The 62,957-nt window shown below is 44.0% G+C and overlaps 2 protein-coding genes across 2 annotated transcripts; both read right to left on the bottom strand.

Moving 5' to 3' along the window:
- Nucleotides 1-1,972: 1,972 nt before the first annotated feature.
- LOC311240863 (extracellular calcium-sensing receptor-like) lies at nt 1,973-10,268 on the bottom strand (the record flags this gene model as incomplete). Its single annotated transcript, XM_084329462.1, has 8 exons — nt 10,126-10,268; nt 8,701-8,995; nt 8,057-8,346; nt 6,868-7,163; nt 5,908-6,113; nt 4,968-5,189; nt 4,121-4,244; nt 1,973-2,871 (listed from the first exon to the last, which is right to left on the bottom strand). Exons 1-8 carry the CDS (start codon nt 10,182-10,184, stop codon nt 1,973-1,975), a joined length of 2,391 nt encoding a protein of 796 aa, XP_084185588.1. The 5' UTR covers nt 10,185-10,268.
- A 2,245-nt stretch (nt 10,269-12,513) lies between these two features.
- LOC311225752 (vomeronasal type-2 receptor 1-like) lies at nt 12,514-54,554 on the bottom strand (the record flags this gene model as incomplete). The annotated part of the gene is made up of 16 exons (XM_084311146.1): nt 12,514-13,412; nt 22,367-22,490; nt 23,217-23,438; nt 24,157-24,362; nt 24,965-25,260; nt 26,168-26,457; nt 26,828-27,122; nt 28,247-28,424; nt 47,925-48,836; nt 48,928-49,051; nt 49,149-49,376; nt 51,446-51,721; nt 51,874-52,080; nt 53,238-53,507; nt 53,777-53,863; nt 54,294-54,554. The coding sequence occupies 16 exons, from the start codon at nt 54,552-54,554 to the stop codon at nt 12,514-12,516; spliced, it is 4,875 nt and encodes a 1,624-aa protein (XP_084167272.1).
- Nucleotides 54,555-62,957: the final 8,403 nt, after the last annotated feature.

Raw genomic sequence — 62,957 nt, forward strand, 5'->3', positions numbered from 1 at the left:
ATAGTATTGTTCTGTATTGTGTATTGTTCTCATTTATCCCCCAAAGGGTTGCAAATAGTTTAAGCTGTATTAGATGCATACCACACACATGGAAAAGGTTACGACCACATGACTGTAGGCCTGTTCACTCTGTCTGCTGTAGGCCTATAATGTGTGGACCAGGAGAGGGTGCTACCACTCCCTGTGAGCACCAGTTAAATTGCCACAGATTGTATAAAGAACCTCACAGTGATGGTCTATAGACATGACCCTCTCTTTGTTTGGATTTGTTATGACAATAAGTTAGAATAATTGTAAGAATTGTCAATTGTCATGGTAGGCAGGGAGGGACTACAGATGGAAACTAGCTAATTAGCTAAAATCTGGCACATTTACATTGATGTGGGAACTGAATATGTTAATTAATGTGCACTGTCCCTGGGTAAAAGATAAATAAATAAACAAGTACTCTATAGGCAATATAGTATAATTGTTATTGTATAGTATAACTGTAATTTCCCTCTAAAAACAACATAGTATGGTTTTTAAGTTCATACCTACAAACTAGTCCAGAAACGTTTTGTTAGGATGGCATCTCGATCAGTCTGTCTCCTACCTCCTCTGGCGCTCTATTTCAGAAACTTCAGATTCTAAATATCTATACAGTAATATACATAATTATTTTTCAAATATGTGTTTTTATTTATAAGATTCATTCTAATGAAGGGAACATTCAGTAAGACCTACTTTAAAAACAATAATTTGTCCCAACTCGGGACAATATTTTCTGAAAATCCGCCTAAAAATACATAGCTAAGTAAATGGAAGATTGCTCCACTTCTACAACGTCCATTTGCATGTTCCTGGTATCTATATAGATCTCATGGAATGTATTCCCAGTGTCAGAAATATTGTGTCTGTTACTAGGCTTGAGTAAATTGTGATGAAACAAAGGAAAATATAAATAATGATTGTGCTTTGCATCTTTGACAGTGAATAACACCATGCAAAAAATTACCAGACATGAGAAATTACCACTGAGCTCGCTCAGCACTTTCTTGAGATCATGTGTACAGAAAATCTAAGCAAATGAATAAAGGGAAGATGATTAAACAGAAGGTTTTGTAGATACAGTACTGAATTCTGCCATCCGGACATCCGGTATTCTATATAATATAGAATATATATATATATCTATATAATATAGAATACCAGGCCTATAAATGACCTTATTATAGCCAACTCGCACATCTATGGATCGGGCCAAATCTCCTCTTTCAAATGGCAGAGTTCAAATTGGATTTAGTGTCTCCAGGCGTGCACTGAAGAACCGTGAAATCTACTGTATGTACAGTTCCATTCTAATAATGGATATGGCTCCGCCATTTTTAATCTGTTTGCAACACTGACTGTTGCTAAATGTTCACAGAAGGTAGACACACTAACTGCGCTCCAATCTATGCCAAAAAACGTTGAGTTTTGTGGTAGAGAATCCAGAGAAATACAATTTCAATGCTCATCGAGAGCTCTGGATGCCCTCTTCTCATATGACTACATTCGGCGACGTTTAGCAAATTCAAAATGGCGGATATTCACAAAATTATAAACATTCCATAAACTAAAATCTCACTAATAACACTTTACCCTATTGGTAAACAAACATATTGTTGAAAATATACACTACGACTGCTGTTGTGACATGGTTATGGTCTTTACTCTTGGATACATTTGAAAAAGAAATGCTACTTAATATCATACAGTCTGGAGAGAGTGATTCATGATGTGATGTCATTTGCGGTCCGCCGATGGACCGCTCAGGCTAAAGAGGTTAATATGCTTTAAAGTACTTTTTTCCCTTTGGAGTACTTTTTACTGTACACCTCAGTAGTATTTGGAGTACTTTTTACTGTACACCTCAGAGGTCTTTGGAGTACTTTTTACTGTACATCTCAGAGGTCTTTGGAGTACGTTTTACTGTACACCTCAGAGGTCTTTACTTTTTACTCATGAGATGCTTCTTGGTGTTTTTCTCCGGCCTGAATAATATGATGAAACACTTTGGCGCAAATATACACAGAATCATTCCAAAGCTGGAGGCCAGGATGGCAAATATCTCCACCGCCACAGTGAACTTCCCGGGAGAGCTGACATACGCCGGGATGAAGGTGATCCACACGGCGCAGAATATCAGCATGCTGAAGGTGATGAACTTGGCTTCGTTGAAGTTATCAGGCAATTTTCGGGCTAAGATGGCTAACACGAAGCAAAAGATAGCCAAGAGTCCTATGTAGCCCAACACGGCCCAGAAACCTACAGCTGAGCCTAAAGCACATTCTAAAATGATCCTTTCCTTGTACGTGGTCAGGTTCTTAAAGGGGAAAGGGGGCTTCAGAACCAACCAAAGGGTGCATATCAACATTTGGACCAACGTGAAGGACACCACGGTCATTTTCTGGTGAGTAGGTCCAAAACACTTCATGACATTACTGCCTGGAAGAGTAGCCCTGAAGGCCATCAGCACCACTATAGTTTTCCCCAGAACACAAGAGATGCAGAGGACAAAGATGATCCCGAACGCTGTGTGTCGCAGCATACAGGACCACTCAGAGGGCCGGCCGATGAAGGTGAGAGAACACAGGAAGCACAGGGTCAAGGAGAAGAGCAGCAGGAAGCTCAGCTCAGAGTTGTTGGCCTTGACGATGGGAGATGTGCGGTGGCGGAAGAATATGACCGCCGTGACGACGGCCAGGCAGGCGCCGCCGACTGAGCAGGAAGCCAGGATGATTCCTAGGACCTCGTGGAAGGAGAGGAACTCCACTGGCTTGGGGAGACACAGGTCCTTCTCTGCGTTGGGCCAAAACTCCTCAGGGCAGGAGAAACAGTCTGGGGAATCTGAGAGGAAGGAAACAATGAGAATATGTTTTTTTTTAACCTCTTATCAAGCGGGCAGAAAAGTGGCAATTTTTTTACTTGAATTTGAGGACTGCATACTTTTTTTTGCAAACCAAAACAACATACTTTATACTTATAGCACATGCATGAGCCTGGTCTCTTTTGAAAGATGACATTCTGAAGTTCCAGAAATTCACTTTTAGTGCTAATGTAATAGAGTAACATATGTCTGAACTTGAGTTGTAGACAAACTTGTTACTCAAGTTTTTCTGTAGTAGTTAGTAGTCCAGATGTAGTATTTCCCCCGAAGGTGGTATGGCTTACAAATCCAGACGGAGCCATAGCCTGAAGCCTTATGTAGTACATATCCAAATTTCATAAAGATCCATTCAGAAATGAATGATTAGGAGTGATTTTGGTAAACTGTGTACAAAGAAAAACTCATTTTTCTCATAGACTTCAATTCATTCGGCTATTTTTCTCTTCCTGTTTTCGTGTTTTAGTTTTTTAGATTCATACACCACGTGGAGTATCATTGGAAAGCCACACTCATTGGCTAAAACCCTCCACAATCATTTTTGAGATCGGATCTAGATTGACGGAACTACTGCAGCCTGAGTCGGGAGTGGTATTTTGCGCAATACCGTGTACTTTGCACAAGCCTCAAATACCGGCATGTAACTCGAGAACCGCTCAATTGATTTTGTCACCTGAAAGGGCTATCCACAGGCAACAAATGGGGCTTTAATTCGATATATATATTGTATTACAAAATATGCACACCCGAGCCACTAGGGGTCGCCAAAGTGCCGGTTGCAAAAAGTCAGAAAAACGTCCCATATGTGGGACGTTGCATGCTAAGAGGTTTTAATCATTGTGTGTTGTTTTTTTCTCCCATCCCCCAATTGAGTCATTATGCCAATTCCCTTCCTGGTCGTCGCGCTGCCCTACTGTCGGTCTGGGGAGGGTGTAGACTATCACATGCCTCCTCCGATACATGGAGTCGCCAGCTTCTTTTCATCTGACAGCGAGGAGTTTCACTGCGAGAACGTAACGCGTGCAGAGGTTCACGCCATCTCCCCCAGATCCCTTCCCTGCTGAACAAGTGCAGTAGGAGTCACTATTTGCAATGGCCAGGACCCACACCCCACAGGTTTCCAACCCACGAACACTGCCAATTATGTTCATAGGGAGGACTGACCGGTGGTCAGTGGTCATACTGTATATGCAAGCAAACTATTTAGTTTACCTGTGGTATGGCTTATTTCTCCTTCTGCGCATGGTATACAGTCATAACAGCAGACAGGTTTTCCTTTCTGTAGGACCTTACGTGTTCCTGAAGGACATGTCTCACTGCAGGCAGACACAGGCACCTGGCGAATGTGTTCAAACAGACAGACACACACACACACACACACACACACACACACACACACACACACACACACACACACACACACACACACACACACACACACACACACACACACACACACACACACACACACACACACACACACACACACACACACACACACACACACACACACACACACATATAGATATAACTTGCATGCTACAGAGTTTTAACAATATCATACAATCAGAATCTCATTTGACACTTTTACACCCTGTCACACCCTAATTCTTTTTGTAAATTTGTATAATGCAATAGCCTTTGCTGCTATCTAGAGACTAGTGCACACTTGTGGACATTGTTTGTCCGAGGGAGGCAACAGTTGTGATTGGAGGATCAAGAAAAGTGGGAGGGTTTGAGACGAGTCGGTTTCATGGTGGCGTAATGGCACTAGCATAACAAAATTCAGGTTTGATGTGGCTTAGTTATATTATGTGAATGGATGGCATTGTGCAAGGATGAAGATACCTGTTTTAACTTCAAATCTACCGAAGGGGATATTTTTATCTTTACATTTTTCAATACAAAACGTACAAACACTTAAACATGTATACAAACACTTATAAATGGGTGAATGTGAGGCACAAGTTGTAAACCATGTTGGATGAAGGCGCCATATAAATGCAGTCCATTTAGCGAGAACAGAATAGGAGCGGCGATCGGCATCTGGTCTCCCTACCTGCGTGGCACCCGTTGCCCAGGTGAGGTTCCTGCTCATGCGGAACTCCTTGCCAGCCGGCAGAGAGGCGTCATAGTGCCCGACAGTCACGAAGTCCATGTGGCCAGTCTCACCTCTCTGCCAGTTGACAAGTTCATATGTGGCCACAGGGTCACCGTTGGCATCAAATGAGACCTGGTAGCCATTACGAGAGAAATTAACCCTCTTGAGCTGACCCAGGACCTGCGTGGATGAAACAGAGGGCGGGGTCGACGAGAGAGAGCAAAAGCAGGAAGTAAAAGTGGTTAAAATAGGTAATTTAAGTGAAATAAATGTGCAAAATAATGATTGACGTTATGTGAGTCCACAAACTCTGTCTCCCATTCATTGTCGATGGAGCAGCTCCAGACTTTATAGCTGATGACATCACAGGTTTGATTCTTACTTCTCTGGTTTCTGGCTTTGGGAGAGTGTACAGTATCTCATGTTCACGAATGTTGATTGAACTATCTGAGGCCATGGAATGTTTTATTTGAGTGGTGTTCCCCTTTCCCAGAATTATGTAAATAATGCAGCAAATGTTAAAAGAACATGCCAACATTTTGGGAAATTAGCTTATCGTCTTCTCCAGAGAGAGACAAGAAAATAGCAGTTTTTTCTCTGTGCGTTCAGTAGAAAGCTATCTGGCTGCACATTAGCCTAGCTTAGCACAATGAATGGAAGCGGACATGGCCGGTTAGCCTAGGCATTGTCCAACTACAGTAACACCTCTCCCGAAGGCTAACCGGCCATGTCCGCTTCCATTCATTGTGCTAAGCTAGGCTAACATGCAGCCAGAGAGCTTTCTACTGAACGCACAGAGAGGAAACTGGTATCTATCTTCTTGTCTCTCTCTGGAGAAGACGGCAAGCTAATTTCCCAAAATATTGGCGTGTTCCTTTAAGTATTCAGTTCCATTGACCTGCTTGGGCAGTACGCTGGTGAGTCTGTCACAGTGGGCTGTGGAGTTTCTCTCCCGACACACAAGCCTGTGGATGGCGTGTGCTATGGCGTAAACGGCCTTATACACCATGTTTGTGATTCGGAGCTGAGCCGTGTCAGTGTAGGGGCTCCAGAGGCTCTGCAGGTCTTCTGTTCCATCACACGCCCTCTCCTCAGTACCAACAGCTAAAGACACAGACAGACAGTGTTATGGTTGCTACAAGTTATTATATTATAATTTATTATTATTTATTATTATTATTATTATTATTTTTATTATTATTATTATTATTATTATTATTATTATTATTATTATTATTATTATTATTATTATTATAATAATAATAATAATAATAATAATAATAATAATTATTATTATTATTATTATTATTATTATTATTATTATTATTATTATTATTATTATTATTATTATTATTATTATTATTATTATTATTATTATTATTATTATTATTATTATTATTATTATTATTATTATTATTATTATTATATATTTGCACAGATACTCAAAACTGTGAGCATCTGAACATGACACTGTTCATATCTTTTGCACAATACTGCATAATTGCCCAGCTCTGTTACATATTCTATTCCACTGTATTTCTATTCTAATTGAGTGTATATACACAATCCTGCACAATTGTACAGCCCTGTCCGATATTATTTAGCATTTTATTTTATTCTACTTTAATTGTCTGTTAATGTTGATGCACCAAATGTATTGTCTGTGCAAGCTTACTTGGCAATAAAGACATTTCTGATTCTGATGGTAAACCTGTGGGGTTTTCTTTGCAACATCATTCACTAGGAGGAAACTCACACCCAGAGTGGCCATTATTTAGCACTTATAAGGATTAATCAGACAGTTGCACTGTTACTGAAAGTACCACGTAGGTAATAATAATAATAATAATAATCTCACTTTTCCCCAGGCGGCAATTGAACGCACTCTCCCAGAACTCTGTGAGCAGCTGGGAGCTGCGCACTTTAGCGGGGGAGAGGTCCAGCAGGAAGTCCCTCAGCCCCGGGATGACAGACCGCTGAATGCCAAAGCCGATGGCCCCGGCACACTGGGTGAACCTCAGCAACTCCGGGTCAGTCACCCAGGCCTCGCTGCCTATCCACTGTCGAGGTGGAGCGGGATGGCGGGCCAACTCTTCCAGTAGGATCCTCAGGTCTCCAGGAGCGGTGAACGCCACCACGACCGTCGCCGTAGACCTGCGCGTAGACAGTTCAACAATAAATGATGCGTAATGGAATGAATGGAATCGTTAAAACATAATACAGTATTAGGCCTGAATACTTTAGGGCGTTGTATTGTTGGATTCAACATAATACACATAATAACCATTTAATATCTGCGTTATTTGAACACCATATTTGTATCTATTTATTACAAAAAGAGTTGCACTACATCCATACCTCATTTTTTAATTTTGTACCTCATTGTTTGCATTTTGTACTTAATTTTGTACTTTAGGTTGTACCTTGGTTTGTATATTGTATATTTTGTATAGAGCTTGGACTTTATTCTTTTTATTTTTAGACTGTACTGTATATGAAGCACAATCTCAGGGGGCTCGTACAGAACAAAGCATTTCACTCTAATGTACATGTATAGGCTACTTTATCCTGTATGTGACAAATAAAACAAAACATGAAACCTATACTACAACTCTGTACATACATCTGATTAGCACTACATTCAGTAGTACTAATTTGTATATGTTGTACCCAGTCACCTTGGCCTTCCCCCCCACTTAATCACCACTAGACCCCTGGCCCTTCTTTGTTTTACTGTGTCCTACCTGTTTTTATTACTTTCATTGCTTTACTATGTTTTTAATCTTATATCTTGCATCATATTATTTTGTTTTTATCAACCTGCCTGTGAAACACTTTGGTGCCAGCTGCCGCTGCCTGGAAATGCTATACAAATAAAATTGACTTGACTTGACTTGACTTGACCTGTATTATATATTGCTGTTGCACTTTCCATTTGCACTCTGGTTGGATGCCAACCATTTGCTGTAAAATGACAATACATTTGAATCTAGTCTAATCTTTAATTAGTACTTTATTATATGTGACAAATAAATCAAAACTTGAACCTGCGGATAACGTCAGCCACCCGTCGGATCCTGCTGAGCGGGTGCGTCCGATGGAAAGATTCCGAGTATTCCACGCAGATGCCCACTTTGCGCGCAGCCCTCAGAAAGGCCATCATGCCATTGTTACCGTAGTCCGAGTCGGACCGAACCGTACCTATCCAGGTCCAGCCGAAGTGCTTCACGAGTTTGGCCAGGGCGTCGGCCTGGAACTGGTCACTCGGGATGGTTCTGAAGAAGGTCGGATACTGCTGCTTGTCGCTCAGACACGCACACGTGGCGAAGTGGCTCACCTGCAAAAACAAGAGTGTGCTCAAATCAAATCAAATGTATTTGTATAGCCCGAAATCACAACAAATTGCCTCAATGGGCTTCACAGATCAACAAATAACATCACATATCGGATATCCACAATAAAAAAACACCAGAAAACAATAGAAAAAAAAATAAGAAAATCCATGCGATTGATAATCAGAATCAGAATCAGAAAGGTCTTTAGTTTTAACATACAAGGAATTTGATTGGGTCGTTTTCGGTGCGACAGACAATAACGGACAGATGATCAAATAAAAAGGTGGAATAAAAGAAAATGGAAATAAAATAAAATGGAATAAGATCAAACAAGAGACTGGCGTGGTTTCGCCTACTTGTGGAATGTGGAAGGGCCCGATGATGCGCGACATGCTGATGGATGGCGTGGATCCAGAGTCACCGACTATAGCCGTTACCATGCCGGAATGTGAACACTTTTGACCGGTGTCGGACACCGGGTCCAGGCCGTTCGCCAACTGGAACGCCAGTTTCACAGCCATGGGAACCGACGCGCAGGAGTCGTGAATCCGGTAACCCAGTGTAACACCGGGCAACAGGTCCGAGCTGTTGTTTATCTCATCGATGGCGAACACCATTGCACGCGAGAAGCGCAGTTCCCGCGAGTCCATGCTGCATGTAGAAAGAACAGACAGGTACAGAACAGAACAGACAAGAACAGACAAGCACAGAAAGACTCAGAAGAAGCTTCTATCCCCAGGCCATCAGGTTGCCCAACGAACAATAACACTATGCAACAACCATCAAATGCACTCACAGCACACACATCCACACGCACACACACACTTTAAACAAACAACTCACTGCAGCACCCACTCTCCACACTTTAGAACACCTAAACACACTTTATATTTATTGGTAAAGGATTTGCACTACAACCCATACCTCAGTACACCTTACTGTAAATTGTACCTAAATTGTACCTCATCCCATTTCTGCTTTGCACTATATAGTATATTGTATATTAGTATATTGCATAGTATATTGTATGGTAACTCAGTTACTTCTATTCTGCATTGAACATTGTACATATGTATATACTGAACACTGTGTCTACGTACGTGACTTCTATTTTTTTACTTCTATTTTTTACATGCTATACTATTTTATTTCATACTTATCGTTTTGTCTAGCACAGTCTCAGGAGCGTAACAAAGAAGCATTTTGTATAAAAGTATTCTCTACTTCTGTATGACAACTATTAAAGAAACTTGAAACTTGAAACTTATACATTCAAGTTCAACTTCAAGTTTTGTTTTATTTGTCACATATAAACTACACATTACAGTGAAATGCTTGATTCTGTATGACCCTACTGATATTGTGCTTCATACAGTAAATGACAATATACAATATACAAACCAAGTACAAAATACAAACAACAAGGTACAAAATGCAACTTTTTAAAATGCAAAATGCAAAGATTCGGTATGGATGTAGTGCAAATATTTGTGTAATAAATAGATACAAAATATGGTGTAGTGTTAAAAGTGTCTAAAGTAAGCTAGTATTAATCAATAGTTTTAACAATGAAGTTACCATACTGGGCAATCAGTTCATGGTAGATAGGCTACCAGTGTGATATCAATTCAATAACAACAATGTGGCAATGGTTGATTTTATAAAACGAGACAAGTCCTCAGAAAACATCAGCAATAACTTACACAGTTTTTATAAAATCACACACTACACAGCATATCTATACAGCCCTATACTACGCACTACTCCCTCCCCTCACTGACCTCCCTGTGCACGTTAGGGGCTCAGGCAGGCTGGTGTATCTGTGTTCCACAGTATGCATGTAGTAGTGAATGGAGAAAACACCCCCAATAACATAGTCACCATCCTTAGAGAACGCCGGCAGACGAGGGGTGCCCAGGCGCCTACACCTGAGAGGCTCACCGGCGGCAACCCCGGCCCCTGTGTCAGTTGAAGCCCCGGTAATACAGGCGAGACTCAAGTATAGCACGGCCAAACCCACAGCCAGGCTCGGACCGAGAGAGAGAGTAGAGATAATCATCCCTTAAAAGTACAGCGTGCGTGGAGCTGAGGGCAGTACTCACAGGTATGACTGCCTTCTCACTGGGTTTATATACCGTCCTTCTCAGACAGACGCCTCCCTGTCACGGTGCATCGGTTTACGTTACATCATGGGGAGGCCCTATAGGCCTAGCTGGTCTCTGGTCTTTGTTCTGGTAAAGCTAGATCATGTACAAGTGGTAAGCCTTATATATTAATTATAGTTTTTATTGTTTTGTTATTCTGAAGTGAAAATGAGGGCATTCCAATGGAAAAATACAGATCAATAAAAATGCATAAATACTTCTGTTACAAGTAGAAATGTCTTATGAATCCACTCGGCGTATCTTAATATTGTGAAAAATATCGACAGGGGGCGGTTCTAGGATTTTTGAACTAGGGTGGCCAATGTTTGTCCAGAGGTGGCCGCTTTATGTCATGGATGACATTTTTTTTTAGGGGGGGGGGGGGGGGGGGGGTTGTTGACACCCCTATATTGTTTCACACATGAAGAATACAATAAAACAAACGTTGCATGCATATGACATAGTAATGACATATAGTATTGTTCTGTATTGTGTATTGTTCTCATTTATCCCCCAAAGGGTTGCAAATAGTTTAAGCTGTATTAGATGCATACCACACATGGAAAAGGTTACGACCACATGACTGTAGGCCCGTTCACTCTGCCTGCTGTAGGCCTATAATGTGTGGACCAGGAGAGGGTGCTACCATTCCCTGTGAGCACCAGTTAAATTGGCACAGATTGTATAAAGATCCTCACAGTGATGGTCTATCTATAGACATGACCCTCTCTTTGTTTGGATTTGTTATGACAATAAGTTAGAATAATTGTAAGAATTGTCAATTGTCATGGTAGGCAGGGAGGGACTACAGATGGAAACTAGCTAATTAGCTAAAATCTGGCACATTTACATTGATGTGGGAACTGAATATGTTAATTAATGTGCACTGTCCCTGGGTAAAAGATAAATAAATAAACAAGTACTCTATAGGCAATATAGTATAATTGTTATTGTATAGTATAACTGTAATTTCCCTCTAAAAACAACATAGTATGGTTTTTAAGTTCATACCTACAAACTAGTCCAGAAACGTTTTGTTAGGATGGCATCTCGATCAGTCTGTCTCCTACCTCCTCTGGCGCTCTATTTCAGAAACTTCAGATTCTAAATATCTATACAGTAATATACATAATAATTTTTCAAATATGTGTTTTTATTTATAAGATTCATTCTAATGAAGGGAACATTCAGTAAGACCTACTTTAAAAACAATAATTTGTCCCAACTCGGGACAATATTTTCTGAAAATCCGCCTAAAAATACATAGCTAAGTAAATGGAAGATTGCTCCACTTCTACAACGTCCATTTGCATGTTCCTGGTATCTATATAGATCTCATGGAATGTATTCCCAGTGTCAGAAATATTGTGTCTGTTACAAGGCTTGAGTAAATTGTGATGAAACAAAGGAGAATATAAATAATGATTGTGCTTTGCATCTTTGACAGTGAATAACACCATGCAAAAAATTACCAGACATGAGAAATTACCACTGAGCTCGCTCAGCACTTTCTTGAGATCATGTGTACAGAAAATCTAAGCAAATGAATAAAGGGAAGATGATTAAACAGAAGGTTTTGTAGATACAGTACTGAATTCTGCCATCCGGACATCCGGTATTCTATATAATATAGAATATATATATATATCTATATAATATAGAATACCAGGCCTATAAATGACCTTATTATAGCCAACTCGCACATCTATGGATTGGGCCAAATCTCCTCTTTCAAATGGCAGAGTTCAAATTGGATTTAGTGTCTCCAGGCGTGCACTGAAGAACCGTGAAATCTACTGTATGTACAGTTCCATTCTAATAATGGATATGGCTCCGCCATTTTTAATCTGTTTGCAACACTGACTGTGTAGCTCAGTACTTTTTTCCCTTTGGAGTACTTTTTACTGTACACCTCAGTAGTATTTGGAGTACTTTTTACTGTACACCTCAGAGGTCTTTGGAGTACTTTTTACTGTACATCTCAGAGGTCTTTGGAGTACGTTTTACTGTACACCTCAGAGGTCTTTACTTTTTACTCATGAGATGCTTCTTGGTGTTTTTCTCCGGCCTGAATAATATGATGAAACACTTTGGCGCAAATATACACAGAATCATTCCAAAGCTGGAGGCCAGGATGGCAAATATCTCCACCGCCACGGTGAACTTCCCGGGAGAGCTGACATACGCCGGGATGAAGGTGATCCACACGGCGCAGAATATCAGCATGCTGAAGGTGATGAACTTGGCTTCGTTGAAGTTATCAGGCAATTTTCGGGCTAAGATGGCTAACACGAAGCAAAAGATAGCCAAGAGTCCTATGTAGCCCAACACGGCCCAGAAACCCACAGCTGAGCCTAAAGCACATTCTAAAATGATCCTTTCCTTGTACGTGGTCAGGTTCTTAAAGGGGAAAGGGGGCTTCAGAACCAACCAAAGGGTGCATATCAACATTTGGACCAACGTGAAGGACACCACGGTCATTTTCTGGTGAGTAGGTCCAAAACACTTCATGACATTACTGCCTGGAAGAGTAGCCCTGAAGGCCATCAGCACCACTATAGTTTTCCCCAGAACACAAGAGATGCAGAGGACAAAGATGATCCCGAACGCTGTGTGTCGCAGCATACAGGACCACTCAGAGGGCCGGCCGATGAAGGTGAGAGAACACAGGAAGCACAGGGTCAAGGAGAAGAGCAGCAGGAAGCTCAGCTCAGAGTTGTTGGCCTTGACGATGGGAGATGTGCGGTGGCGGAAGAATATGACCGCCGTGACGACGGCCAGGCAGGCGCCACCGACTGAGCAGGAAGCCAGGATGATTCCTAGGACCTCGTGGAAGGAGAGGAACTCCACTGGCTTGGGGAGACACAGGTCCTTCTCTGCGTTTGGCCAAAACTCCTCAGGGCAGGAGAAACAGTCTGGGGAATCTGAGAGGAAGGAGACAACGAGAATATGTTTTTTTTAACCTCTTATCAAGCGGGCAGAAAAGTGGCAACTTTTTTACTTGAATTTGAGGACTGCATACTTTTTTTGCAAACCAAAACAACATACTTTATACTTATAGCACATGCATGAGCCTGGTCTCTTTTGAAAGATGACATTCTGAAGTTTCTGATTCCAGAAATTCACTTTTAGTGCTAACGTAATAGAGTAACATAGGTCTGAACTTGAGTTGCATCTGTAGTAGTTAGTAGTCCAGATGTAGTATTTCCCCAGAAGGTGGTATGGCTTACAAATCCAGACGGAGCCATAGCCTGAAGCCTTATGTAGTACATATCCAAATTTCATAAAGATCCATTCAGAAATGAATGATTAGGAGTGATTTTGGTAAACTGTGTACAAAGAAAAACTCAGTTTTCTCATAGACTTCAATTCATTCGGCTGTTTTTCTCTTCCTGTTTTCGTATTTTAGTTTTTTAGATTCATACACCACGTGGAGTATCATTGGAAAGCCACACTCATTGGCTAAAACCCTCCACAATCATTTTTGAGATCGGATCTAGATTGACGGAACTACTGCAGCCTGAGTCGGGAGTGGTATTTTGCGCAATACCGTGTACTTTGCACAAGCCTCAAATACCGGCATGTAACTCGAGAACCGCTCAATTGATTTTGTCACCTGAAAGGGCTATCCACAGGCAACAAATGGGGCTTTAATTCGATATATATATATTGTATTACAAAATATGCACACCCGAGCCACTAGGGGTCGCCAAAGTGCCGGTTGCAAAAAGTCAGAAAAACGTCCCATATGTGGGACGTTTCATGCTAAGAGGTTTTAATCATTGTCTGTTGTTTTTTTCTCCCATCCCCCAATTGAGTCATTATGCCAATTCCCTTCCTGGTCGTCGCGCTGACCTACTGTCGGTCTGGGGAGGGTGTAGACTATCACATGCCTCCTTCGATACATGGAGTCGCCAGCTTCTTTTCATCTGACAGCGAGGAGTTTCACTGCGAGAACGTAACGCGTGCAGAGGTTCACGCCATCTCCCCCAGATCCCCTCCCTGCTGAACACGTGCAGTAGGAGTCACTATTTGCAATGGCCAGGACTCACACCCCACAGGCTTCCCACCCGAGAACACTGCCAATTATGTTCATAGGGAGGACTGACCGGTGGTCAGTGGTGTTACATCCCAATGTATATATTCCCCAGTGTGTGTCTCCATGTGTGTGTGTTCTCCATTTTGTTTCCTCCCTCCAGCCATTGTTCCCTTCCCCATTGGTCCCTGCCAGGCCAATCCTTCCATTATTGCAACACAGCAGTGATTGGTGGTTGGCTTTCCAGACTCCAACACTCAATCCACACCCCCCAATCATGGATCACCCCACACCTGTTAAAACATGGCTTTCTCACTTCAGTCTTTCTCTCTCTCTGGCATGAGGCTAGGCATGTTGTGATTTTGGTAAACCTGTACTTTGACAATATTGCTTTTTGTTTATAGGCCTTTGTAATAGTGAAAGTGCCTTTGTGATTGTATGGCCGCAGAGAGAGCATTGTTACCTATAGATTGTTTTGTTATGTTTCCATTTTGTTGTATGTATCATTAATGTGTTTTTCTCCTCCTTCCTCAGGAAGCACAGATGGGGTGAGCTGCCATTTCCTTTGGATATTGTTTTCTCCTGTTTTGGTTAGGTAAGAGTAGTTTAGGTAATGTAATTTCTTTTACCATAGATTAGATTGGGTTTATTTGGAGTATAGTGGTGTTTGTTTGTTGTTTTGGCCTGGGCTCACCCCTGAGCTACATGTGCTTCCTTTGCATTTACCAATAAATATCATTGTTGTTTACAAACGTGGTCCATCTTTTCTGTCAACCAACTGTTATGTTACAGCCCTTTACCCTTAGACACACAGGGGTCGTAACATAAATGGGGGCTCGTCCGGGATTTTATAACCCGTGTTCAATTGTTGGTTGATGGATTTGGTGAACTGTGTTTGTTTACACTTGTATAGTTATTAATTACTTTGTGTAAAAATGGCATTTGTGTAAGAAAAAATAATGGCAGTTAGTACTTTTGATCTGGGGAAATTCTTGAGCAATCCTACTTGGGAAGCGCTAGATAGCTGCCGCAAAGCAGACTTAGTGGAGATTGCCACACATTTTCAACTCTCGGTTCAACAAAAGCATCTTAAGCAGGATATCAGGTGTCTTGTGGTAGATAAGCTGTTGGAGCAGGGGACGCTTGTTTTACCTGTGGTCTCTGATGAACATGCAAGTCCTCCTGGTGAACCTACAGAAGCACCGCCTTCTGAGGAGCAAGCCCAGGGTGCTGAAAAGGCAGGTGTGAACGTCACATTGCCACATTTTCACTTGACCTCTCCTGTGTCAACTGGGTCTCGAGAAGGGGCCCAGGTCAAGGTTAGAATAGCACGTCTCCAGATGGAGGCTCAGGAGAAGGCACAAGCACGTGAGGCGGAGTATCGGCTTCGTAGAATGGAGCTTGAGGCAGAAAATGAAAGGGCTGTTAACATTCGTAGGTTGGAGCTTGAGCATGAAGTGGAAAAAGAGCTCAGACTGCGGAGGTTGGAGCTGGAAGTCCTAAGGAGTGGATCCAACTCTGCTACACCGACTCCTCCACAAGGCCCGGGTATGTCCTCCTCCACAGCTTATTCATCACACACTTTTGATATAAGTAAACACATTGCTTTGGTGCCTCCGTTCCGAGAGACAGAAGTTGATACTTATTTTAATGTGTTTGAGCGTATTGCTGCTTCATTGCGCTGGCCAAGAGAGGTCTGGCCTTTGTTGCTTCAATGCAAATTGACTGGTAAAGCACAAGAGGTTTGTTCAACACTTTCCCTAGAAGATAGTCTATTGTATGATACTGTGAAGGCTGCCATCCTTCGTGCATATGAGCTTGTGCCCGAAGCTTATAGGCAGAGGTTTCGCAGTCACAAGAGAGCTGTCAACCAGACCTTTGTAGAGTTTGCTAGAGAGAAGGGAACTCTCTTTGATAAATGGTGTGCAGCAAGCAAGGCCTCAGATCTTAACTCTCTCAGAGAACTCATTCTATTAGAAGAGTTTAAGAATCGTTTGCCAGAGCGTATTGTAATTTACCTGAGTGAGCAGAAAGTGTCCACTCTGCAGCAAGCTGCTGTATTAGCTGATGAGTTTGCGCTAACCCATAAAACTGTGTTTGTAGATAGGCGTGACTCGTTTCTCCCCCATGATTTCTCTCAGAGACCTTCTGTCCCCAACCATTCAGAATTCACACACCCCCGACCAAGAATGTCACCTCCACGCTCAAAAGATGAGCGGACATGTTACTACTGTCATAAATCTGGTCATGTTATTTCTGACTGTTTAACATTGAAACGTAAGCAGCAACCGTCCTCTCAGAACTTTAGACAACCCAAAGGGGTTGGTCTGATTAAAATGGCACCTGATTCCGATCAACAGATGCACAATGATCAGGATGTTCTCGATCCTTGTTTCAGGCCATTTACTTCCAAGGGTTTAGTTTCCTTGACAGGGGATCCAAAAGATCAGCGTACAGTTCAGATCTTACGAGATACTGGAGCCTCACAATCCTTTATCCTCTCTGATGTACTACCTCTGTCTGAGAAATCTTCCTGTGGTTCTAGTGTCCTAGTTCAAGGTATTGAGATGGGTTTCGTGCCAGCCCCGTTACACTGTATTCATGTACAATCTGATTTGGTCACTGGTTTCTTTAAAATAGGGGTGAGACCTTCCTTGCCAGTTAAAGGCATTTCCTTTATCATGGGAAATGATTTAGCTGGAGGACAGGTGAACGCTGTGCTGGAAGTGTTGGATCACCCAGACACAGATTCTCTGCCTGATGACTTGTCACAGAACTTCCCTGAAGTTTTTTCTGCAAGTGTTGTCACTCGGGCTCAATTGAAAAAGAGAGGTGATGAAATTAATTTGTCTGACTCTGTTTTTGCTTCAGCCTTTGTCAGGGAGGAGTTGCTGGCTCCAACTTCTGATACCGCTGACAAACCACCGACTCATAGTAAGGTACCCCCACAGACAACTGTAACTAGTTCCGACGCATTGAAGTTACCCGTTACTCGTGAAATGCTAATTACTGCCCAGAAGGCTGACCCTTCTCTTGCAAAATGTTTCTCTTCTCTTGAAACAGAACAGAGGAGAGAGTTGCATTCTTATTTTGTGGATGAAGGAGTTTTGATGCGTACATGGAGGTCCCATGGTACTAGACTGGCAGAGCATGCACAATCGGAGATAGGGCTACCAGATCAGGTACCAGACTGGAGCACTGTTTATCAGATTGTTGTCCCTGCAGTTTATCGTCAGCATGTACTGTTCTTGGCCCATGACCACCCTTGGTCTGGACACTTGGGAGTCACTAAAACGTACAACAGAATACTTCAACATTTCTTTTGGCCCGGTTTGAAGTCCGATGTAGCACAGTACTGTCGTACCTGTAGTACTTGTCAGATCACCGGAAAGCCAAACCAGGTAATTCCACCTGCCCCCCTCTGTCCTATACCAGCGGTCGGTGAACCATTTGAACATGTCATAGTTGACTGTGTTGGTCCGTTGCCAAGGACCAAAGCCGGCAATCAGTTTTTGTTGACAATAATGTGTACCGCCACCCGTTTCCCTGAGGCTATCCCTCTTCGCAGAATTACAGCGCCTGTAATAATTAAGGCTTTGACGAAGTTCTTCTCCACGTTTGGACTGCCTAAGGTAGTACAAACGGACCAAGGCACCAACTTCCTGTCTAGGTTATTTGAGCAAGTGTTACAGTCCCTGGGTATCCGACATATAGTGTCCAGTGCCTACCACCCTGAAACTCAGGGGGCTCTAGAACGTTGGCATCAGACCTTAAAGTCCATGCTGCGTAAATATTGCTTAGACACAGAGAAAGATTGGGATGAGGGTGTCCCCCTTGTTCTATTTGCTGCGCGAGAGACCATACAGGAGTCTCTTGGTTTCAGTCCTGCTGAGCTCGTTTTTGGGCACACTGTTAGAGGGCCTCTGAAAGTTCTTAAAGAACGGTTCATGTCAAAGGGTGCCAGCACACCCACTAATGTGCTAGATTTTGTTAGCCAGTTTCGAGAGCGACTGCATCAGGCGTGCTCTCTCGCAAAAGAAGCGCTCTCTTCTTCCCAGAGAACTATGAAACGGCACTATGACGAGAAAGCTGTTTCTCGATCTTTCCAGCCAGGTGATAAGGTTCTAGTCCTGTTACCTATCCTTGGTTCTGCTCTTTCCGCTCGTTTTTCCGGACCGTATGCAATAGACAAGAAGATAAGTGATACAGACTATGTGGTTCGCACCCCTGATCGTAAACGTCACTCTCGTGTTTGCCACATCAATATGCTTAAACCATATTTTTCCAGAGATAGTGTGCAGGTGAAGACCTCAGACCAGACAGCCGGACTGGCCGTCTCTGCTGTTGCCTCAACTCCAATAGTTCCGGACTCTCCTGACGTTAGTGGTGAGGACGTAGATGGCTTGGAGTTGCGCAATGCAGCCCATCAGGGTGCTAGATTGTCCAACACTGAGATGTTATTGAACCTGCCCACTCACTTAGCACACTTACCTGAGGAGCAGCGAGAGGACATCACAAATTTGATTCAGGCCTACATGGCTCTGTTTGGTGATGTTCCCTCCTGTACTTCTGTATTGGCCCATGATATTAAAAGTTAACAATGCTGTGCCTATCAAGCAACATGCATACCGTGTTAACATCACCAAGAGGGCCATGATGCAACAGGAGGTTGACTATTTGTTAAAACATGGTTTAGCCAAGCCAAGTTGCAGTCCCTGGAGTTCACCTTGCTTGTTAGCTCCCAAATCGGATGGAACTCCTAGATTTTGTACTGATTTCCGAAAGGTAAATGCTGTCACCGTGCCTGATTCCTTCCCACTGCCCCGCATGGAAGATTGTATTGACAACCTTGGATCTGCCACCTATGTTAGCAAACTAGATTTGTTAAAGGGTTACTGGCAGGTCCCTTTGACCCCCCGTGCCTCGGAAATCTCTGCGTTTGTTACTCCTGACAATTTTTTGCAATATACTGTAATGCCTTTTGGAATGCGTAATGCCCCGGCCACTTTCCAGCGACTGGTGACCCTAGTCCTGGCTGGTGTTCCAAATTGTAATGCCTATCTCGATGACCTGGTTGTCTATTCGACCAACTGGCGTGACCACATGACAACCTTGCAAACTGTCTTTGACCGCTTAGCTGGAGCCTCCCTGACCCTTAACCTTGCCAAGTGTGAGTTCGGCAAGGCTACGGTTACCTATCTTGGTAAGCAGGTAGGACAAGGCCAAGTGCGTCCGGTGGATGCAAAAATATCTGCAATCACAACTTTTCCAGTGCCTACTACTAGGCGGGAATTGCGTAGATTCCTTGGGATGGCTGGGTATTACCGTGGTTTTTGCCGGAACTTTTCTTCTGTCGTCACTTCTCTCACTAGCCTGTGTAGCCCGTCCAAACCATTCATTTGGACAGCTGATTGTCAAAATGCATTTGATAGTGTTAAAGCTCTCTTATGCAGTTCCCCTGTTCTCTCTGCTCCAGATTTCTCCCTGCCGTTCCAGCTGGAGGTGGATGCCAGCGGGGTGGGAGCTGGAGGGGTGTTATTACAGGAAGATCACGATGGTGTCAGTCACCCGGTTTGTTATTTCTCCCGGAAATTTAACAAACATCAACTAAACTATTCCACTATTGAAAAGGAGACTTTGGCTATGTTGTATGCGTTGCAACATTTTGAGGTGTATGTCGGTTCGAGCGTATTACCAGTGGTAGTATACACCGACCACAACCCATTGGTTTTTCTGTCGCGGATGTACAACCACAATCAGCGCCTCATGCGTTGGGCGCTCATAGTGCAAAATTATAACCTCAGCATAAAGCATAAGAAGGGGTCTGATAATGTGTTGGCGGATGCTCTGTCTCGTAGTTGAAATCTCTGTTGCTGTCGACTCGTTCTACTGTATATTGCTGTCGACTTGATCTATTTTTTCTGTCTACTCGGTCTATGTTGCTGTGGACTCGTTTTATGTTGCTGCTAGTTTTTTCATAGCTCTTTGTTTTGGAGTGCATGTTATCTCGGGGATGTTATCTCGTTGTTAAAGAAGAAAAAAAAACATGTTTAGTTGGTAGTTTATGTAGGCATGTTTTTTGTCTTATGTATGGGGGTGTTACATCCCAATGTATATATTCCCCAGTGTGTGTCTCCATGTGTGTGTGTTCTCCATTTTGTTTCCTCCCTCCAGCCATTGTTCCCTTCCCCATTGGTCCCTGCCAGGCCAATCCTTCCATTATTGCAACACAGCAGTGATTGGTGGTTGGCTTTCCAGACTCCAACACTCAATCCACACCCCCCAATCATGGATCACCCCACACCTGTTAAAACATGGCTTTCTCACTTCAGTCTTTCTCTCTCTCTGGCATGAGGCTAGGCATGTTGTGATTTTGGTAAACCTGTACTTTGACAATATTGCTTTTTGTTTATAGGCCTTTGTAATAGTGAAAGTGCCTTTGTGATTGTATGGCCGCAGAGAGAGCATTGTTACCTATAGATTGTTTTGTTATGTTTCCATTTTGTTGTATGTATCATTAATGTGTTTTTCCTCCTCCTTCCTCAGGAAGCACAGATGGGGTGAGCTGCCATTTCCTTTGGATATTGTTTTCTCCTGTTTTGGTTAGGTAAGAGTAGTTTAGGTAATGTAATTTCTTTTACCATAGATTAGATTGGGTTTATTTGGAGTATAGTGGTGTTTGTTTGTTGTTTTGGCCTGGGCTCACCCCTGAGCTACATGTGCTTCCTTTGCATTTACCAATAAATATCATTGTTGTTTACAAACGTGGTCCATCTTTTCTGTCAACCAACTGTTATGTTACAGCCCTTTACCCTTAGACACACAGGGGTCGTAACAAGTGGTCATACTGTATATTAGGGCTGTCTTAAATACTTCGAAGCTTCGAAGCTTCGTTCGATGGCACAAGCTTCGAACATAAAAAAAAAATCGAAGTTTAATTTTCTTTTTACTTCGATTTGTGTGTGTGTGTGTGCATGGGACCATTCGGTGGGGCCGGGGGACAAATACACTGGAGGAAAGTAACCCAGCTCAGCACTGCCCAAATTATATCATAACTATTGCCTGTTTGAAGGATATCATCCTCAAACACATATACACCTACATGCCTTGTAGAATTCCACACATAAGAAAGAAAGATACTGGGATGAATAAACAAAATAGGAAATAAAATGTAGAAATGCATGCAACATGCAATACATCAATAAATATGAATCTCCATATATGAAATAGAACATTTAGTTAAGGTGCTACTGAGATGTTTTGGTGAGTTCTTTGTATTTTTGTGGAAGTAGCCCTTCTTAAAAATGCATGAACATTCACTGATAATTGGTCTGTAGTGGAGTCTACAAGGTCTACATTGCCGGACCTTGTAGACTGACATAATTCTGTGCATAGTTTAGTCTACACAGGCCATATTTCAAATAATCAAAATCTTACTTCATTCATCTTAAACATTCTTGATTTTGGGGATTGGTAGTTCCCATGAAATCTGAAGTTGTTCAAACGACAACAGCGATCTACCTTGAATTAAATCACACAGCCGAGTGAAACCTTGTTGGCTGCGTCACAGTCACGAAATGGGCTACTTAATTAATTAATCCAATCCACTTTATTTATAGAACACATTTAAAAACAACAAAGTTTACCAAAGTGTTGTACAAGTCCCACAACATAAGATAAAAAAATAAAAAAATAAAAAAAATAATAATAATATTAAATTTCTTTTATTTTTTTTTCTCGAAGCTTCAAATTAAAATCGAAGCTCGGCCCCGAAGCTTCGATTGCCAAAAAAAGCTTTGAAGGTCAGCCCTACTGTATATGCAAGCAAACTATTTAGTTTACCTGTGGTATGGCTTATTTCTCCTTCTGCGCATGGTATACAGTCATAACAGCAGACAGGTTTTCCTTTCTGTAGGACCTTACGTGTTCCTGAAGGACATGTCTCACTGCAGGCAGACACAGGCACCTGGTGAATGTGTTCAAACACACACACACACACACACACACACACACACACACACACACACACACACACACACACACACACACACACACACACACACACACACACACACACACACACACACACACACACACACACACACACACACACACACACACACACACACACACACACACACACGCACACACACACACACAGACATAACTTGCATGCTACCGAGTTTTAACAATATCATACAATCAGAATCTCATTTGACACTTTTAAACCCTGTCACACCCTAATTCTTTTTGTAAATTTGTATAATGCAGTAGCCTTTGCTGCTATCTAGAGTGCACACTTGTGGACATTGTTTTTGTCCGAGGGAGGCAACAGTTGCGATTGGAGGATCAAGAAAAGTGGGAGGGTTTGAGACAAGTCGGTTTCATGGTGGCGTAATGGCACTAGCATAACAAAATTCAGGTTTGATGTGGCTTAGTTATATTATGTGAATGGATGGCATTGTGCAAGGATGAAGATACCTGTTTTAACTTCAAATCTACCGAAGGGGATATTTTTATCTTTACATTTTTCAATACAAAACGTACAAACACTTAAACATGTATACAAACACTTATAAATGGGTGAATGTGAGGCTCAAGTTGTAAACCATGTTGGATGAAGGCGCCATATAAATGCAGTCCATTTAGCGAGAACAGAATAGGAGCGGCGATCGGAATCTGGTCTCCCTACCTGCGTGGCACCCGTTGCCCAGGTGAGGTTCCTGCTCATGCGGAACTCTTTGCCAGCCGGCAGAGAGGCGTCATAGTGCCCGACAGTCACGAAGTCCATGTGGCCAGTCTCACCTCTCTGCCAGTTGACAAGTTCATATGTGGCCACAGGGTCACCGTTGGCATCAAATGAGACCTGGTAGCCATTACGAGAGAAATTAACCCTCTTGAGCTGACCCAGGACCTGCGTGGATGAAACAGAGGGAGGGGTCGACGAGAGAGAGCAAAAGCAGGAAGTAAAAGTGGTTAAAATAGGTAATTTAAGTGAAATAAATGTGCAAAATAATGATTGACGTTATGTGAGTCCACAAACTCTGTCTCCCATTCATTGTCGATGGAGCAGCTCCAGACTTTATAGCTGATGACATCACAGGTTTGATTCTTACTTCTCTGGTTTCTGGCTTTGGGAGAGTGTACAGTATCTCATGTTCACGAATGTTGATTGAACTATCTGAGGCCATGGCATGTTTTATTTGAGTGGTGTTCCCCTTTCCCAGAATTATGTAAATAATGCAGCAAATGTTAAAAGAACATGCCAACATTTTGGGAAATTAGCTTATCGTCTTCTCCAGAGAGAGACAAGAAAATAGCAGTTTTTTCTCTGTGCGTTCAGTAGAAAGCTATCTGGCTGCACATTAGCCTAGCTTAGCACAATGAATGGAAGCGGACATGGCCGGTTAGCCTAGGCATTGTCCGACTACAGTAACACCTCTCCCGAAGGCTAACCGGCCATGTCCGCTTCCATTCATTGTGCTAAGCTAGGCTAACATGCAGCCAGAGAGCTTTCTACTGAACGCACAGAGAGGAAACTGGTATCTATCTTCTTGTCTCTCTCTGGAGAAGACGGCAAGCTAATTTCCCAAAATATTGGCGTGTTCCTTTAAGTATTCAGTTCCATTGACCTGCTTGGGCAGTACGCTGGTGAGTCTGTCACAGTGGGCTGTGGAGTTTCTCTCCTGACACACAAGCCTGTGGATGGCGTGTGCTATGGCGTAAACGGCCTTATACACCATGTTCGTGATTCGGAGCTGAGCTGTGTCAGTGTAGGGGCTCCAGAGGCTCTGCAGGTCTTCTGTTCCATCACACGCCCTCTCCTCAGTACCAACAGCTAAAGACACAGACAGACAGTGTTATGGTTGCTATACAAGTTATTATATTATAATTTATTATTATTATTATTATTATTATTATTATTATTATTATTATTATTATTATTATTATTATTATTATTATTATTATTATTATTATTATTATTATTATTATTATTATTATTATTATATATTTGCACAGATACTCAAAACTGTGAGCATCTGAACATGACACTGTTCATATTCTTTGCACAATACTGCATAATTGCCCAGCTCTGTTACATATTCTATTCCACTGTATTTCTATTCTAATTGAGTGTATATACACAATCCTGCACAATTGTACAGCCCTGTCCGATATTATTTAGCATTTTATTTTATTCTACTTTAATTGTCTGTTAATGTTGATGCACCAAATTTATTGTATGTGCAAGCTTACTTGGCAATAAAGACATTTCTGATTCTGATGGTAAACCTGTGGGGTTTTCTTTGCAACATCATTCACTAGGAGGAAACTCACACCCAGAGTGGCCATTATTTAGCAGTTATAAGGATTAATCAGACAGTTGCACTGTTACTGAAAGTACCACGTAGGTAATAATAATAATAATAATAATCTCACTTTTCCCCAGGCGGCAATTGAACGCACTCTCCCAGAACTCTGTGAGCAGCTGGGAGCTGCGCACTTTAGCGGGGGAGAGGTCCAGCAGGAAGTCCCTCAGCCCCGGGATGACAGACCGCTGAATGCCAAAGCCGATGGCCCCGGCACACTGGGTGAACCTCAGCAACTCCGGGTCAGTCACCCAGGCCTCGCTGCCTATCCACTGTCGAGGTGGAGCGGGATGGCGGGCCAACTCTTCCAGTAGGATCCTCAGGTCTCCAGGTGCGGTGAACGCCACCACGACCGTCGCCGTAGACCTGCGCGTAGACAGTTCAACAATAAATGATGCGTAATGGAATGAATGGAATCGTTAAAACATAATACAGTATTAGGCCTGAATACTTTAGGGCGTTGTATTGTTGGATTCAACATAATACACATAATAACCATTTAATATCTGCGTTATTTGAACACCATATTTGTATCTATTTATTACAAAAAGAGTTGCACTACATCCATACCTCATTTTTTTAATTTTGTACCTCATTGTTTGCATTTTGTACTTAATTTTGTACTTTAGGTTGTACCTTGGTTTGTATATTGTATATTTTGTATAGAGCTTGGACTTTATTCTTTTTATTTTTAGACTGTACTGTATATGAAGCACAATCTCAGGGGGCTCGTACAGAACAAAGCATTTCACTCTAATGTACATGTATAGGCTACTTTATCCTGTATGTGACAAATAAAACAAAACATGAAACTTATACTACAACTCTGTACATACATCTGATTAGCACTACATTCAGTAGTACTAATTTGTATATGTTGTACCCAGTCACCTTGGCCTTCCCCCCCACTTAATCACCACTAGACCCCTGGCCCTTCTTTGTTTTACTGTGTCCTACTTGTTTTTATTACTTTCATTGCTTTACTATGTTTTTAATCTTATATCTTGCATCATATTATTTTGTTTTTATCAACCTGCCTGTGAAGCACTTTGGTGCCAGCTGCCGCTGCCTGGAAATGCTATACAAATAAAATTTACTTGACTTGACTTGACCTGTATTGTATATTGCTGTTGCACTTTCCATTTGCACTCTGGTTGGATGCCAACCATTTTTGTTGTACTGTACATGTGCTGTAAAATGACAATACATTTGAATCTAGTCTAATCTTTAATTAGTACTTTATTATATGTGACAAATAAATCAAAACTTGAACCTGCGGATAATGTCAGCCACCCGTCGGATCCTGCTGAGCGGGTGCGTCCGATGGAAAGATTCCGAGTATTCCACGCAGATGCCCACTTTGCGCGCAGCCCTCAGAAAGGCCATCATGCCATTGTTACCGTAGTCCGAGTCGGACCGAACCGTACCTATCCAGGTCCAGCCGAAGTGCTTCACGAGTTTGGCCAGGGCGTCGGCCTGGAACTGGTCACTCGGGATGGTTCTGAAGAAGGTCGGATACTGCTGCTTGTCGCTCAGACACGCACACGTGGCGAAGTGGCTCACCTGCAAAAACAAGAGTGTGCTCAAATCAAATCAAATCAAATCAAATGTATTTGTATAGCCCGAAATCACAGCGAATTGCCTCAATGGGCTTCACAGATCAACAAATAACATCACATATCGGATATCCACAATAAAAAAACACCATAAAACAATAGAAAAAAAAATAAGAAAATCCATGCGATTGATAATCAGAATCAGAATCAGAATCAGAAAGGTCTTTAGTTTTAACATACAAGGAATTTGATTGGGTCGTTTTCGGTGCGACAGACAATAACGGACAGATGATCAAATAAAAAGGTGGAATAAAAGAAAATGGAAATAAAATAAAATGGAATAAGATCAAACAAGAGACTGGCGTGGTTTCGCCTACTTGTGGAATGTGGAAGGGCCCGATGATGCGCGACATGCTGATGGATGGCGTGGATCCAGAGTCACCGACTATAGCCGTTACCATGCCGGAATGTGAACACTTTTGACCGGTGTCGGACACCGGGTCGAGGCCGTTCGCCAACTGGAACGCCAGTTTCACAGCCATGGGAACCGACGCGCAGGAGTCGTGAATCCGGTAACCCAGTGTAACACCGGGCAACAGGTCCGAGCTGTTGTTTATCTCATCGATGGCGAACACCATTGCACGCGAGAAGCGCAGTTCCCGCGAGTCCATGCTGCATGTAGAAAGAACAGACAGGTACAGAACAGAACAGACAAGAACAGACAAGCACAGAAAGACTCAGAAGAAGCTTCTATCCCCAGGCCATCAGGTTGCCCAACGAACAATAACACTATGCAACAACCATCAAATGCACTCACAGCACACACATCCACACGCACACACACACTTTAAACAAACAACTCACTGCAGCACCCACTCTCCACACTTTAGAACACCTAAACACACTTTATATTTATTGGTAAAGGATTTGCACTACAACCCATACCTCAGTACACCTTACTGTAAATTGTACCTAAATTGTACCTCATCCCATTTCTGCTTTGCACTATATAGTATATTGTATATTAGTATATTGCATAGTATATTGTATGGTAACTCAGTTACTTCTATTCTGCATTGAACATTGTACATATGTATATACTGAACACTGTGTCTACGTACGTGACTTCTATTTTTTACTTCTATTTTTTACATGCTATACTATTTTATTTCATACTTATCGTTTTGTCTAGCACAGTCTCAGGAGCGTAACAGAAAGAAGCATTTTGTATAAAAGTATTCTCTACTTCTGTATGACAACTATTAAAGAAACTTGAAACTTATACATTCAAGTTCAACTTCAAGTTTTGTTTTATTTGTCACATATAAACTACACATTACAGTGAAATGCTTGATTCTGTATGACCCTACTGATATTGTGCTTCATACAGTAAATGACAATATACAATATACAAACCAAGTACAAAATACAAACAACAAGGTACAAAATGCAACTTTTTAAAATGCAAAATGCAAAGATTCGGTATGGATGTAGTGCAAATATTTGTGTAATAAATAGATACAAAATATGGTGTAGTGTTAAAAGTGTCTAAAGTAAGCTAGTATTAATCAATAGTTTTAACAATGAAGTTACCATACTGGGCAATCAGTTCATGGTAGATAGGCTACCAGTGTGATATCAATTCAATAACAACAATGTGGCAATGGTTGATTTTATAAAACGAGACAAGTCCTCAGAAAACATCAGCAATAACTTACACAGTTTTTATAAAATCACACACTACACAGCATATCTATACAGCCCTATACTACGCACTACTCCCTCCCCTCACTGACCTCCCTGTGCACGTTAGGGGCTCAGGCAGGCTGGTGTATCTGTGTTCCACAGTATGCATGTAGTAGTGAATGGAGAAAACACCCCCAATAACATAGTCACCATCCTTAGAGAACGCCGGCAGACGAGGGGTGCCCAGGCGCCTACACCTGAGAGGCTCACCGGCGGCAACCCCGGCCCCTGTGTCAGTTGAAGCCCCGGTAATACAGGCGAGACTCAAGTATAGCACGGCCAAACCCACAGCCAGGCTCGGACCGAGAGAGAGAGTAGAGATAATCATCCCTTAAAGTACAGCGTGCGTGGAGCTGAGGGCAGTACTCACAGGTATGACTGCCTTCTCACTGGGTTTATATACCGTCCTTCTCAGACAGACGCCTCCCTGTCACGGTGCATCGGTTTACGTTACATCATGGGGAGGCCCTATAGGCCTACCTGGTCTCTGGTCTTTGTTCTGGTAAAGCTAGATCATGTACAAGTGGTAAGCCTTATATATTAATTATAGTTTTTATTGTTTTGTTATTCTGAAGTGAAAATGAGGGCTTTCCAATGCAAATACAGATAAATAAAAAAACCGCATAAATACCTCTGTTACAAGTAGAAATGTCTTATGAATCCACTCGGTGTATCTTAATATTGTGAAAGATATCGACAGGGGCGGTTCTAGGATCTTTGAACTAGGGTGGCCAATGTTTGTCCAGAGGTGGCCGCTTTATGTCATGGATGACATTTTCTTTTGGGGGGCTTGTTGACACCCTTATATTGTTTCACACATGAAAAATACAATAAAACAAAAACGTTGCATGCATTAATATTTGACTAATAACAGGCTAAAACATAGATTAACACTTTGGTCGCCAAAAACGCCTTACCACGTCATTCCCCGCCATGCTCATTCTGCCAATGACACCGTACCACGTCTTTGAGATCAATATTTCAAAAATCTGTGATCGCAATCATATTTCTCCCCCGGAGACTTGAGATCTACTGTTGATCCCCTCTCAACTCTCCAACGGTTCAAGAGCGCCATCTGGTGGCCGATCGGCGGATCGCCCAAACCGGAAACAGGAAACGGAAGCTGGTGCTCATTCCAATTCCGTCCGATCACTCGCTAATAGTCCCAGGACTCGAGCTAGACACAATGGATAGCAATCCGTTACCAATAACTCGATAAACAACATGATTTGGACGTATATACTATTATACAACCTGGAGATGGATCGCATATTTCTACATCCCATAATAGGAATATTTCTGCTCCACGCTCATCGCCCAACGCTACGAGGAAGCTACGGTGAGATTCAGTGTTTTTTTTAACGTGTTCGATATAAACTGCTCTGATGATCATATCACCCACACTAGATGAATCATCTAACGTTGGCCACGGAATTATAAACGACCCCCCCCCCATCCGGTCAACATCAGATGATAAGTAGTAACTTCTAGAAGCACGTCCATTTGACATTTTTTATCTCGCGCAGATTGCTATCAAACTGTATTTGATCATCAATATAATGCATTTAGGGCTATAAATCACATTCTGGAGAATGCTGCAGAAAACGATAAAAACATACTTATACTTTAGACCGTATTTTAGTGTGAATATGTGAATGAAAAAGTATAACGTTGCTACACCCTGAACAATAGATACTTGATGTTGAATGGGCCATAGTAATGTCAATTTAGCAATACAATTTAAAAAGTTATAGCCCTGCAAAGAAGGGGAACCTCTCCATAGACAAATAGAGCTGGCGTGGGATGGTTTATTATGAATATAAGCCTGGCGACCAAAGTGTTAAGAGGCCTTACACATTACTATTGATGGTCAGTCTCACTCCTATTTTGCAGAACCTTTACAGTGTAAGTATGTAGCTACTCCCGAACTACGCATGCGCAGATTGCCCACGGAGTCTGGGTTCATCAATCTGCGCATGCGTATTTCGGGAGTAGGTACGAAAAAGCGACTATAGCTCGTCCGAGAAAGTGCAGATCAACTTGGGATTGGTCTCTCCCTGTTCAGGAGACTCAGGCGTATAAAAGTCCATTGGATCAAGTCTCCAGCACCCCCACAGTCGTACCTACCATCACTTAACTTTTTCTCTGCCAACAACGATTACATTCGTTATTGGCCGCCAATCGTTGAACGCCAACAACGAGTATACTCGTTATTTGATCGTTATTTCTTTTATTAGCTATTTCCATTCATTATCCATCCAGCAAGCCTGGTGTTATCATAGGGAATGAGTCTGAGATCGCAAAAGTCCAATACAGATGGGGTGCGGCCGGTATTGCACTTCCTTTGAAACCCTCTGTATTGGGCTGTGCGTCGATTATATTGGTCCGGGTGGACTTTTCTAATAACGTGAACCTAGGGCTTCACCCGATCGCATTGAATCATTTTCGGGACCCCCGATTCATTATGCTGTGGTTGTTACGATGGGGTTGCTAAATGAAGGTGAGAACAGAGTTTGCAGAGAGGGAATGGAGGCAGAGACGAGGAGTGAAGCTTGAAAAATGGATGTTTACTTGAGATCCAAAGCAATACAAACAAAATACTAGAACTACTTACAAAACACTTCTCCATACAAAACAACAAAGCAAGGAAGACAACAGGAGACACGACAGGCAGGGGAACACCGAGGACTTGGAGGAATGAGGGTAGCAAGGAGGGTACATGAGACAATGACGCCACAAGGAAGTCAGTAACAAGCAGGTCTTAAATACTACCACTGATGTAATGAATAACAGCTGGCAAATGCCAGGCAATAATACAAAAAGGCAAAATCTGATAAACACACTAGGAATACACCAAACTAGACACAGAAGACATAATCACACATAACAACCAGACAGGGAGAAAACATCACACACAGACAGGGATGGCCCAAGATAACAAATAATTAGATATTAATTCTATCACTTGGAACCAAAACAAGATGGCCGCCTGTACCATCAGGTTAGTCTGGCCACTAGAGGGAGGCAGGGAACCAATGTCAGGAGGTAGGGGACCAATGTCAGCAGGTAGGGTTCACATCATATCTGTAGTGTTCTCTCTCCCAGGTCTGACCTGACCTGGGAGTGTGACAGTGGTGGGTTATGTTGTGGGCCAAATGGACATACGATCTACCAGATGGCACTCAAATAATTGGAATATTCTTTTTGGAATCCCACCGGCCACAGGTAAGAGCAATTTAATGTCAATTTCAGCTTGATTGTGCCTTGTTTTCATAGCTATCGCCCTGATCAGCATATGTTGTTGTACTAACGAATGCCGTTATTGACAATCAATTAATCAGAAACACCCCCCCCCCCCTTCATGCATTCATGATGGAACATAATACCGATCATATGCATTTGAATTTTTAACTGTAGCGTGTGTAGGGACAAAATGCCAATGGATTTAATATAATACACGTCGCAGGCTATTACTAGCCTCCCAGGAATTACACTAAACCGCTCTAAAACCATACTTATATTCACCACGGTATAAAACGGGAATGTATGGATGGAAAAATCATCCATCACATCTTGGACGATAGATACTCGATGTCAAATGGGCCATAGTATTGCATCCATAGCTATAATATAGAATATAGTTATAGGCCTGCAAACAAGGTGACCGACTCCATTGGTTTAATGCGTGGCAGCACATAGCCATATCCAGGAAAGGGCTTGGCAGAGAATGAGTTAATGTCAAGGCTCTCATCCACATTGATACATTTTCTCCCCCCGCTCTCTCCTCCATGAGCTCAATGTAATGCGGAAGTGCAGTGGTCTATCCCTACACTGGCTCCTGGTAAAACAAAGAATTAATTTCAAGATCCTCATGTTCACATACAAAGCCCTAAACGGTCTCACCCCAGCTTACATAAAGGAACTCCTGGTCCAATCAGCCAGTTCCAGAGCCCTCAGATCAAACAGTCAAATCTGCCATAAAGTCCCACACTCAAGAATGGTGACGAAGGGATACCGGGCATTCGCAGTCGCAGCGACGAAACTCTGGAACAAGCTCCCACTAAACATAAAATCTGCAAGCACTCTACAGACTTTTAAGGCCATGCTCAAAACCCAACCTTTCGCCATAAAAAACCCATGAGCTAGTTTTGTGTTCTAGTATGTCTGGTGTATTATGTCCGTCCGTTCTCTGTCTGCTTGGTTGGCCTGCATGTATTTCTTCTGTTTTCGTATTGTTCCCGTCTTTTTTTTTGATCCACTTTTTCTCCCATTTTCTATATTTTCTCATATCCCAATTTCGTATCATCCAATTCAACCCTCCCCTGTCACAAACACTGTTTCTTGCCTCCCACAAGCCGACTGCAATGTGGACTAAGTCATACATAGCACAAGTCCCCTCCGGTACTTGAGGTAACAGCAGTCGCATCTTTTCACCTGCGCAGCTCGATCTCTCAGTGGCGAGGAGTAACGCGTGGGAGGCTCACGCTGCCCCCGACACTTCCTGATTCTACTGCGCAGGCGCACCAACCGACCTGTAGGAGTCGCTGTCCACAACGCCCGATCCCCACCCATCAGTTTCCCACCCCCTAATACGGCCAATGTGTATTAGTACGGACGACCAGCTAAACTGAAAGCAAATGTGGAGCGCTGGGCTCGAACAGGCGAGCCCAGCATCTCCAGATTTCGTGGCGAGCGCCTTGTCCACTACGCCACGTATTAGCCTTGTATTGTTCCCGTCTTTATGTTTTTCCCCCAGGCTGCGCCCCGGGCCGATGTAACTATTGGTTGAGGGGCGCAATATAAATAAATGTATCATATCATATCATCAAACGATGACATGAGTTTGCACAGAGGACATGTAAATAATACAGTATCTGGTCGCAGGGACAGAGAGAAGGGTGCCCACGAAGGAGGACAGCCATGGTGTTTTCTGTAGACACACACCTGTTCTCATGCCTGTGTTTGATCTCTCTGTTGCTCTCTTCCTCCTCCTACCCCGTTAGCAAGATCGAAAGGCCTCTCCTCTGTCCTGATTCTCTTGGACCTGTCGGTAGCCTTCGACACGGTCAATCATCAGATCAGGAATGGGAGTTGTAGGCTCTGTGCTGGCATGGCTGTCATCCTACCTCAACGACCACTCCTACCAATTATCATGGAGAGGGACCCTGTCGCCTCTTCAGACGGGTTGTCCCCCAGGGCTCGGTCCTTGGATCCCTCATCTTCTCCCTCTACACCAAATCTCTTATCACGTCTCATGCCTTGTCGTTTCACTGCTATGCCGATGATACTCAACTCTTGGTCACTCAAGTACTCGGAGACTCAGCTGTGGCTCTGAGAAATTAAATAGCCTCTATTTTATAAATACAAGCTATTCAATGCGGTTATTATTCAAATAGTGCCTTTGGAGGAGTCACAAACAGTCAGAAGGAGCGCAGACTCGCTCAGTGAAGTACTTTGACGCAGAACAGGTGAATCCATTATTTACATTAATTTATATATACTAAATACCAAACCAAAAAGATTATCTATAAAGACTAAACCCATTGTAATAACTAAATGAGATTTCGTTTGGCGAATCAGTAACATACGGTTATTCTATAACCATAGTTATATGAGTATAGCGAGCGCTCTGCTCGTAGTGGAACTGTCCCTTTATCCAGTCTAATAATGAATACTTTTCTCCACATGCACACACCCATCCGCCTGGCCACACCCACATCCGCTCCTCTACTACTTACCTTCACACAGAAGGACCCGCGACCACTCAGGCGTGCATCCCACATGCCACCAGGCAACGGACGGGAAGCAAAACACCTTTGTCACAGCCACCAACATCACAGGGTCGAAGGTCAAGAACCCAACCCCGTGGAAAGGCCGTAGCAGCGGAGCGCGGAGGAGGACCCAGCCCCAGGAACAACCTGAGGGCCCGGTGAGGTCAATGATGCCGTAGCATCGGGACCCCACCAGACAGTCACTGGTGACACCACCCCCCACATCGCCAGCGTATCGGACAAGGCCCAAACCAAGAGCAGGCCCTTCCCCCCTTTGGCACGCCGCCCTGAAGCACTCCACAAGAGGCTACACCCCCACAACACTGTGGGGCCAGTCGAAGCGCCGGGGAGACAACCCCCAAAGAGGTTGATCCCTCAATCCAGGCAACAGGCCCCAAGAGCATAACTCGACCTGTGCCCGGAGTACTGCGGACTAGACAGGCGCCTAAGCGGTCTACTGTGAGAACATTCCCCCGGCGGAAGGGGCATTCGGTATGCTGTGCACCATGTCGCAACCTCCACAAACCCGACCCTTCACTGTCTGTCGATATACGCCGCTGACGTCATATTGTCCGTCCTGATCAAACACCGTTTGAGGACCAGAAGGACCGCCTTCAATACCAACACATTGAACGTAGCGCAGACCGGGCAGCATGGTCTTGCCAGCTGCCCCCTACTGCGTTGGCCTGACGCGTCCCCAGTGAGGGAGGCGTCTGTGAAAACCGTGACAGCCTACTGCCCATGGGGACCCCCCTGGTGAGGGCCCCAGGCCCTCCCCAGAGGGCGAGGTCCCCCAGTACTGACACGGGCACTGACACTTGCCTCTCACCGGGTCTATTTCCATACTGGAAAAACCACCTCTGTATCCTCCTCATGAGGTGAAGAGGAGGCCAAGAGGGACCACGGAATGAGCAGATGCCATCATACCGAGCAGGCGTATCACGGACAGCGCCGTAACCGTCCTAGGACGGAACCTCCCGAGCGTGTCGATAACATGCTCTGAGAGGGATGCCCATAGTACTCCACTCGTTGACTGGGAAGAGGAGTACTCTACTTCCAGTCTACAGCAAACCCCAGGCTGGTGAGGAATTCCACCACCTGCCTGGTATGAGACCTGACGATCCACCTTGACCGCCAAGGACCAGAACGTCGTCAGGGCAGAATACACTTCGTAACCCCTGACGACGCAGAGGCCCCAGTGCGGCCTCCACGCACTTGGTGAAGATGCGGGGAGCCAGAGAAAAACCGAACGGCAGCCTCTGGTACTCATACGCTAAACCCTGCAAAGGAAGCGTAGGTAAGCCCTAGGATGGAAGATCGGGGATGCGAATACGCATCCTACAGGTCTATGGAGGAGAACCAGGCCCCCACCTGACAGTGTTCAACAGGTAGGAGATGGTCCAAAATGCTGAACCTTCCCATGGGACAGGTCCAGCATGGGTCTGACCCCCCCCCCTCCCGATTTATCGGGCACCAGAGAATACTGGGAGGAAAAAGCCAGGACGATGGCTTGCTTCGCCCACAGAGATTGGATCTCGTTGACCAGAGCTGTCACTGCTGGTGACCCTGACAATAGGGTCTGTACCAAACCCGAAAACGGGTGGGGTTGTGTAAATACAAGTCCCCGCCTCAGCGTTCTCTCCATCCACCTCGACATATGGTACTGCTGTAGCCATATGTGATGATACTCCCAAACGCACCCGCCGCCATTTGGCGCAGGTCCGCTAGGAACTGTAGATAGGCGGCCCGGTCCCACCCGCTGTGCGTAGCCAACCCTGGACCCGTGCCGGCAGGGCGTTCCGTGGAGTCGGGACATCGGACCCTGACACTACCGACGAGGCAATCGCACCCAAGGGGGGACCCCGACAGAAAGGGCCGGTTTGATACGGGGGAAGCTGACATCATACTAAGTGACAAAAGCTCCCCCACTGAACACCCCTCAGAACATGCTGAGGAGTTGTTCTGCAGCTGGATATACAAGGTGTGAGGCCCCCATGGGTTCCTACACACCGTAGCCCTGCAGTGATATTACTACCACCCAAATCACGCGCGCCTGCGAGACCACTGCCAATCTTTCAGGAGTGGGAGACACCAACGTGATACCCGGCCTGGCGAAGGCGAGGTTGGGGAAGCCTGCACTGTTTGCCTCAAAAAAGGTCTCGAGCCACCCTGCTGACAACACTTGTAGTTGACAGACGTAACACCAGGCTCAACCAAACACAGCTTATAGTGTGGGAGCCACTTGACAGCACAACATTCTCATGGACAGACCCAGGCTCAGCCATCAACTGGGTGTCAGCCCTAGGGTTGCCACCTTTGACCAGTAGAAATAAGGGACACCTATCATCGAGCGTTCGCGTAGTGCGCGCGAGAAAGGTTTTTGGGCGGTTTTGGGACGTTTTTTGGGCGAAAATGGCCGGATTTTGTCACTTTTTTTTTTTTTCTTTTTTTTTTACTTTATTTCGGTTTTAGGGTTAGAGTTAGGGTTATGTTATTTAATTATTTTGTGGAGCCAGCCCCCCAAACTCCTGAAATGCATAGAAATCTATGAAATCTAAATAAAACAATCTATGACATTTATATTAAAAAGAGCTAGCCCCCCAAACCCCTAAAATACATAGAAATCTATGCATTTTGGAACAGTTACTATATATAGTCAAGAAAGCATTTAGTCATACTTAAAGTTTAAAGTGCTTTATTTGCATTTACCATTGTTTAAATAAATTGGCTGAACTATAGCCTCAACTTGAGCATAATACTGTATGCATATAAAGTGCTGTAAAAACAAAGCCTGGGAACACTTTTACTGAAAGAGGACAATTTATATTACGATGAAACACTTGTGTGACCCAAATGAAAAGATTAATAAAAAATGTATTGCAAAGAAGAGTAGGCTCCGGGATGCCAGGGCAGGTAAATAGAAATACTGACATCTAGTTAAAAACACAACCAGATAAATAAGATGTAATATCCCATACCGAATCAATCTCAGGAGATGTTTCAGTCATGAAGAACCGTGAAACCTGTGCTTGTGTCCTTTGCGTTCTGATATTTCGGGAATGTTGTTCTCCTCCTGATGCATGCTGTCTGATGCGCCACAGAAAACACACGCCTACCTACATACTTTGCAGTTTGCTTTGTAAACATCTCCACTGACTACCACGCCAGAGGTTTGCCTCGTCCCACTCAGGTCTGTACTTCTGGAGGCGTTTTGTCTTTTTAGGATGCGGTGGAGTAGTGTCTGCTGTAGACAATCATTTCAAAGCGACTTTGAAAATAAATCACGCAGCGGCACAGAACTCTTCCTAGCAACGTGAAAGCGCTAATTCTCATTGGTCGGTGAGCTGCTGAGCGCACTCCCACCATACCCGAGTTGCCATGTCTGTTTATTTTCCGCAACTTTTGGACACACTTTTGCTTGTTTTTGTAGGTCGGCTGGCTCATTTCTCTCACTAAACTGGCAACCTTAAAATACGGGACAAAGGGCGTCCCGCATCAGTTCAATACGGAACACTTTAGTTTCCAATTACGGGACGATTCCGTATTTTAAGGGACGGGTGGCAACCCTAGTTAGCCCCTGTCCCTATGAGAAGCGAAACGTGGGGCCGCATGCGCTTCATTGAAGGCCTGCGGCCCGCAGCCAAAGGAAAACAAATCAGAGCCCCTTTTCCGCTGGTGTTGGGGGAGAGAGTGATCGGAGAGCGGGCTGCACACGGCAGGACGGCGACGGTTTCTCAGGCCGTGCTCATCCAATGTGGCCGATCCCTCGGCCGCCAAGGCTGTCGGACTTGCTCCTTTCTTATTCTTTGACACCTGTTGACTTAACGCCCAGGGTACCTCCGGCGGGGGAAACATGGCCGCCGGTTGAGGGCCTCGCCACAGCCGCCGGTTGAGGGCCTCGCCACAGCCGCTGGCGAGGTCGTGCTCTCACCTCTGGCTGCACGGCGTGATGCGGTATGGGGCCTAGGTCCAATACCGCCCGCGCTCCAGCGGAAGACCAAAGATCCTCTGCGGAGAGGGGAGCCCTGAGGAGGGAAAAATTATTTTTAACTTCTCACCCCCTCAAAGGGAGACCAATCCAACCAAGATGTCTGTAAACAAGCGTTGACAGCATCCTAGCCCTCCCTGCGGTTATAGCTTGCAGCTAGGTCAAAGCTAATAATGTCAACAACCTCGCGCGATGTTTCGACGTCGGCTGGCCCTCATGGCCCCGCCACCAGACACCATTTTTGACAGAAAAAAACAGCAATGCGAACAAAGTTACTAACCGCTGCTAATTCTATACCGTGGCGGTACAGCCTTAACAGCCCACCAGCCATCCGCCGGGCCGACCCACCTCATGGCGTCGGCCGGGCGGGGCACTGTTTCAACATGCCAGAGGCAAAGGACTGATGCCACCTGCTTCATAAACACGGAGCACCAGTGGTGGTTGCAACCAGCAACCTCCACTGTGGTGTGCACCCATGAAGGGGTTAATGAATAAATTAACTAAAAACACCACCAATACACTGTAGAATGGGCTAGCCCATACACACAACGTTAAGGGGAGGCGGACCAGAGAAAACCAGTCCCGCATACCATTCATAATATTCACAAAAAGCACACCAGCCCTAGACCTCAGCCCATTCACCCATGAAAAAGGTAAACAAATCCCCGCAATACTCCCAACAGTAGACACCGATTGACCGTCAGCATGAATGGTTAGCACTTTGATTGCCTAAGGTTAAATTCATGATATACCATCCGTTGCCAGCTCTATTTAACATGGAGAAGTTCACCTTCTTTGCAGGGCTATAACCTTTTAAATTCTATTGCTAGATTGCCATTATTAGGGCCCATTCAAGGTCCTATATGTATTGTTCATGGTGTAGCAACGTTAAACTTTTTCATTCACATATTCATACTAAAATATGGTCTAAAGTATAAGTATGTTTTCATCTCTTTCTGCAGCTTTCTCCAGAACGTGATTTATAGCCCCAAATGCATTATATTGATGATGAAATACAGTTTGGTAGGAATCTGTGCGAGATCAAACATTTCAATTGGACGTACTTCTAGAATTTACTACACGTCATCTGATGTTGACCGGATGGGCGAGGGGGCGTTTATAATTCCGTGGGCAACGTTATACCATTCATCTAATGTGGGTCATATGTTCATCATAGCAGTTAGTAAAGAACACGTTAGAATATAACGCTAAAACTCACCCCAGTCTCCTCGGGCCGTTGGGCGATCAGCGTGGAGTAGACAGTTTTCAATTATCGGATGTCGAAATACCGGATCTATTTCCAGGTTGTATAATATAGTATATACGTCCAAATCATGTTGTTTTTTCAAGTTATTTCCACCGATCGATGTTCACTGTGTGAAGACTGAGTCTCTCTAACATTAGCGAGTGCCCGGACCACATATGGAGTGAGTCCTGCCGGGTTAAAGGTTGACATCCGGTTTTTCGATCTGCCGATCGGCCACCAGATGGCGCTCTTGAACCGCTAGAGGATTGAGAGGAGATCCGAACTGTGTGTCAAGGCTGCAGAGGGGAAATATAATTCCGATCACAGATTTTTGAAATATTGATATCAAAGACGAGTTCCGGCGTCCTCGGCAACTTGAGCATGGCGGGGAATGACGAGTTCCGGTGTTTTCGGCAGTTAAAGTGTTAAGAGGAGGGAAGACCTTTTAAAAAGACATCCCTCAGCGGGGAATCAAAATAGAAACAGTAACCCAGCAAATAGCATAGCGTTAGCCGCGCGCTCCAGGATAACCGGGAAAACAACAACGTTTACCCAGATATCCTGCCCCTAGCGCCAATACACAACTCGGTTGTCTCCCGGGATAACTCGAGCAGCATAACCAACGCCAGCATTGTTATGCCTAGTGGCGCAGATCCTACCTGGACGCGAGTTAGCCCGATAGCTACACATCGCGTGATGTCCCTCTGTCTGCTGTCAACAAGACGAGGAAACCCCAGTACAGGCCCGACACGGAGATGCATCGAGATGCATCCAGCTGCAGGACCGCAGAACCCATACGAGCGCCGTTGGAACATGCCGAGAAGATTCCAGGGGCTGGCAAATCTCCGGCATTGTTCAATTTCTCTTTACACTTCATAAACGCTAGTTACACAGGGTGCATTGCAACCGCCATGATGGAAAACGAAAAAGAGGAAGGGCGAGTATGACCTAGCCTGGTGACTTATAGGGAGGTCACTGGGGCGGGGCCTGGTCAAGTGCAAGGGTGTTTTGTTTTCGTTCATGTAGTACAGTAGGTACAGGAGATGAGGTATATCTCAATATGGCAAAGAGCGGGATGCAATGCCAGTACGAGTATATAACTGCGTCTGCATTTGATCTCGTCTTGTCGATGTAAAATGAATTAGGTATATTGTTAGTAAGTTAGCCATGTAATAAGCGGGATAATGTATAGCTATACTCGATCATTGTCGCAAAATAATTGACCTTCACTGACGTTTAAAACACCTCGGCGAGGCGCCTCTGTATTTTAAACTCTGTGTCGGTCAATTATTTTGCGACAATGACCTTGTAGCAAACATATCTTACATATCTCTTGTTGTGGAATTAACACAACATTATGCATACTTTTGACAATAAATAAAATCAGAATTTGTTCTTACTTGCTTGCCTGGGTAAATAAAGGTTATAGAAATGTAAAAAAAATTTTTTTTAAACCGATACAGATATTTTTCGATATCACATTTTAATGTCAATATCGGCAGATAATATCGGTAGGCCGTTAATATCGGACATCCCTAATTTGAACTGTTATTAGTGAAATATAAGATTATAGAAATCTCAGGGCATTGAGTCGGAAACCGGCGCATATTGACAGGAGGAAGTGGAGCAACCAAAAGTGAGTGTAGTCTTTTGAAGGAAGCTCAGTGTCATGGTTTTTGCCTTATTTCACCTTTCAGTGAGGGACAGCTGTCTATTTTTGCTTTATTTCACCTCTCTGTGAGGGATAGCTGTCAATCCCTGTTCCCTGTGGTTAATTGCCTCATGGGTCGGCAGGTGTGTGGGCTTGATTGCACCTGATGCAGTGCAGCTGTGCCTATGGCCATGTGGAGTCTATTTAAGTTTGGAGATTGCAGTGTCAACTGCTTTTTCATTTCCTAGTGTTGGCTATCCTTTTGGTCATGCTCATTATATTGAAGTGTAGTCTGATCTCTGATTCAGAATTGAGCTTTATGGTAGTCATTCTTATTTTAGGCTACTCACGTGATTCTACACATAAACTCCCTTAGTGGAGGTTTATTGTTTAACTTTTTCCAATATAAACTCCTTTATTAGGAGGTGTCCTTGTGGCTTTTTTACTTTTATACTATACCTCTTTATTGAGAGTAGTCCTGTTTTTTGGGACTTGATTTATTTTATTAATTACTCACTTTGAGATTTCCACCTGTAAAGGTTGTTTTCTGTTGTTTAATTTTTCCCCTCTCCTAACATATCTGTGTAAGCAGTCTAGTGGTTGTCCGTTTCATGGATAACTTTAAGAGTCCCTGTTATCTGCTCATGACCCACACACACACACACACACACAGCCCTCACAGAATGAAAAAGCCATGACTGGGTCAGCAGATAACACAGGTCTTGAACAAGCACTAGCTGCGCAGTGTGCCAGCGTCAAGGATTGCTTTCACATGAGGAAGCTATCGTACAATTACAACAACAACAAGCTCTCATGGTGCAACAACAGCATGGGGAGATGTACGAAGGATTGCACAAGATGGATAGTTCCATGCGTGATTTGGCTGACCGCATAGCCAATGCACAATTACCTCCCCCTCACCAGAGCCCTGCACCTAATGTCTCTCAAGCACTACTCACAGGCCCCCGGTTATTACCCTGTGAGGCTAAAGTCCAGCTCCCCTCACGCTTTAATGGGTCAGGTAAATGCCGTGGTTTTCTGGCACAATGCCAAATAGTGTACAGAGCCCAGCCTTCTCGTTTTCAGTCTGAGGATTCACGTGTTGCCCTAATTCTATCCCGGTTGGAGGGACCTGCCCTTGATTGGGCTGTTCCACTCATACGGGCTCAGACTCCAGTTTTAAACGACTCACAGGGACTCATGAACAAGATGGAGATCGTTTTTGATCATGAACTCTACGATAAAGAGGTCGCCATGAAGCTGACGCGCATGCGCCAGGGCGCCAGTAGTGTAGCTGAGTTTTCCATCGCTTTCAGGACACTGGCTGGGGCTACAGGCTGGCCTAAGGGACCACTCATCACTTTGTTCACCAACGCGTTATCTGATCAGGTTAAAGATGCTTTGGCGGTTGTGGGATCTCCAGACAATTTTGACACACTGGTCACTACCGCCATATGCGTTGATAACGGATCAGAGACCGTGACCGTGAGAGGCGGGGCCAACGTTTGTGTCCCGCTGGAGGAAGTTTCATCCTTTCCTCCACAACCTTCAGTGGCCAGCTCGTCTGAACCTATGCAGGTGGACAGCACTTCTGTGCGTGACACCAGGCAGACTGGTTCTCATGTGGACTGGTGCCGGTACTGCAGGAGAAAAGGTCACATGAGGGTGGAGTGTCCGAAACTGTGCTAGTGGGCAGAGAGACACTAGTGAGACATCACATCACCCCTGTTAAGGTTGACGCCTTTTTAGACTCAGGGGCAGTGGACAGTTTCATCGAGTCCAGATGGGCTGAGGACTCTACAATACCTGTACATTCCCTCCATAAGCCCTGTAGTGTCACAGCGCTTGATGGACGGCCATTGGGTACAGGCAGTGTCACCAAAAGAACCAATTATTTATCTATGCGGGTTGCTTATGGGAACCATTCTGAGCGCATTCGATTCTTTTTGGTGGATTCCCCCACGTATCCCATTGTGCTGGGTCATTCTTGGCTTAGTAAACACAAGCCACAGATAAATTGGGGTGAGGAGAGGGACACTGTCATGCAGTGGGGCTCCCAATGCCGTCACCGTTGTTTCCAAATTCCTCCGTCACCCACGAGTTATGATCAGTTTAGTGAGAGCGGTTGTGATCCTGTTGAAGCAGTGGGCGGTCTTGGTTTCCAGAGCCCACTCTCTCAACCATTGCACTCCCAGCCATCTGTCGATCAGGATGGGAGTTTGGAATGGGATCCACAGTTTGATTGGGACTCCCTCGGTGAGGAGGTTCTGGCGGAGGACAGTTTAGACAGTTTAGAGGCTCTGTGTGAGGACTTCTCCTCGCTTACTTGTACAGCTGACCCCCTCATGGAGAGCACCAACATAATGTGCGGGCATCCATTTTTACCAAACTTGATCTCCGCAATGCCTACAATCTGGTGCGCATACGCCAAGGGGATGAGTGGAAGACCGCATTCAACACTCATAATGGTCACTACGAATGCCCCTTCAGTTTTTCAGGCGTTAATCAATGACGTGCTCAGGGAGATGTTGGAAAGGTTTGTTTTCGTCTACTTAGATGACATTCTGATATTCTCCAAGTCCATTTCTGACCATGTCAAACATGTCAGGCAGGTCTTGAGGTGCCTTTTGGATGCACAGTTGTTTGTGAAGGCTGAGAAGTGTGCCTTCCATGTCCGCTCTGTGTCCTTTCTGGGATTCATTGTATCTGAGGGGAGGATTCAAATGGACCCCAAGAAGGTGTCAGCAGTGACAGACTAGCCTACACCCGTCTCGGTCAAGCAGGTGCAACGATTCCTAGGATTTGCAAACTTCTACCGTCGTTTTATTCATAATTTCAGTTCAGTGGTAGCACCTATCACCGCACTCACCAGGAAGACGGCACCTTCCCATTTCCAGTGGACTCCCAAGGCTGAGGCAGCGTTCATTGAGCTTAGGAGAAGGTTCAGTTCTGAGCCTATCCTCATTACTCCTAACCCATCCCTGCCATTTATCGTCGAGGTGGATGCTTCTGAGCTTGGAGTCGGAGCTATTCTGTCTCAATGCTCATCGTCCGACGGTAAGGTACACCCATGTGCGTACTATTCACGTGGGCTCTCGCCGGCTGAAAGAAACTATGATGTTGGGGACAGAGAGCTGTTGGCAGTCAAGTTGGCATTGGAGGAGTGGCGCCATTGGCTAGAGGGAGCTGAACACCCATTCACAGTCTGGACAGACCATAAAAATTTGGAATATATCCAGGGTGCTCAGAGGAGAAACTCGCGACAGGCCACTGTTTTTCTTTCGGTTGAATTTCCTCCTGACGTACCGTCCCGGGTCTAAAAATATCAAGCCGGATGCTCTTTCCCGGTTATATGATGGATCAGAAGAGGACCGTCCTCCTGAGCCCATTGTTCCTGCAGGACAGATCCTAGCTCCTGTGACATGGAGCATTGACTCTGCTGTGCGGAGGGCACAACGTTTGGAACCAGATCCGGGTGGGGTGCCCCCGGGTCGGTTATTTGTACCAAACAGCATTCATTCTCTGGTGTTTAAGTGGGGCCACTCCTCTCGGCTGACAGGACATCCCGGAGTGCACAGAACTCGTGACTTCTTGGCCAGAAGGTTCTGGTGGCCTGGTATGATGAAGGACATTCGGGAATTTGTGGCAGCCTGCCCAGTTTGTGCACGGAACAAAGTTTCTCAACAGTCACCACCAGGGCTGCTTCATCCTTTGCCCATTCCTAGTCGTCCGTGGAGCCACATCACCATGGATTTTGTCACTGGTCTGCCACTGGTCTGCCTCCTTCTGATGGTCACAGTGTCATCATGGTGGTGGTGGATAGGTTCTCCAAAGCAGCTCACTTCATTCCGCTGGTCAAGCTGCCATCTGCTCAGGAGACCGCTCAACTGGTGGTTGACCATGTCTTCCGAATTCATGGCATCTGCCAGGACGTGGTGTCGGACCGTGGACCCCAGTTTACTGCTCGGTTTTGGAAGGCATTCTGTGCTATACTGGGTGCGACGGTTAGCCTGTCATCAGGGTTCCACCCGGAGAGCAATGGGCAAACAGAGCGCACCAACCAGTCTATGGAGAGTATGCTTCGCTGCTTGGCCTCCTCCAATCCGACCACTTGGAGTCACCAACTGGCATGGGCAGAATATGCACATAATTCATTGTGCAATGCATCCACTGGTCTCTCCCCATTTGAGGTTCAGTTTGGGTATCAGCCTCCACTGTTTCCTGAACAGGAGAGGGACGTGGGGGTGCCATCTGCCGAGGCGTTTATCCATTGGTCTCGGGCAACATGGAAGAGGGTGCGTTCGGCTCTTGTGCGTGCTGCGGCCCGGCACAAGTGGTCGGCGGATGTACACCGTCGCCCTGCGCCTTCCTACCGTGTGGGCCAACAGGTGTGGCTTTCCACACGCGACCTTCCATTATGGGTGGAGTCGCGCAAACTCGCTCCCCGTTTTGTGGGCCCTTTCACTATTGTTCGCAAGATAAACCCAGTCACGATGCGTCTTCGGTTACCCTCGTCGATGAGGGTACACCCTACATTTCACGTATCCAGCCTTAAGCCGGTTCGGAGGAGCAGGTTGGTTCCTGCAGAGAGACCTCCACCTCCCCCTCGATTCGTTGATGGCTAACCTGTGTATACTGTACGGCGTATCCTGTCCAGTAGGCGGGTTGGTAGGGGTATACAGTACCTGGTGGACTGGCAGGGTTATGGGCCAGAGGAGCGCACGTGGGTTCCGGCCAGGGACATCTTGGACCCTGAGCTTGTTTGGGAGTTTCGAAGACGTGTCTCAGAGGGTCCGTCTGGAGCCGCCCCCTAGAGGGGGGGTCCTGTCATGGTTTTTGCCTTATTTCACCTTTCTGTGAGGGACAGCTGTCTATTTTTGCTTTATTTCACCTCTCTGTGAGGGATAGCTGTCAATCCCTGTTCCCTGTGGTTAATTGCCTCATGGGTCGGCAGGTGTGTGGGCTTGATTGCACCTGATGCAGTGCAGCTGTGCCTATGGCCATGTGGAGTCTATTTACGTTTGGAGATCGCAGTGTGTCAACTGCTTTTTCATTTCCTAGTGTTGGCTGTCCTTTTGGTCATGCTCATTATATTGAAGTGTAGTCTGATCTCTGATTCAGAATTGAGCTTTATGGTAGTCACTTATTTTAGGCTACTCATGTGATTCTACACATAAACTCCCTTAGTGGAGGTTTATTGTTTAACTTTTTCCAATATAAACTCCTTTATTAGGAGGTGTCCTTGTGGCTTATTTACTTTTATACTATACCTCTTTATTGAGAGTAGTCCTGTTTTTTGGGACTTGATTTATTTTCTTAATTACTCACTTTGAGATTTCCACCTGTAAAGGTTGTTTTCGGTAAAATTTTTCCCCTCTCCTAAAATATCTGCGTAAGCAGTCTAGTGGTTGTCCGTTTCACGGATAACTTTAAGAGTCCCTGTTATCTGCTCATGACCCACACACACACACAGCCCTCACACTCAGGGCTTTCAAATTTCGAAAAACTACCCTACCCAGCTCATGCCAGCCCCTGTCAATCATCTGACTTCTGGATTGACTTTTCTATTTCTCTTATTTTTTGGGATTATCTCCCACAAACCTGAACGTTATTGCCATAAATCAGAACGCAGTTAGTTTATCTACCTTTCTGTGAACGTCTAGCAAAAACTGTGTTGCAATATGGTGAAAAATGGTGGAGAAATGTACATTATACATTATAAAAACATTATTTAATTATAAAAAAGATGGCAGAATTCAGTACTGTATCTACAAAACCTTCTGTTTAATCATCTTCCCTTTATTCATTTGCTTAGATTTTTCAGGTCTGGTAAATTGTAGCATGGTGTTATTCACAGTAAATAGAAATTATATTCTCCTTTGGTTCATTACAATTTACTCAAGCCTAGTAACAGACACAATATTTCTGACACTGGGAATACATTCCCTGAGATCCATAGATGTCCCTAGATTCAGATGCCAAGAACATGCAAATGGACAATAGAAAAAAAAATCTGTCTACATCCTTATGGAATGAGTGACATAAAAAAAAATATATATATATATATAATATATATATTTAAAAAATAATAATAATTTAATTAAATAATTAAATGTAATAATTTTGTTAGACTTTTTTTTTTTTTTTATGGAAGAGCCACACATTGACGGGCAAAGAGCCACATGCGTCTAGCGAGCCACGGGTTGGCCACCCCTGATCTAGCATAACAACAACATTGCTCTGCTACACATATCCAGATTCATCACAGGCACAGGAAGTGTGCCCTCAAGGTTGTGACATATGAGTTTCTAGTTGGGACTCTCTGGCACCTCAGACATTTTGCAAAGTCTTGTGCATTCTGAACTACTGTATATCAACAACTGGGCTGTATTAGCCATGTCACAGACAGGACCAAGCAGTGTCTCACACAAGCAGACAATTATTATTTATAATAATAATAATCATAATAATAAACTTTAGTTGTATAGCACCTTTCATACAAGAATTGCAGCCCAAAGTGTTTCACAGCAGTGATGTAGACACAAAATAGACATACAATCTGCATAGAATTGGCAGAATTATAGACAGGCCTCCAGGGAAATGTGTAATAGACTTCTGTCATTAAAATCTATGAAAAAAATATTATAATCGATTTCTTATTGATTATGATAGCTTTCTGACATTAAAATCTATAAAAGACACAAATGGCTTCTGACAAAATAAAAGCAATGCATAGACATAGACATACATTAGCATAAGATAGACAGTCATTTTCAGAAACAAATATGCTTGCCATCCAATTGCAAAATAGCCAATTGCTGCAGAAATCTCCAGATGTCAAACAAAATCACTGTATGAGCCTTTATAAGTGTCTTGGGTGGTCCTTAACATTTTAGACCTTTCTTTTCTCAACTCTCAATTGGTAAACATGGCTAAAACGTGTATCAAAGCTGTATAATTGCATCAACCAAAAACCTAGGTGCCGGTAAAAAACAAGGGAAAAAATATAGACAAAACGATATTTGTGTGAGGAAAACAGACATGGAAAAAGAAGGTATTGAAATGATTGTCTATATCTTGTTGGTACTTCGCCCCATAATGGCCTTCTTAGTGTTTTTCTCCGGTTTCAGTAAGATAATGTAACACTTTGGTCCAAACAGCGCCACCAACAGGCCAAAACTAGAGGCCAGGATGGCAAAGACTTCCACCACATCTGCATATTTTCCTGGGGAGCTGATATAAGCAGGGATGAAGGCCACCCACACAGCAGAGAAGATCAGCATGCTGAAGGTGATGAACTTGGCCTCGTTGAAGTTATCAGGAAGATTCCTTGCCAAGAATGCCAGCAGGAAGCTGAGAAGAGCCAAGAAGCCAATATAACCCATCAACACTGCAAAACCAACTGTGGACCCTATCACACACTCATAAACAATCTTATCAGTGTGGTACTGTGTGTTTTTATGAGGAATTGGTGAAGAAGATACCAGCCAGGCTATGCAGACCAAAGCCTGGATGGAAGTGAGAGCCAGAACTGTCCCTCTCTGCTGTCCAGCACCAAACCACTTTAGACTGGTTCCACCCCCAGGCTTGGAGGCCTTGAACACAGCCAGAACCACCATGGTCTTCACCAGAATACAGGAGACACACAGCACAAAGCTGATCCCAAATACTGCATGTCTTAGCTGGCATGTCCACAGCCTAGGCCGACCAATGAAAAGCAAGGAGCACAGGAAGCATAGTTTGAGTGACAGCAGGAGCAGGAAGCTGAGTTCTGAGTTGTTGGCGCGTACCACAGGAGTGCTGCGATGACGGATGAAGATTCCAAAGACAATGCAGCAGATGAGTGTACCCATCAACGAGGCTGTTGTTAATGAGATACCCAGAGGCTCATGGTAGGAGAGGAACTCTGCAACCTTAGGGACACATCGGTCACGTTGGGGACTGGACCAGAAGTCCTCTGGACAACTGCTACACTCTGTGGAGTCTGACAGAGAAGGTTTCTTAAAATGCTGGATATGTGCAGTACTGTATCCTTAAATTATATTGCTTTATAATGTACAGTGTACAGTACATACCAGTCTCATTGCTGATCTCTCCTTCAGAACAAGAGATGCAGTCGAAGCAGCAGACAGGCTCCCCCTTCCTTCTGGCCATGCGGGTTCCTGGCGGGCAGCTCTCACTGCACACTGACCGAGGAGGCTACAGGGGAAAGTATGAATTATCAACCTCAGTTCTCCACTATTTTCCTCACAATATAATTATTTTTTCACAAGCCACAAAAAGAACCCGAATCAACCTTTTTGAATTCAAAATTCCAGACGATTATGTCGTCATTGAGTGTCAGTTGTTCACCCGTGGAGGCTGACATCTTAACCACGCCCACATTCTGAAGCTTTGTACTTCCGTCTGGGAGCCACACCCAGTTCATGATGTCATAGATTGGCAAGACATCACCGTTTTCGTCGAATGACACTTGGTCACCATATGATGTGGTGAAGTTTACCCTGTCCAAGTAATACACAAGCTGGACACATGGGAGAGAGAAATAAAGAGGGGCTACAGGACAGAAAGACTGCATGATATGCACAGAATTACCACAAATTCAGCAAAAGAAATTCACAGAATTAGCACAGCATTAGTACAAAATTAGCACAACATTAGCCCAACATTAGCACAAAATGTGCAAAAGATTTGCACAAAATTATATCTCCCGCTAACTGTGCTACATACATTGAGAACACCATAGATATATATAAAGACTAGATGGCGCAAGGCGGAGTCTCCCGCATAGTTCACTGGCGGCCATCTTGCTACAGTTAACTATTCTGGTACGTATTATGGTAGCTGGTTTAACGTGAGTGATCTGCACAAACAGAAATACTCTTAACACGCTGAAATCTTGACGGATTTACAAACAGTTTGGTTTATTACAAACGTTATTAATGTGGCTATGATTCTTGCTTGGAAGAATTAAAAAAATGAAAAGTCCATTATAAATATGCAGTATGATAACTACATCTCTGACGTTTTTAACAAACCAAACGGTTGAAAATTGAGCAAGCTATGGTTATTTCAATAGTACATGCACTATAGACATTCATGTTATGAGTGGGCATGCTACCTGTAGCAAGATGGCCGCCATGTGGCAACGTCGGTCTCCGTTGGCCAGCAGCGCGGGTGAGTCATCTAGTCTTTATGTATATCTACGGAGAACACTACTAACATAAAGTATATGCAGAACCTGACATTCAATTAGCTCTATTGACAAGCTTTGTATCCAATGAGGTTCCCGGTTCAATTCCCGCTCTTCCCGGCAGTGTGTCGAAGTGTCCTTGAGCAAGACACTTAACCCCTAACAGCTCCCGATCAGCAGGTTGGCACCTTGCATGGTTGCCTTTGCTGTGTGAATGCGTGAGCGAATGGGTAAAATGTAAAGCGCTTTGGATAAAAGCGCTATATAAATGCAGTCCATTTACCATTTATACATACTGTGTACACAAAGCTCTATGACGAACCGCCCTGGATTCTGAGGGTTAAGTCAAAAACCCGTCATAGCAAATTATTACAGGCTTGCATTGTATTTTCGAAGGTATCAACAGAAACCTCAGTGTCTCGACAAAGGCTGGTAGGGTGAAAGCACAAGGCACTACACAAGCCATGTTCTCTCCAAAGTCTCTTTCAAATGCTCTGTGCTGCCACCACTGGTCAGCAATAAGATCAGCACCTTGACCTGACAGGTTAACAGTGATAGTAATGTGCTCGGTGCTGCCACCGCTCAGTGGTCAGCAATAAGATCAGCACCTTGACCTGACAGTAACAGTGATAGTAATGTGCTCGGTGCTGCCACTGCTGGTCAGCAATAAGATCAGCACCTTGACCTGACAGGTTAACAGTGATAGTAATGTGTTTCATTGGCGACCAGAGGCAGCGCAGAGCGTTTTTCAAGCGTTCACAGAAGAAGGCTCGGCAAGAGGAGACTAAAGGAGACTTGAGAGAAAAGGGTAATTTAATACTGTATTTCAGCAGCAACTTGTGTTTTCACCCCACCAGCCTTTGTTGAGAGTCTTTGAGCTTTCTGTTGATCCCTTCGAAAACACAACGCAAACCTGTAATAACTAGTTAGAACAAGATTTTTACTTAACTCTCACAATCTGCGGTGGTTTGTAATTTGTATATACATAGAAAGCTCATCAATAGAGCGAGCATTCAACATAATATGTTTGATCCATTCTGAAGCCCAAAAGGCAAACACAAATCTAGTGTCACATTATTGCTGTTGTTTGGTGTTATTTACTATCACCATCAACAACTGTGACACAGGATTATGGGTAACCGAACCGTACCTTTTTATCCTACTGGAAATATTGCTTTTGAAAAAGGAACTGTACATCCATGCATCTTTTACATTTTCCAACTAAATTATTTCCTATCAATATCCTATACTGATCAATATATACTACAAAATACAAAGAAACTGTATTATGTTATGACACAGAAAATGAGAGAGAGGGGGGCACACAGTTTATCTTTCTGTCTCCTTTACTGACTGACTGAAACAAGCCCATGTGTTGTGAGTGTAAAGTGATACCACACCTGCCATGGCTCCATCCTCTGCAGACTGGCACAGCTCTGCCCGCTGAAAGGCCCTCTTCCTGGTTCACACTGCAGCATGTCATGGAGGGCGTAGGCCAGGGCGTACACAGCCTTGTACACGTTATACTCTGATCTGAGGTCTGACACATCCAAATAGTCAGTCGTTACATTCCCTATATCCTCCTGTCCGGTACATAACCTTCCCCCGGCATCCACCCACTCTGATGGTGGAGGTGCAAATCTACACTGGAACGTGTTCTCCCAAAACTGCTTCACCTGCAGAATGGAAACAAGCAAAAAGATGAGAATCTTTAAATACTGTAAAGCAGTGTTTGCTATTGAAATAGCATAGTGGATATTGAATTCGGCAAACCATAATACTGGAGATGATAGGTGATTTGTGATTGTAAGGTGAAAAAAACTCTCACTATACTGTTTCCATGGCTGTCGTTATAGTTGATGTCAGGACGGATTCTTAGCAGGAACTCTCTCAGTCCTGGTATCTCTCCACGGCGGATGGCAATGCCCATGGTGCCTCCCAAGTAGGGCATCAGACGAGGGGTCTGGAGCACCGTAGCTGCTGTCCAGGCCTCACTGGCAAACCACTGTAGACCTGTCACATTCTGCTGCAACACCTGTGGAAGTACAGTTCAGAATCCAGTGACATTGATATGCTATAATGAATTTATTTAATTCGATTAATTGTGTTAATTTAATTCATTATGCATGTATTTATTATGGTATTTTATCTTTTCAATGCATAACAAAATGAATATGACACATACTGTATGTCAGCAGATTTTAGTTGTGGGGGGGGGGGGGGGGGGGGGGGGGTGAAAATGATACAATGTAACATGGAAACAATAGAATAACTAAAAATCACCAACAAAAGAAACAAAAAACCAACCAACAAAGAGAAAATGTACTAAATCATTAATTCATTAGTTATTATTAATCAATAATTATCAATAATAACTAAACAAACTACAGCAGAAGCTCTATAATGCTGGTATAAATTAAGGACCAGAAAATGACGGTACCAGTTTGAAGAAACATATGAAATGATTGCAATGTAAAGCAGCTGTCTATAGTGTAGATGATATTTGTCTATAGTGTACAGTTTATGTCTGGATGGGTTTGAATGTCAATGCCACATTGATTCAGCCATTTTTATAAACCATCTACTAAGGCAAGATTTTGCTGAGGAAAGATAAAGCAATTATTTTCCCCATGTGCCATTTTTATTGAAAAACAAATCATTTAGGCACTGCAATCAGTATATTGTTTTGACAATGAAAGATATGACTTGAGCTTTGTAAATTTTACTTTATTATCTTTATTATTACTACTTCCTATGAGACATCAAACCACTTCCTATGAGACATCAAACCGAGGTCCCGACTGAATTCGGTCGTTAAAGAACCCAGGGCGTCTATCGCAAAGAATAGCGGGTTCCCCTACGTTCCTGGCCAAATTCCCAGTCAGGTATCTGACATCAAGGCCACCTAATCCCCCCTAAGGCCCCCCCCCCCCCCCCGCTTAAATAGCTGATATCAATCCCCGTCTCCTGAGCCTTTCAGCCATTGTGTAGTGTGATGTGTGCCTGGTGCCAGTGTATGGCAGCCATTGAGCCTGCGTAGCCCAAGGTTGGGTGCTACCAGTGGTGGTGAAGGAGGCAATTTCCACCCTACATTGTAAAAAAGCGCTTTGAGTCTGTCTAGAAGAATGCGCTATATAAATGCAATGATCATTCATTCATTCATTCAACTTAACATGTATCTTAAAAGCCAACCTCGTCCAGGAGGTTAAGCACAAGGCCTTCATGTGCGAACACAATGACGACACGAGCCGTGGAGCTCTTCATTACGCCGACGATCCTGTGATTTTCTGCTGGGTTACTGCCCCAGGGCAGAATCTCTAGGTAGGCCAGACAACCCCAACCGGACTCGGCCAGGTCGGATTTGAAGGATCGGGCGGCGTGGATTCCGTAGTCATCGTCACTGATCAGCAGGCCCACCCAGGTCCAACCGAACCGCCTCAGAATCTGGAGCATCGCTCGCACCTGCCAAGAGGGAAAGAGATTAGTGCCTTGAATGGAGTCATTAAGTGGGAAATCATCTACCTATATGCGGTTACTGAATTAGGCAGTGTTCAATCACGAGACGGTACTATTACATTACTGACACACACAAGGCACGTACAGTAGCACGCCAGTACACATCGGTAGCGGTATTTGTTTCTTTCGGTTATTTCAATGGAGGAAAACCTGGCAAGTTGAGTGATTTCCTTTATAGAATGTGAAACTAATGTCAACGTAGACTTTAGGTTTACCTGGAAGGCGTCGCTTGGGATGGTTCTGAAGAAGGAGGGGAACTCGTCCCGGTCACTCAGGCAGGAACAGGTGGCAAAGTAACTCAGCTGCAAGAGACACACAGTATAAATGATCAGATGTGTTTGCATTTCTGAGAAACCCTTACTGTTAACTCAAAATAATCTCCAGATTCATATTATTTTTATTGTCACATCTTTTTTTAATGTACATACATTCAGAAAAACGTAAGATGCTTGTTTTTTTCATTTGTAAACATGAATACACAACGGTCAATACAAACTATATAATACAAAAAAAAGCAGTGTGTGCATGTAATAAGTGTGCTTGTATGATGTGTAAGTTACTTAAGGTGCTTTTGTGTGTATGCTCATGTGATAAGAGTATCCACCAGTAGTCTCACACAATCGCCCACAATTTTCATTAATTAAGCCATTTTCAATTTTAAAGTAAATAGGTGGTTCAGCATTTCTTTTTTAAATTCAATAAGATCAAACGTGGCTGAAGAGTGTGACTTACTATGGGCACCCTGTATAAACCTAGAACACTGGAGATGGCAATAGAATTGGTTGAAGATGAATCGCCCACAATCCCGAACACCGGTGGGGATCCGACACAGCTCTCATCCAATAGAAACCGCTCCTCTGTGCCACTGACCAATGACAAAGCTGCGCGGAATGCCACTCCTAGCTTGACGCAGCTATCGTAGAGATGGTACCCGAGGGTCACGTGAGGTAGTAGGTCGGGGCTGCTGTTGATCTCGTCAATGGCAAAGGCCATGGCCTGGGCCTGCCTGAACCCTAGAATGTTAAAACTATCACAACAAAGGATATCACTGTAAACTGTTGAATTATACCAAATAATCACACTTCAATATAATAACTGAAACTAGGGATGTTCGATATTGGCTTTTTTACCGATACCGATATACCGATATTGTCCAACTCTTAATTTCCGATACCGATATCAACCGATACCGATATATGCAGGGTCCCCCCCCCCCCCCCAAAAAACTGAATAATTTCAGGTAATTAACATTACATATCTCTTGTCGTGGAATTAACACAACATTATGCATACTTTTGACAATAAATAAAATCATAATTTGTTCTTACTTGCTTGCCTGGGTAAATAAAGTTGCTGAATGTAAAAAAATTAAAATTTTAAATAAAAAAATGTAAAACCGATAGCCTACCGATAATTTCCGATATCACATTTTAATGCCAATATCGGCCGATAATATCGGTAGGCCGATAATATCGGACATCCCTAACTGAAACCATACAATATATACTGTACCACCACTAACAGCAACAAAAACCGCAAGTCATGTAAATATTGCAATTGTAAATTCCAGTAGCACTTGAATATTGGATAACGTTTCATAGCAATGGGTTTACCCAAATAATGGTAGATCATGTATAAAATGCTAATAACTTGTCTGAGAATAGTCCTTTCTACACAATCTCTTGAATAAAATGACTCGGCCAGATGCTGTAGATCCTCATTCTTCTCTGCTGTCCGAGCTGTAGGAACTTACTGTACCTGTGACAGGTGGTCTGCTCTGAGGTAACGGAGAACTCGGTAGAAACTTACCCGTGACAGGTGGTCTGCTCTGAGGTAGCAGGACAGCTCAGTAGAAACGTACCCTGTGACAGGTGGTCTGCTGCTGCTCCGAGGTAACAGGACAGCTCAGTAGAGACTTACCCGTGACAGGTGGTCTGCTCTGAGGTAACAGGACAGCTCAGTAGAGACTTACCCGTGACAGGTGGTCTGCTGTGGCTCTGAGGTAAGGGACAGCTCAGTAGAAACTTACCCGTGACAGGTGGTCTGCTGTGGCTCTGAGGTGAACGGCAGCTCGGGAGAGACAGAGAATAGATGGATCTTAAACAGCCCACCCAGGACCACGTCCCCGGCCTTGTGCATGCTGTTCAACTGGAACTGTTTCTGTAGCCAACAGGGACGGGGGTAGGAGAAGGAGGAGGAGGAGGAGGAGGAGGAGGGGAGCATTAAAAAGATGAAGAGCATGTATGATTTTAGGAAAACCCTCATGTCTGTCTCTCTGTTGAGACCCGTGTCTCACTGCATTTTATAGACAGTGGGCAGTGCTAATGTCCCTCTCTGTGCCAACTTGCGTCATTACGTAATCTTTCCACGTGACCAATCGGGGGTGAGGATGGGCAAAGTGTCAATTAAAAACGCTTTTGATATCAAAGTAATTGTTTAATTGCCCACAGAAGGTTGAAAGGTACAATTCAAAACAAATGTCAGGATAGAATCAAAATATTAGGTAAAGAGAGAGAGATGCCCCGTATTCCATTGCAGTTTGCACGGCCTCCTCAGCGTGCCTCTCCGCGGACCTATATATTTTATGCATAGCGTGGGTGGTGATGATGATCATGATGATAGAAACCGCTGTGGCCCATACAGTTGAATGCTGGTATTACACTCACTGAGGGACACTAGGAAGTCAAGTCGGATGGGATTTGGGAATCTCAAATACAAATCGAGATTGGAATAAAAAAGGCATTTATATTAAACAATACGGAATATACAGCACTTCTTGGGGTCTGTAGAGTAAGCACTTATTCCCTCCCCCCTGAACATTTATGGAGATGTATGGGCCTTTTAAGTCAGTGATAAAAGTGTCTTTCAAGGATAAGTGAGCTCCTGCACTGATTATTATAGTTCAATATTCAATATTTGATCACCAAAACCCCCCAAAAAGCATAAAAAGGGGGGCCCCCCGCCCAAAAAGGCCCCCCAAAAATCTGGCTCGCGAGCTGCGCGGGCTCGGTTCAAACGCACACAGGTATAGTGCCCTTTTCATCCTTTGAGCACCTGCCCCTCTAAAGTCCCTGCACACATGCACATGTCCTGTTGGAGCCATTCTATTGTGTTCTTAGTGTATCTATCATTTATTTACATTTAGTTTCTGCACCTCTGTAGTCATCTACTCCACCTAGTATCCAAAGGCTGGTAGTGCATGTTGAGAGTGGGGGGTGGGGACTTTTGGAATCTCAGGTGGCTTAATGAGCAGGAAGAGAAGGCCTAGGCATGGTAAAGATTTTTGGTGAAGGTGCCAGGTTATACATTTGTCTTTAAACCACACCAGTGTGAGAATTCAGTTATTTTTGAGTATTGGAATCTTTCTTTTGATGTTTTCTTTAGATGCTTCAGATGCTTAAAATAAACCTATAATTTAATTCATAATACCTTGGATCTCGTTTAGGATTTTATGGAATGTGCGTGTTGAAGACACTACCTGGTTGACCAACAAGGGCGGCACGGTGGTGTAGTGGTTAAACACTGTCGCCTCACAGCAAGAAAGTCCAGGGTTCGATTCCCGCTTGGGGACCAGGTTTCCATGATGCCAGTTACCCAGGTGGGGTATCTCCCAGGCCTTTCTGTGTGGAGTTTGCATGTTCTCCCCGTGCTCGCAAGGGTTTCCCCCCCGATAAGATAGACCCAATGGAAAAACATGCACAACAACAAGATCGCTAACGCTGTGGCGTCCTTGACGAAGACGGACAGGAGCACTTGGATTGGTCCCCTAGCGCGGCTCACGTTGTCGCCTGTCTGCTCCCGGCTGCCCTTGGGGGGGAAGGATGACGGGATGGGTTAGTCGCAGAGACGAATCGCATACATGCATCGCATGCATGCCGATTAATGACCTGAGCAGGTCCTAAATTATTATGATTTATTAAGAGGCCAATACATGTCCAAACAAACCCCTTTAAATGTCCAAACCCAACCCCCTCCAATGTACAGTTCCCCACCTCGCCTACCCAACCACCTCCAATGTACAGTCCCCCACCCAACCTAGCAAATCCCCCCCCCACCTACCCAACCTCCTCCAATGTACAGTTTTTCCCCCCTCAAATGTATATACTCTCTTTTTAGACTATTTTTGTACTCAAACAGTACTGTATATTTGTAGATCTGGTATGTCATAAATGTCTAGAAGTAACAGTATTGTCTATCTGTCATGTATGTTATGATGAATTGAAAATGGGGGACCCTGATGTAAACAAGACGAAAGTCTTTCTCTGGTCTGCATCCCCTTAACGAATTGTGTGTATTGAGCTGTACTGTAGTGTACCCATTCTGCAATCTGTTAATACAATTTCCAATCAATCAATCAATCAATCAATCAATCAATCAATCAATCAATCAATCAATCACTACTGCATGCCGCCCACTAGGTGGTAGTAGTATACTGAACTGAACCAACCTTTTCTGTTGGTCTCCATCTCCTCTTATTGCCCTCCTCTGTGAGGGTCTAGCGTACTCACACCTGCCATCCAGTAGTCGGGATAGAGACTCACATTGAGGAGTAAGTATGTCTCGGGGTATGGCCTGTTTTCCAGGCAATTCCCAGAGAATAATGTATGAAGCCCCTGTCAACTTGTTCTGGCTGTCGCAACCGAAGAGTTATTTTATATAACATACATATATACGCGCGCGTGCGCACACACACACACACAGACGCACGCGCACGCACGCACGCACGCACGCACGCACGCACGCACACACACACGCGCACGCACGCATACATTTGAATACTTTATTTGGTTCCACAAATTATATTATAAACAGGGAATCAAATGTATCAGGGCCAAGCACCACTGAACACTTAACACATTGGGTGCCAACGACGAGAAATCTCGTTGTTGGCCGCCATGCGTTGAGTGCCAATGACGAGAAATCTCGTTATTAAATCGCTATTTCTTTTATTAGCGATATCCATTCATTTTTCATCCATCCAGCCTCACGTTATCATTGGGACTGGCTCTGAGCTCGAAAAGGGCAAATACTGCCCCCTATCGTCTCCCGGATGGTATTGCACCCATTGGAATGGAGTCAATGGAAATGCATGAGAAAAAAAACTCCGGGCTCCACATTGTACTTCTGAGCCATGTAGCCTGAGACTATTGCATTCATTGAGGCAACCGAAAGCAGCGTGGATTATCTGTTTCGAGGTATAACGTTGGATCAATAAACACGATCGATATTTGGAATGGTGATCAGGAATTGGATTAATCTTTTTTCAGAACATCTGATGTGAGGTAAGGACTTTATTTTACCAGTCTTTACAGATTTCACAACGTGTCTCATGTATGTGTGTGTTCGTAACGTTAGCGCCAGGCAGGGCATAGATAATCGATTTTTCAGCCCGCTTCTCTAGCGTGCATAAGTACACACATATACTATCGATAATCTAGCGTTTATTTGAAAACGATTCATTAATAGGCCGAAAAATTACGTGTTTTGTGTATTCCAGTAAAGGGCTATTTTCGCGGATTTTTCTGGAATCATTAGAAATCTTCAAAATTATAGTCGTATTCAAAACGGTATAAAACGGAAATGTACTGATGAAAAAAAAATCCGTTTTGTACATGTTGACTGCAAGCAAGTCATTGATAAGCGACGGTTGTATTAGACACATAGCCATAATTTAAGATATAGTTTATGCGTTCGCAAATATCCCCGTCCTCTCATTGACTAAAGTGCTGGCATACAAGCGATAAATCGTGTACCCCTGCTGGCAACCAGGGTTAATTTTGGCAGCTATTTTCATTTTAGTTTGTCTTAGTCATGTGTCAAGTGCTCCTTTTTCGTTTATCATATTTAGTCATCTTCATTTAGTCAGTTTTAGTCAACTAAATGTCTGAGCATTTTAGTCTTAGTCAGTTTTTGTCTCAATTTTGTCGACAAACGGATGACATTTTTGTCTATTTTTAGTTAATGTACTAAACAATTTAATTATTATATAAATTATAAAACTTTTTTTTCCTTTTTCCTTTTTTACAGCTACTGTTTTATATATACTGTTTTTTAGTAATAACTAGAAAGTAATGGTATTTATTCAACAACAGGTGATTGTATAGATTAGTATTAGTATCATTAAATGACAACTATGCTCAACTATGCTTCACCCACGGAAAGGTTGTTGGCACATTGGTTCCGCACGGACATTATACGTTGTTGCACTTGCTTCCAGAAGGCTCCGTTTAGGTTAGAGGCTCTGTCGTGATTTTTAATGCACAATAAATATTCAACATTCTCTTTTGAGACTCCACCTCAGACTCTTATCATTTGGCACTAAAAGCTAAACATTGTCACCGGTATGGCTGTCCGCAAAATGTCATTAATTGTGTGCGAGAGGTCGATCAGTTAGCCACATTAGTTTCAAGTTTCAAGTTCAAGTTTCTTTAATAGTTGTCATACAGAAGTACAGAATACTTTTGTACAAAATGCTTCTTACTGTTGCGCTCCAGAGACTGTGCATGACAAGATAAGTATGAAATAAAAACATAGTAAAAATTAGAAGAAAAAAAAAAGAGGTCACAGTGTTCAGTTTAGACATGTACAATGTTCGTAGACGTAGTTACCATACAATATACAATACTGTGCAGTGTACTAATATACAATACTATATAGTGCAAGGCATAAGTGGACGAGGTGCAGTTTAGGTACAATTCACAGTAGGTGTACGAGTTGTAGTGCAAATCCTTTATCAATAAATATAAAGTGTAAGTGTGTTTGTGTGATCTAAGTGTGGAGAGTGGGTGCTGCAGTGTGTTGTTTGTTTGAGTGAGTGTGTGTGTGCGTGTGGGTGTGTGTGCTGTGTGCATTTGATGGTTGTTGCATAGTGATTATTGTTCGTTTAGCGATTATTGTTCGTTTAGCAGCCTGATGGCCTGGGGATAGAAGCTCCTTCTGAGTCTTTCTGTGCTCGCCATAAGACTCCGGTATCGCTTGCCTGACGGCAGCAGTTCAAAGAGGCAGTTGTTCGGGTGGCTCGAGTCCTTAATAATTCTCTTAGCCTTCCCCTTGCACCGCTTGTTGTAAATGTTCTGGAGGGTGGGAAGCCCCCCTCTAATTGTGCGTTCGGCTGAACGTGTCACTCTTTGTAGTCTGCTACGGTCTTGTGCAGTGCTATTCCCAAACCAGGAGGTGATGTTGCCGGTCAGGATGCTCTCTATTGTACATGAGTAGAAGTTCCTAAGGATCTTCTGGCTGACTTGGAACTTCCTTAGGCGCCTGAGGAAGTAGAGGCGTTGTCGTGCCTTCTTCACAACACTGTCAATGTGTGTGGTCCATGACAAGTCCTCGGATATGTGGGCTCCGAGGTACTTGAAACTGTTCACTCTCTCAACTGGTGCCCCGTCGATGCTGAGGGGGCTGTAGTCCTTGACCCCCGACCTCCTGAAGTCCACAATCATCTCTTTTGTTTTGCTGACGTTCAGGGAGAGGCAGTTCTCCTGACACCACTGTGACAGGTTCTCTACCTCTTCCAGGTAGGCCCTTTCGTCGTTGGCAGAGATCAGGCCCACCACTACTGTGTCATCAGCAAATTTGATGATGGTGTTGTTGTTCCGCTGTGCTACGCAGTCATGTGTGTACAGGGAGTAGAGGAGGGGGCTCAGAACACAGCCCTGGGGGGCCCCTATGTTGAGCGTGATGGATGAGGAGGTGCAGTTGCCGGCTCTTACCACCTGGGGTCTGCCCGTCAGGAAGTCCAGGACCCACTGGCACAGGTCATAGTTCAAGCCCAGGTCCCTGAGCTTGGCTATGAGTTTGGAGGGGACTATGGTATTGAATGCTGAGCTGTAGTCGATGAACAGCATTCTCACATAGTTCCCCTTCCTCTTGTCCAGATGTGATGCTGCTGTGTGCAGCACATGGGCTATGGCGTCCTCCGTGGACCTGTTGGGGCGATATGCAAATTGCAGAGGGTCCAGGTTGATGGGGAGGGAGGAACAGATGTAGCCCTTCACTAGCTTCTCAAAGCACTTCATGGCTATGGAGGTGAGGGCTACAGGGCGGTAGTCGTTGAGGCAAGCGGGCGTAGATTTTTTGGGTACAGGGATGATGGTGGACTTCTTCAGACAGGTGGGGATGACGGCCTGTTCCAAGGACAGGTTGAAGATGTCAGTGAAAACCGGGGCCAGTTGGTCGGCACAGACTTTTAGGACGCGGCCGGGGATGCCGTCCGGTCCTGCTGCCTTCCTGATATCCACTTTTTTAAAGATCCGTCTCACCTCATGCTCTGTTACCCTGAACACTGAGTCTCCATCAGCAGACCCCCCCCCCCCCATTGCCGTGGTTTGTAGGCTGGTGTTGTTATTCACAGCCTCAAACCTCGCATAGAAGGAGTTGAGATCATTTGCTAAGGAGATGTCACTGTTCAGTTTGAGGGGGGTTCCTTTGTAGTCTGTCATTGTTCTGAGGCCCTGCCACATGCCTCTAGAGTCAGCCTGTTCAAACTGAAGTTCAACTTTATCCCTGTAACGCCGTTTTGCCTCTATTACTGCTCTCCTGACGTTGTATCTTGCCATCTTGTGTTCTTCCATGTTGCCTGTCACCAGCCCGGTGTTGTATGCTGATGTGCGCACTTTCAGAGCCTCACGGACGGATTTGTCTACCCAGGGCTTTTGATTTGGGTAGATATTAATTTTGGTGGTGGGGATTATTACTTCTACCTGAGTACAGACATAGTCAATCACCGTTTCGGTGTATTCGTTAATATTGGCTGTGTTATCACGGAGTACACAGTATACACAGTATACTCATTAGAGTGAGCTAGGTTAGCCACTAGTTAACGCAAGCTAGATGGAAATACAAACAATGTAACGTTACTGGTGAAAAAGTGATTTACCTTGGAATACTCCTTTCCTTTGCCAACTTGCTGTACTTTGCTTGCAGGTCTGCAGCTGGATTATGAATAGTCCCAACTTTAGCCAAGGTAACGTTAAGCTAAAACTAGCTTTTCAAATAGCTCTTCAGCTAATGCTAATAACAGAGCTCCCCGTCACACTGCTCTGACTCGGGACGATGGCATTAAGAAAAGTTATAATTATTTTGTCTCATCTTGTTTTAGTCAACAATATCAACATACATGAAGAGAAATTTCATCCTGGTTTTTGTAAATTACATTTTTGTGTCCTCAGTTGTGGTCAACGATATTTAATAAACTATTTAGTCTCGTTAGCATCACACGGTCTTCAATAACGTGACGTCATGTCTAATTGTCGTCATGAAAAAAAAATCTTTCGTCATCATTTTAGTTGACAAAATTAACACTGCTGGCAACCAATGTGTTAAGGGTACACATAGCACCTCCTTCTCCACGTGGCTAAGCTGCCAATAATAGCTGAGACAGAGCAATATTTGGCA

This window comes from Notolepis coatsorum (assembly GCF_963971535.1).
Source record: "Notolepis coatsorum genome assembly, chromosome: 1".
NCBI lineage: Eukaryota > Metazoa > Chordata > Actinopteri > Aulopiformes > Paralepididae > Notolepis > Notolepis coatsorum.